The 72,089-nt window shown below is 37.0% G+C and overlaps 3 protein-coding genes and 1 pseudogene across 9 annotated transcripts in view; 3 read left to right on the forward strand and 1 right to left on the reverse strand.

Annotated features, from left to right (window-relative positions):
• LOC131348305 (uncharacterized) overlaps window positions 1-2,952 on the reverse strand; it is a 4,544-nt gene extending 1,592 nt beyond the window's left edge. The window contains exons 1-5 of one of the 2 annotated variants that reach the window (XM_058383127.1): window positions 2,329-2,905; window positions 2,012-2,086; window positions 1,343-1,399; window positions 1,188-1,244; window positions 533-657 (exon numbers count right to left, since the gene is read on the reverse strand). In XM_058383127.1, the coding sequence (XP_058239110.1) occupies window positions 533-657; window positions 1,188-1,244; window positions 1,343-1,399; window positions 2,012-2,086; window positions 2,329-2,455 (441 nt within the window). In that variant the 5' untranslated portion in view covers window positions 2,456-2,905. Of the gene's footprint in view, window positions 1-532; window positions 658-1,187; window positions 1,245-1,342; window positions 1,400-2,011; window positions 2,087-2,328 lie in introns of both variants that reach the window. The other variant, XM_058383128.1, reaches the window with a different exon arrangement.
• A 21,815-nt stretch (window positions 2,953-24,767) lies between these two features.
• LOC131348265 (uncharacterized) lies at window positions 24,768-32,651 on the forward strand. Of its 2 annotated transcripts, XM_058383061.1 has the most exons (11): window positions 24,768-24,844; window positions 25,016-25,118; window positions 25,273-25,387; window positions 26,460-26,507; window positions 27,163-27,207; window positions 28,000-28,092; window positions 28,277-28,501; window positions 28,899-29,095; window positions 29,524-29,610; window positions 30,180-30,240; window positions 31,239-32,651. In XM_058383061.1, exons 3-11 carry the CDS (start codon window positions 25,285-25,287, stop codon window positions 32,249-32,251), a joined length of 1,872 nt encoding a protein of 623 aa, XP_058239044.1. In that variant the 5' UTR covers window positions 24,768-24,844; window positions 25,016-25,118; window positions 25,273-25,284; the 3' UTR covers window positions 32,252-32,651. The 2 variants fall into 2 exon arrangements, with proteins under 2 accessions (XP_058239044.1, XP_058239045.1); XM_058383062.1 differs by lacking the exon at window positions 29,524-29,610.
• A 3,749-nt stretch (window positions 32,652-36,400) lies between these two features.
• On the forward strand, window positions 36,401-41,406 carry LOC131348675 (stonustoxin subunit beta-like; annotated as a pseudogene).
• Window positions 41,407-44,658: 3,252 nt separating this feature from the next.
• Window positions 44,659-53,036, forward strand: LOC131348720 (girdin-like). Of its 5 annotated transcripts, XM_058383873.1 has the most exons (10): window positions 44,687-44,707; window positions 45,217-45,343; window positions 49,170-49,287; window positions 49,492-49,716; window positions 49,814-50,007; window positions 50,898-50,925; window positions 51,006-51,046; window positions 51,229-51,283; window positions 51,401-51,478; window positions 51,768-53,035. In XM_058383873.1, exons 3-10 carry the CDS (start codon window positions 49,179-49,181, stop codon window positions 52,760-52,762), a joined length of 1,725 nt encoding a protein of 574 aa, XP_058239856.1. In that variant the 5' UTR covers window positions 44,687-44,707; window positions 45,217-45,343; window positions 49,170-49,178; the 3' UTR covers window positions 52,763-53,035. The 5 variants fall into 5 exon arrangements, with proteins under 5 accessions (XP_058239854.1, XP_058239856.1, XP_058239855.1 ...); XM_058383871.1 differs by lacking the exon at window positions 45,217-45,343 and having other exon boundaries at window positions 44,659-44,707; XM_058383872.1 differs by lacking the exon at window positions 44,687-44,707 and having other exon boundaries at window positions 44,739-45,343.
• Window positions 53,037-72,089: the final 19,053 nt, after the last annotated feature.

The raw sequence follows: 72,089 nt of genomic DNA on the forward strand, positions 1-72,089 counted from the left end.
CACACACACACACACACACACACACACACACACACACACATACACACAGTTGAGTCTAAAGAAACAGAAGTGGGACATTTCCTTAAACTCTACAGTGTCTCTGTCTCTTGAGAAAATGCACCTGATCAACTGACTTTTATTTTTCTATGCATTACAACTGATAGCTTATGAACGATAATTTTAAACATCTTTGTACAGCTTCAATAAAACAAATAGTATAGGTAAAAAAAGAATGTAACCAGTAGTTATTTAGCTAACACTGCTGCTATTTATAAGGCATTTTGTTTCACCACTAATCTGAGGTTGTTAAGCACTAAATAAAGATGACTAAACCATCAGACATGTTTTCACAGCTACGCAACTTGTGTGCAAGTGTATGATGGAACCAGAAAGCAGATGTTGTGGCTTTTTGTGTTAGAAACTGTACTGATCAGCATATTTATGCAGTGTTAACACACATTACACTTAATGATTTTTAAAAAATTGGAATTTTTAAAAAATTGTGTGTGTGTGTGTGTGTGTGTGTGTGTACCATGTTGGATTTGGTTACAACTGCGAGATTGGCTGTCCTGTCGGCACAAAACTGTTCAGCTCTTTGACAGTCACCGTGATCACTCCAGAACAAATAGAACGTACCATCATGGAGATACCAAATCTCTGGACGATCACAACAATGCACATTATATTTCTGATAATTTAGACCAAATTTCCAAAAAATATGTGGACACCTGATCACACCAATATGAACTTTCTGAACATTTCATACCACATTTAGTCCCTTTTTTCTGTTACCAAAGAACTCAAATCTTTTGGGATGGATTTTTACTAAATTTTGTAGCATGGCAGTGAGTGTAGCAAGAGCACTGTTTCTATTCACAGTGGTGAAGATGGCTCAGCAGAAGCCACCAACTGTAGCAAACCATCTCTTCCTAGAGCTCGCCTGTGCAGAGGGGCAGTGAACAGGTTTGGGTCTCTTAGTTCCAGTGAACAGAAATTGAAACGCTTCAGCATATAAAGACATTTGATGCAATTATTAGCTATTGTGGCAACAGTTTGAGGAAGTCTGTTATTCATGTAAGGGTGTGACAGCCAGGTGTTCACATACTTTTGGTCAACATTGAAGTTTTTTTTATCAATCAGCCACAACATAAGTCACCTTATGTTAATTCATATAATTGGAAATTTACCTTGATTAGACTTCTGGTTGTTCAAAATTTCTGCCTCACTTTGTGTAAGGTGGCAGCCTTCAAAAACGAACAAGTTAAATGTTTTATTACAACCTGAACAAGTAATGCAAAGCCAGTATCTGTATATGTATATGTTTAGTGCTCAGGACATTTACCTTGGTTAGTCTTCTGGTTGTTTAACACTTCTGACGCACTATGTCTAAAGTGGTAGTCTACAAAAGAACAAATTACATTTTTTTTCATCGCAACCTTAGGGGTGTAATGCACCTCTATTATGTGTTTGATCTGTTTAGTGCTCCCAAAATCTGTATCTGGATATATGTTGGAAACTAAAGTGGGTAAGATTTTAATTTTATTAACAATGAAGCATGAAATCCATGTTCAGTGTATGTACAAGTTATATTTTAATACACATAGGGCTGTAGGCTGGAGGCTTTACTAGGAAGTGGAAAGGGGATGTTTCTAAGTTGATAAAGCCACACAAAAATTAACCACAGGCACATGAAGAAGTGCCTCAGAATGAGGCACCAAAAAGGGTGGCAAAAAAGGAAGAACACAGTACAAACTTTTTTGCCATTGATGAAAGCAACAGACGTGGTATTATGTGCACTTCCTATTTATATTAGCAGTTATTTCTATTATAGAATACATTATACAGTGAGAACTTGTGCTGTGTGCTTTAGCCTCTGTACTTATACCACTAGCTAGTGTCCTCATTTAGGAAGTTGAATGCTGAGGAAAAGTCTTGTTTTTCTCGACTGTAAATATGCAGCTTATGATCTTGACAATAAACATATTTTCCAGATAAAGAGGACACAACTCACAGTGTATTACCGTAACCAAAAGGATGGTGATCAGTAAAATGTTCATGATGATAAGTAGCACTGTTATCTTCTTCCCTACATTTTAAAAGCAAATTAAAAACACAATAATAGCTGATTTAAATATTGACAAAAAAATAAATATAGTATACAGAGTTATTTATGATAAATCATTACCTTAAAAATAATCAGAAATTATGTTTTGGTCTATTTCTAGGTCACATTAAAGCATTATGCATTCATTTGCCTACAGTTTTGCCATTCATGTATCCTTAGTTTGTCCACCTATCTGCGCATTCAACTTTCCACCCCATTCTTACCTGGAGCATTTCTTGTAGACACTTTTGGTGGGTGTTGCAGAGTCTGGTATACTTCCTCAGTTTTTGTTTGTTCCTCTGGCATGTCATACACATTCTGTGTCCTGGAATGTCTTTGCTGCATCTCCATCGTCTAAAAAAATCCAATTTACAATGCCCAAAGAGACTAAGGAACACAGATACATCAAGCAAGGCTAGAGACTTTTTTTACTTTGTGCTGAAGTGCAACCTCATGTACAGCATTTCACAGCACATTTGCAAACCACATGTCCGTCTACTTGAAGTTTCTGTTCCAGAAAAACCACATGAATGTACTAATTAGTTTCTGTCTTCAGCTGTGAATTTATCAACATACCGTAAATTCAATTAACCATACATTTCATGTATACAGATAATATTTAGGTCATGCATGGGATTTATGTTTTTTTTACTCAGACTGAGGATGAATATCAATAAGGACATCAAGGCTGTATCATGTATTCTTTCTGTAATACCTGCAAATCTCCATTTCACATGACTTCACTATTCATATGATTTGACCTTTAACAAAATTATAATCTACAAACCTACTTTACCACCCAATCAACTGAACATGTGAGTGGTTAATGGCGGGAAAAAAAATCACACTTGAAGACATCCAAATTTATATTATGAAAGAATGAAGTCAGACATAAAAATTCAGTTTACAGTGGCTATAAAGAGTTGTTCCATCATCAACATCATCATCATCATCATCATCATCTCTTCTTCCCTTTTAAAGTTAATAATACAAAAAAATACAGAAAATGAAACAAAGTAAAAACAATTGCAAGCAAACAAATGTCTGTAAAGTATAACTGTCTACAAAGTTTATTAAACAGTTGCTTGACAGTTGCAAAATATGTGTGGTGGCTCATTGCCACCACCAGGCAGATGATTTACTATAAACTTCACCAACAGTATTTGGACTACCAGACCATTAGGAGAAAAGAAAAGGCTTTCATTTATCACACATTCATTAAGACAAGAAGTCACTTTGTAGATTGTTAGGAAGCTGGGGTCAGAATGCAGGTTCAACCATGATGAGGGTCCAACCTGTGGTAGTTTGGCAGTGCTGGGGTTTAAATCCCCAACCTTCTGATCAACAACACATATGCCCAGACCTGATAACACAGGAATATATATGACAAACATTAAATTAACATATATTCTTTGCATTGCAAAATCTTGATGGAGGCTTGATGGAGGTGGAGAAGGCTCAGCAGTTACCATCTTAAGAGAGATTCAAGAGATTCAAGATGCTTTTATTGTCATTTCAACCACATATATCTGATGCAGTACAACGTTTCTCCAGGACCTGGTGCTACAGAAACATACAACATATAGTTCAAGCACAAAAAACAACAATACAGAGCTAGGACAGAAGTTTGTCCAAGCCACATAAAGTGCAAACAGAGCAAAGACAAGACAGTGCATAAACAATAAGTACAAAAAACACCACAAAAACAGGACACTTAGCGCCGAAAAAGAACATGTGCAATGAAATGAAAATGAAATAAAATGAAATGATGTACAATCATTAGATGATTAAAGGACTTTAAACTGCTGTTTCAGGTTCTAATGACCTTTTTTGGAAACAGCACCTAGCAGGGTAGGTAAACTCTCCAGAGGGAGGCGCAACCAGCTGAGCATACCACCCAAACTGAGCTCCTCAACCTGCTAGCAATGACCTGCTGTTTATAACAAGCGGTGCTGGACCAAAGCCAGAACCTTAACTCTCAACAAGGAAGTGCTTCCACTCCATAGAGAATTATTCTAGAATGTTATGAGTGAAAAAAAAAGCCTATGACACTGCTTAGTAATACATACAAAGAATACAATATCTGACATACTGCTTCTAGTATATCTGAGCAACAAGGCAGGTCCTTTTTCACCAGCAAACGCTTTCCATTGAATTGCGATTGCAGCCAGTCCTGCACAGACATAAACACACACACACACAGTATGCAGACATAGATGTTTTTAGAACAGAATGGTACTTCATCCAAATATTGATACAATGCTGGTCTAATGATGGTCCATATCGACTGAGAGTTGTGGTAAAAACAAGGTGAATAACGGTGCATAACATGAGAAGGCCTACAATCAGTAAATATAAATAAAAAGTGTCAACTCTTTATATATGTCTATACAACATGTGCAAAAACATAAGATGAATGGACAGTGCATGAGAAAGTAATCTATAGTGCATGAGAAAGTTAACTACACTGCGCATACTGAACTTCTCACCACTAGAAATGTTCTCATATTTTAACCACATACAGGCCCAAGTTATCTGATGCAGCGCAAAAAGCAGATCATGTGGCTCAATGTGCTAGAAACTGCACTGACCAGAGTGAGATCTGACAAGTACATTAGAGTACACAGAACAATGATGTACAAGAACACAGAGTTCATAGTTGCTCCAACATCAGTTTAAAGTTATTTGTTATAATGCATATGGCTTTATTCAGTTTCTTTCTTAATGACTGCACTACAGCAATTTCATCAAATTCCTCAGAAGCTCAAAATCTGTTGAGGTAATAAAGATGGTAATAGAGATTCTTCCAAGAGAAAACCAGTCAATTATCTATGTTAAAAACACTTTAAAAAGTGAACTTTGTTAGCTTTTGTGTGTGTGTGTGTGTGTGTGTGTACCCTGTTGTTTGCTGTTACTGTGGCAAGATCGGCCCTCCTCTCATGACAAAACCTATAAGCAGTATTGCAGTCACTGTGGTTACTCCAGAACAAATAGAATGTGTCATCATGGAGATACCACATCTCTGAAAGATCACAAAAAATACACGTCATGTTAACTGTTATATTTGGAATGTTAAAGAAGAATTTTTTTTCATCTATCAGCCAGTATAAATGAAAAATATGTTTAATGATTTGATTGGACACTTGCCTTGGTTAATCTTCTGGGCATTCAACACTTCCCCACTTTGTCTAAAGTGGTCATCTACAAGAGAAAAAGATTCTTTTTTCTTTTTACTGCAACCTAATGATGCCAAACAATGCCACTATTTGAATTTATAAGTCTGGAAGTGACACAGTGACACAGAGGCTCCAGCTACCCTGAGGACTTGTTGAAGAACAGCTTTAAAAAAGTATCACACTTTTAATTTCTCCATTCCCATTTACAACAGCAATAGACAGGATGATGCACAGTGTTGTATTTATAAACTGTTTTGCACATGCAGGCACACATTATGATTGTCAGAACAAACCCAGGGAAACCCAACCAAGTTTGGTCTGGAAATCCACCACAGAAAAAAACACAAGCATGCCTTATATATATATATATATATATATATATATATATATATACTACCAGTCAAAAGTTTGGACACACCTTCTAATTCCATGGTCTTTCCTGATGTTTATTTCTTTCTACATTGTAAAACAATGCTGAAGGCGGCCAAAATACACAATAATGTCATTTGAACAGTTGATATTGAGATACACTATATTGCCAAAATCGATCACCTGCCTTGACTCGCATATGAACTTAAGTGACATCCCATTCCTAATCCATAGGGTTCAATATGACGTCGGTCCACCCTTTGCAGCTATAACAGCTTCAACTCTTCTGGGAAGGCTGTCCACAAGGTTTAGGAGTGTGTTTATGGGAATTTTTGACCATTCTTCCAGAAGCGCATTTGTGAGGTCACACACTGATGTTGGACGAGAAGGCCTGGCTCTTTGTCTCCGCTCTAATTCATCCCAAAGGTGTTCTATCGGGTTGAGGTCAGGACTCTGTGCAGGCCAGTCAAGTTCATCCACACCAGACTCTGTCATCCATGTCTTTATGGACCTTGATTTGTGCACTGGTGCACAGTCATGTTGGAAGAGGAAGGGGCCAGCTCCAAACTGTTCTCACAAAGTTGGGAGCATGGAATTGTCCAAAATGTCTTGGTATGCTGAAGCATTCAGAGTTCCTTTCACTGGAACTAAGGGGCCAAGACCAGCTCCTGAAAAACAACCCCACACCATAATCCCCCCTCCACCAAACTTTACACTTGGCACAATGCAGTCAGACAAGTACCGTTCTCCTGGCAACCGCCAAACCCAGACTCGTCCATCAGATTGCCAGATGGAGAAGCGCGATTCGTCACTCCAGAGAACGCGTCTCCACTGCTCTAGAGTCCAGTGGCGGCGTGCTTTACACCACTGCAGCCGACGCTTTGCATTGCACTTGGTGATGTATGGCTTGGATGCAGCTGCTTGGCCATGGAAACCCATTCCATGAAGCTCTCTGCGCACTGTTCTTGAGCTAATCTGAAGGCCACATGAAGTTTGGAGGTCTGTAGCGATTGACTCTGCAGAAAGTTGGCGACCTCTTCGCACTATGCGCCTCAGCATCCGCTGACCCCGCTCCGTCAGTTTACGTGGCCTACCACTTCGTGGCGGAGTTGCTGTTGTTCCCAAACACTTCCACGTTCTTATAATACAGCTGACAGTTGACTGTGGAATATTTAGGAGCGAGGAAATTTCACGACTGGATTTGTTGCACAGGTGGCATCCTATCACAGTTCCACGCTGGAATTCACTGAGCTCCTGAGAGCGACCCATTCTTTCACAAATGTTTGTAAAAACAGTCTGCATGCCTAGGTACTTGATTTTATACACCTGTGGCCATGGAAGTGATTGGAACACCTGATTCTGATTATTTGGATGGGTGAGCGAATACTTTTGGCAATATAGTGTATGTCTGCTACTGATGCTCTGTAAAGCCTTCATAATGACTCTAATCTGAGGTGCTGTTAATTGGTGATTTCTGAGGCTGGTCACTCTAAATGAACTTCTCCTCTGCAGCAGAGGTCAGTTTTGGTCTTGCTTTCCGGGGATGGTCTTCATGTGAGCCAGTTTCATCATGGTGCTTGATGGGTTTTGCAAATGCACTTGACAATACTGTTCTTGCAAGAACTATTCCAGAACACCTGACCTTCGTGTCTTAAAATAACAACTGACTGTTTTTTTGTTGTCATTACATATGGATTACTTAAGTCCATGTGTGTTATTTCATAGTTTTGAAATCTCCAGTGTTGTTCTAGGATGTAGAAAATAAATCCCTAAACAAAAAACACTGAATTAAAAGGTGTGTCCAAACTTTTGACTGGTAGTGTATATGTAGAATTTATATGTCATTTTCCACAATGCATTCAGGCTGTGTATTTTGCCTTCTTGAACTACTACAAACTCAAAGGTGTGATATACTGTAGCACATGTAGACTAAGCAACATTTTGCATGCAACAAAAAGAAAAAACTCACAGTGTATTCCCGTAACCAAGAGGATGGTGGTCAATAAGAGGATGTTTATGATGAGAAGTGGAACAGTTATCTTCTTTCCTACATGTTTAAAAAAGACATAAAAATAAAAAAAATCTCAAAAATGACGGTGAATGATTTAAGTTTTCCTTTTACCTGAAATTTTCTAAATATAGATTTCTTTATATTAAATAATTGCCTACAAAAATAATAATTTTTTTCCAGGTACTGGTCTGCCTCTATAAAGTCACAGTATTCATTCACCACCTGTCCACAATTTTATACACTCTGGCATTCAAGCAGCAGTTTGTCCATATATCTGGGTGTTCATCCTTCCACCTCTCCCTTACCTGAAGCTTTACTTGAAATTGCTGTTGGTGGGGTCTGTAGAGTCTGATAGATGTCCTCAGTCTTTGTTTGTTCTTGAGTTTCATACACATTTAGTGACACAAAATGCTTCTGCTGCAGCTCCATCATTCAGTAATCAGCCCCAGAGACTGACAAACTCAAAACTAATAGCAAGGCTTGGAGTTTTCTTAGACTGTCAGATGACATGCAACTTCAGCAAATGTTACCACATGTACAGCCCTCTCCACTATCTGTTTTTTTCTCCCACATTATACAAATAGATACATACTAAAGTAAAGCAAAACATGCAATTGCTATAGATTTAGTACAGTAAATGGTTTATCTTCAAATACCACAAATGATTTTTGTTTGCTCTTGATTATCCTACACATTCAGTGACACAAAATATTTCTGCTGCAGCTCCATCTTGCAATAATCCGCCCAAGAGACTGATAGACTCATATACTACAAGCAAGGCTTGCAATGTTTTTAGACTGTCAGATGACATGCAACTTCAGAAACTCATGCAAAAGACATGAATTTGTTGTTGTTTTTGGTACAACTGTTCTAAATTCTCTTGAGGTGAAATTGCAGTGGTGAATCTTTTTATGTGTTACATAATTGCAGGTTGAACATTGTACTAAGCATGTAGGCAAAGAAATGTTTTAATGGAACTACAAATGAAAATGACTAACTTACATTCGATGTACAAATTACAAGTCAAGTCAAAGTCAAAGAAGCTTTATTGTCACTTCAACCATATATAGCTTAAGCAGTACACTGTGAAGTGAAACGTTCCTCCTAGACCAGAGGTGCTACACAGAACAAAAACAAAGTACAGGTGACGCGGACAAACATAGTGGGTGCAAAGACGGATAGAAACAGATTAGGACAGTGAATATAGCAGCAGAAGTAACAGAAGTAATTAAGTTAACATGTAAAAATGTCAGTTAAAATACCAGACAAGCCATAAAAGAACTACTCATGAATGAGGTCACTTACTGTACACAATATGTGTAATGCCTTCATTGACTTTTAGGAGACTACATCCAGTATGTGGCAGCAAATAGAGTAAACAATCCAATATAAGCATCAATTATAGGAATAGTAAAATAGACAGACCAAATCAGAACTAAACATTTAACATTATTAACTAGTTTGTCAGAAGAATTTGGTGAAAGAAGTTACAACTTGTATTTGTATAATATGTCTAATGAAGATAGACATAGTTCCCTTTCGAGGGAACTCGACGCTGCGTCATGACTGATGCTATGGGAGCACTTTGTCGAGTAAGTGTGTCTGAAGCGCCGTGTGCACACACGCCAATTCATTAGCTCGGATAGGACACGTGATGGAGGAATATGTGCCAGCATGTTCATATAAGGGCATTTACATCTACGTAAGGGCATTCATTCAACTTTTTTATCTCCAGGAAGTGTTCCATTGTATGTGTGTCTCGTGTCTGTCCGAGACACACATACAATTTTAAGAGGTGTGTGCATCCGTATCTGCATTTTCTTATGGAGGATGACAAACACGCTCTTTGTGTGGTTTGTTTAGGTGAGGAGCATGCCTGGTCGGCTCTCGAGGGATCTGGCTGCATGCATTGTGGGAGATTTCCTCGTTGCAAGCTCCGATTCCATTTGGCGCTGTTTACCGGCCAGGCGTCTGCGTCTCGTGGTTCAACCCACTTAGATCATGGGGTTCGCAGATGGATTTAGCAGAAGCGGAACAGGAGACGACTTCCTTTCCTCTTTCCTCTCTCCTGACTCCGATGTCCACATTTTGTCTTCGGGAGCTTGTGCTGCGATTTTTCCTGACCTGGAATTGAATATTTCTTTGTTCGCGTCAGGTTCTTAGGAATTTGACGCAGGTGATGAAGGGAATTCCTCCTTCAATTTGCCACCGCAGCCAGTGGCATTCGAGGAGTTTCTCGACGTCATCACGCGTGCCGTGGGGAAGTTAAATTTCAACTGGCCGGAGCAGGAAGCTAGCATTGTTCGTTCAAAGCTAGACGACCGTTTCCTGACTTCGGGCTGCACTCTCAAACACACGCAGCTGCCTTTTTTTCCGGATCTCCATGCTGAGGTATCGAGGTCCTGGAAAAACCCATAATCGACGTGCCTTTTTTCTCCAGCTTCTTCTGGGTATTCAGCCATGGGGCTGGATGAGCATGGTTATGCTGCAATGCCTAAGGTGGAAGAGATGCTTGTGGGCTATCTCTCCCCTACATCGGCAGCCTGGGGAAGGCTGGCGCTCCCTTCTAAACTGTGTAGGGCCACTTCAGCCCTTGTGGGGAAGGCCTACACCTGTCTCCCTCAATTTCAGGGAGTGCTGTCCACTATCATTGGCACACACCAAACTTCCCACCATGATTCCAGCATGTCTATCTCCTGCTCGGGTGGCTTCCATACTGTCAGCAGTAAATGCTGTTCAGCTAGACCATAGGTGTCAAACCGGATCCACAAAGGGCCGGTGTGGGTGCAGGTTTTCATTCCAACCGAGCAGAAGCCACACCTGATTCCACCTGTTTAATCAACTGATCTTGGCTTTCAGTAGACTCAGGTGTGTCTTCTTCTCTGTTGGAATGAAAACCTGCACCCACACGGCCCTTTGTGGATCCGGTTTGACACCCCTGGGCTAGACCATAGTCCTCGGCCTCATGGCGGCAGCAGCCAACATGATACGTTAAAATTACATTACGTGATAAGGTAAAATGATAGACTTGACCAACAGCACAGATGTTTGGGCCCTTATAGTGACAGCTGTTGCTTCACTGTTTTGCCGGCAATTACAGGAAATGGCTTCTAGGCAAGTCCAGAAAGTCTATTGAGGTAATTGAGGAGATTCTTCCAAGAGAAAACCAGTCAATTATCTACGTTTAAAACAACACCAGAACTTGGTTAATGTGTGTGTGTGCCCTGTTGTTTGCTGTTACATTGACAAGATCAGACTGATGCTGTCTTGACAAAACCTATAAGCATTATACCAGTCACTGTGGTTATTCCAGCAAATAGAATGTGTCATCATGGCAGTGGGTAGGTCCTTTAGAGGCAAGTTGTTGGTTCTGTGGGAGCCCTGTAAGGCATTGATCTGCTCCTGGTAGGCCAGTGGCATTTAACCTTTTTGGGTAATGAGAGCCTGAAGCTATGGAATCTCTACTGGATCCATCTCAAGTCAAGTAAAGTCAAGTCAAGTCAAGCTTTTATCGTCATTTCAACCAAATATGGCTTACGCAGTACATTGAGACAACATTACTCCAGGAACCTGTTGCTACACAAGACAACATAACAACATATAGCTACAGAACAAAACCAACAACACAGAGCTAAGGACAGAAAGTAGTTGTCCTAACTACATAAAATTCAATGGTCAAGATGGGTGGAGAGAAATGGGCTTTCCTCAGCCTCTGTAGGAAGATGCTGGGCTTTCTTGCTGATGGAGCTGGTGTTGAGTGACGATGTGAAGTTCTATCCGTCGATGTACAACAGAGAATGCCCACTATGTGCTCTCCTAAAGTCAACAACCATCTCTTTAGTTTTTTTTGAACTTCAGAGACAGTTTGTCAGCTTTACACCAAGCTATTAGCTGTTGCACCTCCTCTGAGTATGCTCACTCGTCATTCTTGCTGATGAGACCCACGGTCATGTCATTAGCGAACTTGGTGTGGTTTGGTGAACTTGATGAAGGTAGAGTCTTTAGACTTCAGCAGCACATGCACCTTTGCAGTCATCCACAGCTTCTGGTTGGGGAGTGTCATGATGGTCTTAAAGACGATCACGTAATCAGTGCACTTGCCGATGTAGCTGGTCACTAATGCTGTGCATTCATCCAAGTTGATAGAGCATATCCTCCCTGAATATATGCCAGTCACTGCCCTCAAAACAGTCCTGAAGAGCAGAGGTGGGTCTTGCTGGCCAGGTTTTCACCTGTTTCAGAACCAGTTTAAGGCGTCTGATGAGCGGTCTGTAGGCTGGAATTAGCATAACAGAGATGTGCTCTGAGTAGCCGAGGAGGGGGCAGGGCTATGCACGGTACATGTTGGGAATGTTTGTGTAAACACACTTCTCGTTGGAAAGTCCACATGTTGATGGAATTTAGGGAGCACTGTTTTGATATTCGCATGGTTCAAATCTCTGTAGATAATAAACAGTCTGTCAGGGTGAGTATTCTGCAGATCGCTAATAGCTCAATAGAGTTCACAAAGTGCCACCTTAGAATTAGTGCTGGGGGAAATGCACACTCTGACAATGAAAGCAATGGTGAATTCACGCTGTAAATAAAATGGCCTGCATCTAACCATCACGAAATCCACTAACAATAAACGGTAACTAGAAACAAACAAAGTTTTTGCACCATTCCGTGTTGATGTAAACCCACACACTGCCACCACGAGTCTAACCACACAGAGCTGCATTCATATCAGCACGAAATGAGATGAGCCTGGCTAGCTGAATGGCGGCGTCTGGAACTCTATTGCTGAGCCATGGAGTCAGATGGTGTCCAGTTTATTGTCCAATGAGCAGACGATGGACAGAATAATGGACGGGAGAGCTGGCCTGCTAGGGTTTGTTTTTAGCTCATTTTCTGTGCTTCTGTTTGTGCAAGCGCCGCTTGTGACGTCCTCTCTCTCGGCCACCGCCATCAAGCGACAAAGTATTCTGCAAAGAAGGCATTGAAGCAAAGGATCTAGGATCCATGTGCAGAGTTTATTGGCAAAAATCACAGTGAATAAATTAAAATCGATATACATGTAACAGTGTTAAGAGACTCAATACAAAATGAGTCATACATTGGAAATCTAGACAGCAGTGAAATAATTCGGTATGTAAACACATGTAAAGTCAGCATGCACGCAGCTTAAATGTCCGTGTAAACCTAGAAATGAAGTAACCCAGAAGTGGCTCGGTATTCGGGTGAGGGTTCCCTCTGGCGGTTGGGAGAGGGTGTTGCAGTTCAGGATATTACACCTACTTTTACCAGCCAGTCAACTGAACATGTCAATGGTTTATGGTGAAAAACAACAAACACTCAAAGACATGCAAATTTAATTTATTTAAAGTCATACTTAAAAAGAAAAGTTTACAGTGTTTACCATCCCTTTTACCCTCTTAAAGATAAAAGTACAAAAAATGCAGAAAATTAAGCAAAGTATAAACAAACAATAATCTTGATAGTCTGTAAAGTTTAACTGTCTACAAAGTTTATTAAACATTTGCAAGATATGTGTTGTGGTTGTGCTTGTCATTGCCACCACCAGGCAGATGATTCACTATAAACTGCACCAACAGTATTTGGATTACCAGAGCAGTGGACAAATTGCATTCAAGGGTAGACCTGCCAGCAGAGAGCTGCAGTAGTCAAGTCTCTAAATGACACTGAACAAATCTAGCTGGGTTAATAAATATAAAATGTCGAATATGAATGAACTTCAATCAAAACTTAATTCTTTTGTGTTTTTTATTTATTGTGCCCTGAGTTATAAGGTACAATGTACATGATTCATTATATAAGTAACCATATATGCAGAATTTTGTATTAAGAGGAGCACATATTAGTGACGCACATGATACCTTGTACGGCGCAATAATAGCAACATCTATAGTATTACATTCGCTGCTGAAAGGGTCAGAAGTATTCTCTGTCATAAGAATGGCCAAATCCTTCTGATGTTGTACAGAAGAAACCGACATGTGACATTAGTAATATGTGATGAAAAGGACAGCTGATTGTCCATGGCTACCCCTAAGTTGTATGCAGCGGCCAAAGGGGAGATCAGAGAGTTGTCTAGGGATATCGCAAGATGCTGAACTGGATATGACTCACCTGGTATGGCCAGCAGTTCAGTTTTGCTGAAATTCACTTTCACCTGATGAGTAACTGCCATCATCCATGCTGAAATCAGGGAAGAAGTTGTTGTATGTAAGGTGGGGAAGACGGCTCCTGACAATGCAAGACTGCCTTGTGAACAATTTACACAAGAACTTTTAAAACAATACTGCAAAGACTACAAAGGAAACTGTGTTTGATCAAGTTGTTTCATAGCTTTCAGCTTGAAATTTTCAGTTTGCACTGCATAAACTTGCAGATGACATTAAAGGTATATTTTATTCGATGGATGGTTTGATATGGTATTGGTTAATGGCCATTTGATATGGTATTAGTGTTTTTATTAGGTAATGATTTTCATAAATACTGTACTATTTACAGGCATATATGTATCTTTAGTTGTGCTCCATCATTCAATTGAGATATGACTTTCGTGTGTGCTGTTGTGATTACCACCAGCACATGTACTGTATTGTATTGCACTGTATTGGATTTATGAAGCATTTTTCACTAGATGTCAGTGTTGTTCTCCGTCATAAGTGTAGCAACAAGTGCAGTTGTTTGACCTGGCCTTTGCTGTACTTGTGCCCTTTTGCAATATTTCCGGAATTCTTATTTATTCTTATGAACTCTAATTCTGTGACTCCTGAAGCAATTAAATGCTGTATTTAAATTTAAAAAGCTGTTTACAGTATATTGGTAACAACTGAGAAAAAAGATCTGGGTATTACTAAGTAAATTTTGTATACAAGGCCCTGGGTCAATGTGACGTCCATGGAAAAGCTTCAGATCAGATGACTCACTAAAAATTGTACAGCCAGGATCCAAATACTGAAAAGAGATAAAAAAAAAAAAAAAGACACTGGTGAAGAAGGCCCAGCAGTGTATTTACCCCCTTAGATGATTAAAGAACTTTAAACTTCCCTTCAGGTGCTAAGGACATTCTAAAACTGCATTATCAAGTGCATCCTGATGGGACGCATCACAGCATGATATGGCAACAGCACCTAGCAAGGTAGTTGAGCTCTCCAGAGGGTGGTCTAATCAGCTGAGCATACCATCCACACTGAACTCCCCAACCTACAATCAGTGGTCTGTTGTCTATAGCAAGTAGTGCTGGACCGAGACCAGGAAGATTGTGAAGGACCTCGCCTATACAAATCAAGACGACTTTTCTCTCTTCTGTTTTTTTTCTCAACCCAGAGAGAATTATTCTAGAATGGGTAAGCGGGATAAGAAAAATCTAAAGCATATGATACTGCCAAGTATCATATTTGTGAACAATACCATATTTGGCATAAAAAGCATATCAGCATCATCCCTTTTCACCAGCAGGCGCTTTCTATTGATTTGTGATTGTAGCCAGTCCTGCACACACAGAAATAGAAACAGAATTAGGACATTTATAGAACAGAATGCTGCTTTATCCACATTCAGTGTTGGTTTAATGGTGGTCCAGGTTAAGGGATGACTGTGGTAAAAACGAGCTAGACATGAGCTGTCTAACAAGCAGATCTTGTGCTAGAATCTGCACTGAGCAGAGTGAGATGTGATCAGTATGTTAAAGTTCACAGAGAATCATTGGATATCACAGGACTTTGATGCAAAATAAAACATCTTTGTTTGTCTAATCAGTCAGTAAGTATTCATAGAATTAATTCAATGTCAAGTTAAAGCTATGTACAAAGCTCCTTCCATCATTCACTTCTGTCCATAATGACTGCACTATAGCACTCAATTCCTCAAAACCTAAAATCTCAAACAAAACCTTTATTTCACAAAATATATATTTTTTATTATCTTTTCTAATGTTTCTCCCATGAGCCATAAGTTTGGGCCTTTACTTTAAAATACTTTATCAACCGTTGTTTTGCTGGTTTGAAGGCAATTACAACAAAATTGCTTCTTGGCCAGCCTAGCAAATCTAGTAAACTTTGCTTGAGTTAATAAAGATGGTAATAGAGATTCATCTCAGAGAAAACCAGTCAATGATCCATGTTAAAACAAAACAAAGCCTATAATTTAATTAAACGTTTGCAAATTGTACATATATAATGTGTGTATGTGTATGTGTGTGTGTGTGTACCCTGTTGTTTGCTGTTACTGTGGCAAGATCGGCCCTCCTCTCATGACAAAACCTATAAGCAGTATTGCAGTCACTGTGGTTACTCCAGAACAAATAGAATGTGTCATCATGGAGATACCACATCTCTGAAAGATCACAAAAAATACACGTCATGTTAACTGTTATATTTGGAATGTTTGAGAAGAATATTTTCTTCACCTATCAGCCAATATAAATGAACAATATGTTTAATGATCTGATTGGGCACTTACCTTGGTCAATCTTCTTGGCATTCAACATTACTTCATCTCTACTTTGTCTAAAGTGGTCATCTACAAGAGAAAAAGTTTCTTTTTTTGTTTACTACAGCCTAGTTATGCAACACAATGCCACTATATGTATTTATGAGTCTGGAACTGTATGCAGATTTGAAACTGATGACAAATCATGACACAGAGGCTCCAGCTGCCCTGAAGAACAGCGTAAAAAAGTATTAGACTTTAAACTTCCCCATTCCCATTTACAACAGCAATAGACAGGATGATGCACAGTGTTGTATTTATAAACTGTTTTGCACATGCAGGCACACATTATGACTGTCAGAACAAAACCCAGGGAAACCCAACCAAGTTTGGGTCTGGAAATCCACCACAGAAAAAAACACAAGCATGCCTTCATTTGTATATAACGTGTATATGTGTATATACACATTCAGGCTGTGCTCTGCATTTCACCCTCTATTCTTGAACTACTTCCCGCTCAAAAGTGTGATATAGCACACATAGACTAAGCAACATTTCGCATACAACAATAACAAAAAAAACTCAGTGTATTCCCGTAACCAAGAGGATGATGGTCAATAAGAGGATGTTTATGATGAGAAGTGGAACCGTTATCTTCTTTCCTACATGTTTAAAAAAGACATAAAATCAAAAATCATGACAGTGACTGATTTAAGTTTTCCTTTTACCTGAGATTTTCTGAATAGAGATTTCTTTATATTAAATAATTACCTACAAAAATAATCATTTTTTCCAGGTACTGGTACAGGGGCTCAGAGTGTTCTGCTTGACAAAGTTTTTCCATCAAGTCCCATCAGACAGGATCGAGGAAGATGGATCGAGTAACTCCTTGACTGTGGTAGGCAGTGGCCAGTCAGTTACAATTACCTTTACCATTTACCATTTCCACACCTCCCCAGGAACTGATGTAGCCTAAAAATGTGATGGTTTCCTTGTGAAATTCACACTTTTCTGCCTTCACATAGAGTTGGCGTTGCAGTAGTTGTGTGAGTACCATGCTTATGTAATATATTGGATCGTCCAGAGTAGCTACGTAGATAAGGATATCATCAATGTATACAATCACATACCAGTTGAGCAGGTCCCTAAAGATTTCATTAATAAAGGCTGGAAAACAACTGGCACATTTGTTAGCCCATATGGCATTACTACAAACCCCAATTCCAGTGAAGTTGGGACGTTATGTAAAATGTAAATAAAAACAGAATACAATGACCTGCAAATCCTTGTTGACCCATGTTCAATTGAAAACACCACAAATTCAAGATATGCAATGTTCAAATAGATAAACTTGATTGTCTCTTGCAAATATTCACTCATTTTGAATTTGATGCCTGCAAAACATTCCAAAAGAGCTGGGACAGGGGCAACAAAAGACTAGGAAAGTTGGGGAATGCTGCAAAAACACCTGTTTGGAACATTCTACAGGTGAACAAGTTAATTGGAAACATGTTAGTGGCATGATTGGGTATAAAAGGAGGATCCCCAAAAGGCTCAGTCATTCACAAGGAAGGATGGGGTGTGGTTCACCACTTTGTGAACAACTGCGTGAGCAAATAGTCTAACAGTTTAGGAACAATGTACAATTGCAAAAAATTTAGGTATTCCATCATCTACAGTCTATAAATGTCATCAGAAGATTCAGAGAATCTGAAGAAATCTCAGCACATAAGCGGCAAGGCCGAAAACCAACACTGAATGGCTGTGACCTCCGATCCCTCAGGCGGCACTGCATTAAAAACAGACATCATTCTGTAAAGGATATTACCATGTAAGCTCAGGAACACTTTGGAAAACCATTGTCAGTTAACAGTTCATCACAATATCTACAAGTGCAAGTTAAAACTGTAACATGCAAAGTGCAAGCTATACATCAACACCACCCAAAAAACGCTGCCAGCTTATCTGGGTCTGAGCTCATCTGAGATGAACTGATGCAAAGTGGAAAAGTGTGCTGTGGTCTGATGAGTCCACATTTCAAATTGTATTTGGAAATCATGGACGTCGCGTCCTCCGGGCTAAGGAGGAAAAGGACCATTCAGATTGCTATCAGTGCAAAGTTAAAAAGCCAGCATCTGTGATGGTATGGGGGTGAGTTAGTGTCCATGGCATGGGTAACTAGATGCTAAAAGGTACATGTTTTGGAGCAAATATGCTGCCATCCAAGCAACATCTTTTTCAGGGATGTCCCTGCTTATTTTAGCAAGAAAATGCCAAGCCACATTCTGCACGTGTTATAGTAAAAGCGTACGGGTACTAGACTGGCCTGCCTGCAGTCCAGACCTGTCTCCCATTGAAAATGTGTGGTGCAACTGAAGTCATACATCAAGCAAGAATGACATAATAATCAACAATTAGTGTCCTCACTAATTATTGCTTATTGAGTGTTGTTAAAAGGAAAGGTGATGTAACAGAGTGGTGAAAATGCCCCTGTCCCAGCTCTTTTGGAACATGTTGCAGGCATCAAATTCAAAATGAGTGAATATTTGCAAGAGACCATCAAGTTTATCAGTTTTAACATTGCATTATTTGTAGTTGTGTTTTCAGCTGAATATGGGTCAACAAAGTTTTGAGGGATATTGTATTCTGTTTTTATTTATATTTTACACAATCTCTCAACTTCATTGGAATTTGGGTTTGTAAATACTTACGGTGCCCCCTGGTGGTGTGGAGGGCCTGGTGTTACTGTCTTTGCCATTAGTGTGGAAAAACGTGTGATGGTTCAACACTGCGATTTTTTTTACCTGAAGTGTAAGGGTTGGGAAAGGTTGCAAAAGAAATAAAACACAATGTGTCCTACTTTTATAAGAAAAAAAAACACTGTTCTGTCTACAACTGTACATTATTGTTTGTTAAATAACATCATATTTTATCAGTGTACCATTAGGCTTATATTATGTGAGACATCTGTTGTACAAGTGAAATTGTTACTTTAGAAATCATAAAATATTAAAACAAGCTGCCCAATTATAGAACTAAAGAATAATCAGTGCTGTCATATAATGTGTAATACAGTACACATTAATATGTGTAATACAGTACCATCACTTGTGGTTGTAAGTGTGTGGTGTTCCAGTATGAAAAGATAATTATTTAATGTGTTTGCTTGATTAAGTACCTTTAAAGATATAACTCAATTGTATTGTTGGAGCATGACACTTTTACCATCATGACTGCAAATTCATAGAACATGCAAAAGTAACACATTTACAAATGTTTATATTTTGTAATAAATAATTATATTTTTTATTAATAAATTACCTTATTTCAACATAAAAACAATTCACTATAAGGTTTGTGGACAGCACAATATACTGGGAAAATTCACAAAAAAATAGTTATGTTCCAAATAAAAATCCGTGATATACCGGGACCGCGATATATGAACCGCGATATAGAGGGGGATTAATGTAGATCATTTTTACGGAGGGTCTTGCATAATTGTACTATATTTCGGCATTTATACACACTTCCGCCTACTACCTAGTGTCCACGTTAAAGTTTGTTTAGCAGTTTTGATGTTACTTTGTTTCGATAACAAAAAATTAAAACTTGAAATAATAAAGTCGGTAATGAACAGAAGTCGCAACAGAGCTCTGGTACAGAAAACTCAACAGAATCGGCAGAATGTGATTCAGCTTGCCCTGAGGAGCAGACTGTGCCTGGGATGACTTCGTTTAAAACTCAATTCCTTAAAGGTGAAATACTGTCATCGTCGCAAAACTTGCAGAAGTACTTTGCTCTGAATTACAGTCCATGTTGTGTGACAACTTATCAACAATTAAAAGTGTTTAACATTTGTTTATGACATTTGAACACTTGTTTAAAACTGATTCCCAGGACACAGGAGAGTACACATTAGTTATTCTGTATGAGTTACCATGTCAGACTGTCCTGCTGTAATACTGTAGGATTCTTTTTCTTGTGTAGTGTTCATGCACAAATACCTGTACCCTGAAAACCCTAACACACACACACACACACACCTTTTTTTTAAAGGTGAGGAAGGGAGCAAACATGCAGGCTATAGTCTAAGAACAATATGTGCTTTTATGATTTATGAGATCATCAGTAGTAGGACTGTAATTAATGATGGCTGCACAATTACGAGAAGAAGATTCTTATAGAACTTGATAAAGATTACAATTGACAAGATTGCAGAGAGCAGTGAGCTACTGTGCCACCTACTGGTGTAATAGTGCTAATTACTTACTATTTACTATTACTGGTCTGTTCTTATGCCTTTGAGTGAACATTGTAATCTTGTAATCTGTAACTTACACGGTTGTAGAAGTTTGTGTTTGTGTTTCTGATACTTTCTATATACTGTACATGACCATTGGAAATACATAAAATATATATGTTTGTATTTCTTATTATCCCTTTTTTAAAAGTGTCTGCCAATTTGTCTGTTGTGTGGTAGCGTCAATGGTGTATTCCTAGTGAGTTTTTGAGGCCTATTTATTTATAATTCGTCTGGTAGTACATCAGCTAATAGGGTTATCCTATGTCAGGAACAGCTAGACAGTTCCCAGTGAACCTTGGAAGCCTGCTTCTTTGTGTGTCTTTTGTGCTTCCTGTTGTCACCTGTATCCCATTAGCCTTAATGTCTATCCCTATAAATAGGGATCCTTGTGTTCATGTCTTTGTCAGTGATTGTTAACTGTGCCGTGGTTTTGTGTCAGGTTTTGTTTTGCCATGTTTTGCCATGTTCAGGTTTTGTTTCAGATTAGTTTCTTGTTGTGTCTAGACACACAATGTCTAGTGTGAAGTTAGTTGCTCTCTGTCTCGTCTTTATGTAATAAAAGCAGCGCTTCACTGAATCCTGCGTATGCGTCTCCTTTCACAGCGTGCAGGCACGTGCACGCAACACCACGGTGGTCCGGGTTCAACCCCGCACAAAGCGGGGGTCCCGGGTGTGACAGCCTACAAGACTAGCAGTCTGGTGGATTAAATAAATAGGGTGGCGGTGGTGGCAGCAGCAAAGATGGCCTGGGATGGAATCAAATTCCAGGCCTGAATTACATTTACATTTACATTTCTGGCATCATTGAAAACATTAACACTGGTTCAATAGGTCACAGACTTAGGATACCATTCGCCTAAAATTGGAATTTTTTTTTTTTAATTTTTTTTTTTAAACCATAAACAGTGAAAGGTAAGAGCTAGTTTAAGTGCCGCAGGAAAAGGTAGGTCTTAAGACGTCGCCTTAAGAATTATTGTCCTAGTCCTCCATTGTCACCATCCCTTTTACCCTCTTAAAGATAATAATACAAAAAAATGTAGCAAATGAAGCAAAGTAAAAACAAACAATAATGTTGATAGTCTGTAAAGTATAACTGTCTACAAACTGTTGATTGAACAGTTGCAAGATATGTGCGGTGGTTCTACTTGTCATTGCCACCACCAGGCAGCTAAAATTAATCCTGATACTGTAGAGGTTTGCTAAAATTACAGATATTCACAATAAGGTGATCCAATACAGTAATCCTCATGCTGTACTTCTGGACTGACATTCTGTCTTATTAATGATTAGATGTGATATAACAAAGTTATAAAGCAATTATGTTGTGTAAAGATTTGGGATCTGATTACCGTTATATCAGTTAGTTGATTTTTGACTTTAAGATATTTTTGTGAATTCTCTTTTTGATTATCTTCATATTTGATACTCTTGTGCTGAAAAAGTAGAATAGGTTATTATTAAGACAAATCTTTGCAGATTCACACTTGCTCCAGTTTTCTGTAAGCATCCAAATTGTCAAATGTCTGTTTAAGGTTATTGTACTGTTTACATATATTCTCTTTCTCTGTTTATTTATTTTTTTTATTTGCTCCTGAGAACACAAAATTAGCTTGTGTACAAATTACAAAAAACAATGACTAAAAAAGAAAAATGTTTTGGTTATTTCATAACCATTAGCATCAAATGTGTAATTTGCACTGCAAAAACATAAGGACTTTAAGGGTACATTTAATTCCAATGATTTATCTGATGTCATATTGCTCTAGTGGTGGTCCATCACCCACTTGAGTTATGAATCCTGTGATTGCTGTGTTCATTACTGTCAGCACATGAATTGTATTGCATTGCATTGTATTGGTTTTATGAAACATTTTCCACTAGATGTCAGTGTTATTCCAAGTTCTTTTCACCTCAGAGCGATAGGGTGTTTGGAGCTGGTATATTTTCGTTCAAAAGCACACACCCAGCCCTCCTCCTGCTCACTGGGATCAGAGGACCCAACCTGCTAGCGATGACCTGCTGTCTACAGCAAGCAGTGCTTGTCAAAGGCCATGAACATAGTGAAGAACCTTAACTCTTCTCTCAGGGAAGCACTTCCACTCCATGAAGGTAAACCCAGAGAGAATTGTTCTAAAATGGGTATAAGGGATAAGTAATCCCTTGTAAAATATAAAGCCTATGATACTGCATAGTAATACATATGACATAATGCAACAAGGGCGGCCAAATGAGTGGTCATGTCTCACCAGAAGGTGCTTTCCATTAAATTGTGATTGCAGCCAGTCCTACATAGACACACACACAAACACACACACACATAGCTTGGAAATCAAGTTTGTGTTACGAGATTTTGAGCTTTTAAGGAATTTGATGAAAGTGCAACTATATGAATTCTGTGTTCATCAATGTAGTGTGATATCTAGAGTCCTCTGTGAAATATAATGCACTTGTCAGATCTCACTCTGGTCAGTGCAGTTTCTAGCACATTGAGCCAGAAGTCCTGTATGTGTGCTGTAATGTACTTTCTCATGTACTGTCCGTTCATCTGTTCTAAAAACATCCTAATTCTGATTCTATGGCTGCTGTGTGTGTGTGTGTGTGTGTGAACCCTGTTGTTTGCTTATTCCAGAACGACAGTGTCATCATGTAGACACGACGTCTCTGGAAGATCACAAAAAAGTGTACATCATGTTTACTGTTATATTTGGAATGTTTAAGATATTTATTTCATCTATCAGCCAGTATAAATGAACAATATGTTTATTGATTTGATTGGACGTTTATCTTCATTAATCTTCTGGGCATTCAACACTTTTTCCCCAAAGTGGTAATCTACAAAAGAAAAAGTTACTTTTATTTATTTATTTTTATGACAGCCTAGTTAGTAATGCAATGCCACTATATGTATTTATATGTCTGGAAGTGGGTGGTGATGGCTCGAGTGGTTAAGGCTCTGGGCCGTTGACCGGAAAAGCGGTGGTTCATGCCCCAGCACTGCCAAGTTGCCACTGTTGGGCTCTTGAGCAAGGCCCTTAACCCTCTCTGCTCCAGGGGTGCTGTATCATGGCTGACCCTGTGCTCTGACCAGCCTCCAAGGATGAGATATGTGAAAAAAAGAATTTCACTGTGCAGTAATGTATATGTGACAAATAAAGACTATTTAACCGTATGCAGAAACAATAAACTTCCCCATTCCCATTGATAATAGCAGTAGACAGAATGATGTGTGTTTTATTTATAAACTGTATTGCACATGCAGGCACCCATTATGACTGTCAGAACAAGCCCAGGGAAACCCACAGAAACAAACACAAGCAATGCATTCAAGCTGTGCTGTTTCGTCCTCTATTCTTGAACTACTACTTACTCAAAAGTGTGATATAGCACATATAGGCTAAGCAACATTTTTGCAACAAAAAGAAAAAAACTCACAGATATAATTCCATTAAAAACATTTCTTTGCCTATATTTTTAACACTACTCGCTACAATGTTCAACCTGTACTTAGGTAACACCTAAAAATATTCACCACGGCAATTTCACCTTAAGAGAATTTAGAACAGTTTGTACCAAAAGAACAACAACAACAGAACTAAGTTCTTATTTACTTTCACTTTTCCTGAAAGAAATGCATTCACAAGTATACTTGGAGGGTTGCTTAGACTCTGTTCCAGGAGACTTTCTGGTTTTTCTGTTTTTCTGTTTCTGTTATTGGTTTGCAAACATTAACTTACATTCGATGTACAAATGATCTATCTATCTATCTATCTATCTATCTATCTATCTATCTATCTATCTATCTATCTATCTATCTATCTATCTATCTATCTATCTATCTATCTATCTATCTATCTATCTATCTATCTATCTATCTATCTATTGAAGATGTGAGAAGGTCAGTTAAAATACCATACAAGAATGATGTCACTTACTGTACACAATATGTCTAATGCCTTCGTTGACCTTTAGGAGATTACATCCAGTATGTGGCAAATAACTGCTACAGTTAGAGTAAAAAAAAAATGTACACTCAGAAGTTTTGTGTTTTATTTACATCTTAAATGAAACATTTGAACCATGTTTTAGGTTTTCGTTTTTTTAGGTAATCGTTTATGTTCGATTCCACTAATTATTTTTGTTTACTTGTCGATTTTTAGTAAGTCAGTCAATGTTAGAGGTTTTAGACGTATATTGAAAAGGAGACAGTATAATACAGCCAGTCAGGACGACGATATTTATTGAAATGAAAGACAAGACATCACAAAGAAACAAAGAAAAGTGTGTGTTAGCCAAACCAGATAAACAGCTTTCAGTGAGTCCTGGTGGAGAGAGGGTTAAACGCTGGAGATATTCAAAATGAAAGTGAAAGGTTGAAGGTGTTTTTGCAGAGTTAGTCTGATTCCAGCAGACTCGAGCGGAATCTGAAGAGGACAGTCGAGGTTAGTGAGGTTATTAAAGAGGTTTTAAAGTTTTAATGAAATAAATAAACATGTGTTTGTGATGTGACGGTGCTGTATGTAAGTATTTGCACATGATTATGGCCGTGTCACTTTGTCTTTTCGAAGCTTTCTGTTTTTGTCTTACTGTTTTTGTCGGTTTCCGGTCTTCAGTAAACAGTGCAAAGCTGCAAAACTGAACAAAAGCTGAATTCGACACCGAGGGACCTGATTTATTTTAATCTACAAAAAGGTATCGACATCGAAATCGAAAAAGGTGAGGCAGTATGAAAACGAAGGCTTTGTCATACTCGATTGAATAACATGTCCTCTGCAAAATAGGTCTGAAAGGTATAGCATGATCAAACAATATAAGATGAGGGTTTCTGTATATACAGTATTCATGTTTATTTATATTCACATTTTTCTAGCAACCAGATAACATGAAGCTAATCAGTGGAGAAGTGAATCAGGCCACATCAGCGTCTGATAATCAAAATGACATGAACTGGAGTGGTGGTGTTCAAGAAGAACCAATAACCTCTGGTATGTGTTCAAAACTAATTTCTTCTTTTATTATTTTATGCCGTTTTTATATACTGTTGTCTGTACTTGTAAATGTATGTTAGAAAAAAAATATTAAATAAAAAGATTATTAGATTGAACCATGAAAATAGACCTGTTGCTGTACAAATGTGAGCGAATGTTTACAATCCAAAATAATTTACAAATATCAGTTGATCAGTTACAGGAACAGTAAAATAGACAGACCAAGTCAGAACTAAACATTTAACATTATTAACTAGTTTGTAGAAAGAATATGGTGAAAGAAGTTACAACTTGTATTTGTATAGTATGTTTAATGAAGATAGACATAGTTTTCATACACACACACACACACACACACACACACACACACACACACATATATATATATATATATATATATATATATATATATATATATACATATATATATATATATCTATATATATAGATATGTATATATATATATATATATAGATATATATATATATATATATATATATATATATAGATAGATAGATAGATAGATAGATAGATAGATAGATAGATAGATAGATAGATAGATACATTACAGACCAGGTGGTCATAATGTTATGCCTACAATGTTATGTAGGATGTATCTTAATAAAGATTATTTTATTTCCACTGTCAGTGCAACTGAGATGAAAGATGTAGAATCAGGTAAATTATATATACATATGTGATGAGCAGTACACAAAACGTATTGAAAGAAACACCTTTCCATTCAGGAATGGTAGAAAAAGGTAAAATGATAGACTTGACCATCACACCAATAAGTGGGCCTTTTTCACACCTTTGTAATGAAATGGATTGCCGACTATGAACCTTCTCATCCGATATCAGGGCCCGTCATGATTTTCTGATGACTTTAGGATGAGATGTTCAGCGATCACATATGGGTGTGATGATCAGGTGTCCACATTCTTTTGGCTACATGTAGTGTTGTAAAGTCAGAATTTCATTATGTGATGGGTTTTCTCAGGCCACCACACATACATTTACAGAAAAGCAATGTAGGATGTATCTTAATAAAGATTTATTTATTTTCCAGATGGCACATCCACTGCCAGTACAGTTGATATGGAAGATGTAGAAGCAGGTAATACATAAAAAGGATAATAAACACACACATATACCATTACATAGATACTGACATAATAAACTGAAAGTGAAGCCTTAGAATATACAGCTCTGGAAAAATAATAAGAGCCCACTGCCCAATCTCCAGATTTGAACCCTATTGAAAACCTCTGGAATGTCATCAAGAGGAAGATGGATGGTCACAAACCATCAAGTAAAGCTGAGCTGTTTGCTTTTTTGCAAAAAGAGTGGTATAAAATTACTCAACAGCAGTGTGAGAAACTGGTGGAGATCATGGAGCCAAAACGCATGCAAATCGGGGTTATTCCACCAAATACTGATTTCTTAATGTTATTTAGCCAAAGCATTAACACAATTTGTTTACAGATTATTTGCATTTTGTTTTATTTGAGTTATTAATACTGCATGATCTTGGGTTATTTTGATGTGTTGTCATTTCCTTTAAATATACACTCTCAATAACAATAGTTATATTTTGAATTTAGGAGAAATATTGTCACAAAAAATGAAACAAAACTGTTCATCTCACCAATACATGAACCTGGAAGAAAAAAAAATAAGAAACTGATTTTGCAGTGGTCTCTTATTTTTTTCCAGAGTTATATACAGTACATACAGATCAGACATAACATCAGAGATTTTTTTTTTTTCAGGTGGCCCACACACTGAACCATTTGAAATGATATATGCAGATGAAGGTAATAAATTATATATATATATATATGTTTGGTTTGACCTTTGGGATTTGGGGGTTTGATTCCTGCCTCCACCCTGAGTGGATGGGTTTTGCATGTTCTCCTTTATGAATTGGTGGTTTCCTCTGGGTATTCCAGTTTGCCTGCATTGTAGGCTGATTGGCATCTCAAAATTGTGTCTGTGTGTGTGTGTGATTGTGCCCTGCGATGGGTTCTCTCTTTGTTGTTCCCCAAATCCCCTGGGATAGCTTCATGGCCCTCTGTGTAGGATGAGCAGTACAAAAACATATTGAAAGAAATATCTTTCCATTCAGGAATGGTAGAAAAAGGTATAATGATCGACCATAACACCCATATGTGGGCCTTTTTCACAGCTTTGTAATGAAGTGGATTCATTGTATTCATTGCTGATGTACCTTCTCATCCAACATCAGGGACCTTACTGATTTTCATTTGGCTAAATGGAAATTTCCCTAAGCCTAATCCCAAATCTGGTGGAAAGCCACCCCATACAAGTGGAGGGTGTTATAGCAGCACAGGACTTTGTGATGGGATATGTTTAGCATAACCTTCTCATCCGATATCAGGGCCCGTCATGATTTTCTGATGACTTTAGGATGAGATGTTCAGCGATCACATATGGGTGTGATGATCAGGTGTCCACATTCTTTTGGCTACATGTAGTGTTGTAAAGTCAGAATTTCATTATGTGATGGGTTTTCTCAGGCCACCACACATACATTTAAAGAAAAACAATGTAGGATGTACCTTAATGAAGATTATTTTATTTGCCAGTTGACTCATCCACTCCCAGTACATCCACTCCCAGTACATCCACTCCCAGTACATCCACTGACAGTTCAGCTGAGATGAAAGATGTAGAAGCAGGTAATAAATGAAAAGGATAACACACACACATATATTACATAGATCCTTTATGAACGTCTATAAATTGTGAGCATGTTAAAACAAAATTAACTGGAAAAAATGATACAATCTTCCCCAGCCTTTCCTATTTTCTATAATATGTTAATAATTATTATTAATGGCTAATTCCTATTTTTGTTTACAGAAAAGATAACAGACATGTTTTCAGGAAATAAGGTTTTTGTTCTTGTCACTGGAAATACATTAAAAGCTCATGAGAAAGTCATTGAAATTCTTCAAACACAAAAACCAGATCTGCAGGTGGTGGAAAAAGTGAATGAGAGCGATTATATTCTGGTTTTTTGTCCCATTGCTTCACGAGCTGGAACCGACGTTGAAGCAGCATTGAAAAAGCTTCAGGATATTGCAGGTATTAAAATATGTAAGGCATAAGTAAAATAATCAATGACACGGTGATGTAATGCAGCATGACAAAAAGCAGAGTTACTGTTACTCTCCCATAACTGATTATTTTAACAGGATGCCCTGATATGCTATTTCACTGAAATTTGTAAAAAAAAAAAAAAAAAGAAAAAAAAGAAAAAAGGAAAGACTATTTTGTTATTAGAAACTCTCTCACCAAGTAAATAATTACATCCTACATTAGTTATTCATTTAGAAACACGAATTTATTAGAATTAGTGCATTAAAATAAACTTGTTTTCTATAAACATCAATGCTTTCTGAGTAGCCCTAAGCACTAAATCACTTCACTGAATATAATATGTAATGTATTTCATATTCTGTGTCTCATATCTCTTTTTTAGGCACCAAACCTGCTGTTCTAGTGGTGCTCCATCACACATTTCAAACAGATTGGGTTGTACCAGACAGCAACAGAGCTGTAAAAAGAAAGAATTCAGTCACAGTAGACTGTCTGTTCCATGAAGATCTGGGATTACTACATTGTCCTAAAAATACTGAATCACTGGAAAGAATTACAAGAATTATAAAACCCCCGGAGGTAAAATAACTATTTTGATCATTATTTATTTTATGCCTCTAACAATTTATCCATTAAATGAAATATTTTTTAGGTTTATTTTTTTATATTCCTAAGAAAGGTACCAACACCATAAAGAGTAGGTGCACTATATGTATCTTTTTGATTTTGTATCGCACTTCTTTATTTATTTGTAGTTACATTTTTCAACATGGTGCCCATTTGATTTTGAACTTTGTCAAGCAAACATTGTCAAGTTGGGATGCATGAATATACAGTTTAGTGTAGGGAGAACATGAGAAACATTGAAACCTCCACACTGAACATGCACACAATTAATTTTGTGTGTTCAGCTACAAAAGCAATGAAATCTCAGTGGGATCATTTAGAGCAGGAAGAGTGAAGTTACTGCAAAATGAGTATTACGGATATGTTTACTTTTCTTTTAGGATTCAACTTGGGCCTGGTTTCCTAGTGTACCTTCTTTAACAAGTTGGATTAATTCTTCTGTCTGTTTTTCAAGTACTGTCAGGGAGGTAAAACTCTTTGACTTTAATATTGTAATTATACAACATATTGAAAAAATAATGCAACTGCAAAAGCACTAAAGTAATCTATCTAAGCATGTGTAGGAAGTATGGAATGTGTGGAGGTAAATTATTGTTATTATTCATAGTATGAATTAATAATAGGGGCAAAACATGTCGTTCATTCTTCTTTTTACTGTTCATTGTTTTCCATGTGCAGCCACACTTTTTGGTTTTAGTATCATCACATGTAGTTTGGTAGCATTATCATTTAATTAAAAAGTAAAAAAACAGCTTAAAACTCTGTTTTGTTTTTGAAGCAATGTATTGGCACAGTTGGGACTAAAGGGGAGAAAGGTTAAAGATACTAATGATCATTTTGAAAACATGCATAAATACTAAGTGATTGGTGAACAAGTCATTTTGGCAGCGATGTAAAATTCTGTACTTGATTGACAATGGTACCAATAATCACAGTATAAGGTGCATTTGCATTAGCACAATACAAAAGACTTTTCTTGGATCTGTGCCTTAAATCTGAATTTATCTTTTAGATAACAACCTGTCTTTATTTGTAGGACCAAAGCCAGCGTGAAAAAGGGCCAGAAAAGGAACAAGAAACAGAGACAAAGGAGAAAGGTAAGCAGTGGTTTCTAGGAACTCCCTATGTTTCATGAAGAAGAGGTCCATGATTTTTTTTTTTTTTCATTATTTCATGCAGTGCAGTCCAGCATTATTAAAATACTGAATTCTTTCACTTGGACTATTTGATCAGGTGAATTAAACAGGATTAATCCAAAATTCACTGCCACAATAAAAGGTTGGCCTATAATGTCAATAACATTGGCCTGGAATGTTAGGGATAGATAGGTCATATTCATATTTCTGTAGTTTATATCATAAATCTGTGCTGGAATTAATTTCAATATAGTGATGTCCATGAATGTAATTTTGTGGTTTAAGAGGTCAATGTTTGCAACAATTTTGAAGCCCCCTAAACCACAGAGACTTACACTGCTTTTAAATCTATGACCTAAAGATTTTTTGCTTTTTAAAATAAATTATTTTCAACTCTTTTCAATGATGCATGCAGTTTCTTAAAAAGCTGTGTTTTATTGTGAGATGTATAATGTGAGATAACAATTTATTTGGTCTGGTCAATATTTTAATGTTGCAACACAAGAAAAAAAAAATTATTAAGGAAAAAGAAAACACAGTAGAATAACAAATAATCAAGTAACACTAAATAAACTTGATTAAACCAGACACAAAATACAGTGTAAATTAAAATTCAAGAAAACTCTTTTAAACTCTGCTATACAGCCCAGGATTTATGTAATCACTGCACCATCTAAATGCACTTCTTAAGTGAAACAAAATAAAATGTAGAAATGTGTTTGTTCATTATTCGTTTATAATAATTCTCACTGGCATTTTTGTAAAAATGCATGCAAACACATCCCTAAATGATTAATTCCATTTTAAAGATTCAATTGCATTTGATATTTATTTCCCATTAATTCTTAACTCTTTATGCATCACTAGGAAAAGAAAAAGACAATGTTTTTTTCTCTGATGAGAAAAACCGTTATATTAACCATTTTGTATGAGATCTTTAAAAACTCTATATTTTCCAGATTCTGTACTGAGGATTTTGGTATTAGGAAGAAACGATTCTGGGAAAAGTTCAGTAAAAAACATCATCATAGGGAAAGAGGAGAAGGCTGCTGCATCTTCAGCTGAATCCACTGCCAGCAAGGAGAGTAAGAACACAGAGGGGGAGGTAGCTGGGAGAAAGGTGACTGTTGTGGAGACTCCTGACTTATTTTCAGCTGGACTCCCACTGGAGAAACTAAGAAAGGATGTGGAAGAAGCGATCAAGCTGTCTAAGCCTGGACCTCATGCCTTCCTCCTAATAATACCTTTACCGCTTTCAGAAGACATCAAAGTTAATACAGAAGAAGAATTAAAAGTGACTTTCACAAAGATGGAAGAGATCTTTGGAGACAGGTGCTTGAAACACACCATGATTATATTCAGTGTTACTAATGAATCTGTGAAGAATACTTTCAATCAATTTGAAAAAAACAAGGTCCAGTCACTTGAGAAGTGTGGGAACAGGTATCACTTTCTCAATATTGAGCAGAGTGAAGATGGTTCTCAGGTCTCAGAACTGCTGGAGAAAATAGAGAAGATGGTAGGTGGAAACAGAGAGAACTACAGCAGTGAAGTTTATCTGAAGACACTAGCTTCAGTTGGTGGGATTGAGAAAAAGATCAGCAGTGAACTAGAGAAACAAGATCATCCAGCTACTGAAAAGATGAGAAACACAGAAAAAACAACAAAGAGAAAACATGAGCCAGAGCAGGAAGAGGAGATGGAACAAAGTCCAAAAATGCCAAAATTTGAGAAAGAAAACAGGGAAAATAGGGAGATGGAGATTCAGAAAATGCATGAAGAGGAGAACATGGAGAAAGAGAGAAACGAAATGAAGACTTTTCTCTCTGGAATTTGGAGAGATATTTTGAATTCTAATATGAAGATGCAAGAAGAGATTGAGAAAAAGGACAGACAGATGGAGAAAGACAATAAAATATATGCAGAATTGTTTAACATGTTAAATTTTCCGAAAGACCAGCATGATACTTAACCCATTTTTTATTACAATTAACTGTATTCTTCCTTTGCACTGCTAAATAATCTACAGATAGAATGCAGCATTATATAAAGTAGATAATGAGTAATCATAGTATTAGACTGTCATTGTCAGACTTTTTATCCTTGCCTTGCACTAAAGCTCTATAAATTAGGGAATGCTACCAGCTCAGCCCTGTATGCCATTACATGATTTCTCTCTTGTGATTAGTCACTCAGCATCTCATTAGATACCCATAAACACCTTGATTTGTCTATTGTGAGGTAAAATAATGCTTATATGAATTCTGTGTTTCTAAACTATGTCTCCCAGTCCATCTCTTGCCTATGAAATATATTTTGGTGTTGACTGGATATTGAATAAGCTTGAAATAAAAAGAAATTGTGAAAAACTATTCGTAAAAGTGTTACTTTTGTATGTTCCATAAATTTGCAGTCATGATGATAAAAGTATCATTCTCCAACAGTACAACTTTATATATCTTTAATGGTACTTAATCAACTGAATGGCAAAGCAAACACTATGAGAGTACTATCTTTTCATACTGAAACACCACACACTTACAAACGCAAGTGATTATTACACATTACACCACAGCACTGATTATTCATCAGTTCTATCACTGGGCTGCTTGTTTTAATATTCTATTGTTTCTATAGTAACACTTTCACTTGTACAACAGATGCCACACATAATATAAGCCTAATAATATACAGATAAAATGTGGTGTTATTTAACAAACAATAATGTACAGTTGTAGAGTGAAAACGGTTTTTTTTCACCTATAACGGTATGACACATTGTGTTCTATTTCTTTCGCAACCCTTCCCAACCCTAAATAAATAAAGTAACAGCATTGAACCATCACACTTTTTTCCACATTAGCAGCAAAGAAGTTAGAGTTACAATTAGCATATTTTACAGTATAAAGTTTATAATAAAACTGGGGAATTTAAATGAATGCATTTGGATACAATATTTCTAATATTCAAAAAATATTATAATTATAGAATGAATGTACTGTGTGTGTAATGACCATCAAATTCAGCATTCAAAATATATAATAAATGTTCTGAGTTACAACGTCTACTGTAATGATTTTGGAGAAAAAATGCAGTAATATAATAAAAGTTCCTACTTTAGCGGAACATAGTTTATCTGGCTGTTCAAAAATCCTGGATCACTAACATTATGACAAGTCATCAAGACAAATTAATATTAAATCATTTACATCCTTAAGCAAACTGACATCAGATTCAAGATGTGTATTAGCCTATAAAATGAACAGACATGAATCGCTGACCTTTTAAAGTGAAAGCGTAACTTTCACTTTCACTTTAAAAGGTCAGCGATTCATGTCTGTTCATTTTATAGGCTAATGTGTTTCTGCACAGTCATTCTGGAGAACAGTGGAGGTAGGTTGTTTTGCAGCAAACATACCTAAAATATGTGTGGTGAAATTATTGATGTCGGGGGGCTGTTTGTTTATGTTATACTGTATCATATATGATCCTATAATATATTACCATATATTACTGTCTCTAAACAGTGTGTCTGAGGGGAAATCCGTAATACCTTGCACATGTCATCAACAGCAAAAACATTTCATTTCCTTTTCATATACTATATCTACTATCATAGACAAGGAGGGTAGATACGTTATGATTATAGGAAATATAGACAGCTCCTTTGTTATTCTCCTCAATGTATATGTTCCTCCAGGAGCAGATTGGTCTTTTTATAAACATATATTTGATTTAATGACTACAAATTCACAGGGAATTTGTGGAGGAGATTTTAATATTAGTCTGAATCCTAGATTGGATTCTTCTGGGAGTGGTTTAACTCAACCCAGGCCTGTACGAAAGAAAAGTAATGGGATTATGAAGGAGCTGGGGGTCATGGATGTGTGGAGATATCTTAATCCGTCTAGTCGTACCTATATCCATTTTTCTTCCCCTCACTTGGTTTATTCCAGAATTGACGATTTTTTTATTTTTTGGTAAAGACAGAAATAGGGTCAAGTCCTGTGAGATAGGAACAATAGATATCTCAGATCATAGCCCTGTCTATATGACTTTCAACTTGAATAACAAAGCAAGGGTTACGCTTTGGAGATTAAACTCTAGCATTTTAAATGGGCTTAAAGAACAGTTGAAGACAGAAATTAACATGTACTTGGAAAATAATGATAATGGGGAGGTCTCACCACCTGTGCTCTGGGATGCATGTAAAGCTGTGATGCGGGGTAAAATTATTGCGAACACTTCATTACTCAGAAAGATTAGGCAGGAGAGACTCAATACATTACAGCAACATTTAGAGAAGTTACAAAGACAACATATGAGAAATTTGGACTCTGATGTGAAAAAAGAGATTAAAAAGACGCAGGAAGAAATGAATGATTTGTACATGCAAGAAATACAGAAAAAGTTTATATTTACCAAGCAGAAATATTATGAAGTGGGAGGCAAATCTATCAAACTCTTTGCTAATAGATTACGTAAACAACAGGCAGATAAATCGATCTACAAGATTCGCAATCCTATTACCAGAAAAATAGAAAATGGCTTGGATAAAATTCTTAAAAATATTAAGATATTTTACAAAAATCTTTACTCCCAGAAGCAAATAGATGATGATTCTCAGGAGATAGGGATCTCAGGGGATAGGGGTTCTTGACACCTTGGATCTACCCACAGTTTCTGCAGAAAACAATAAGAGACTGTTAACTGAAATAACTGTTGAGGAATTGAACATTGCTATTACGAAGTTGAAGGTAAACAAGTCTCCAGGGCCTGATGGCTTTATCTCCGAATGTTACAAAACCCTTAGAGAATCCTTGACCCCCATGCTACTTGACACCTTCAACTGGATGTTTAAAGGTGGTGTGGTTCCTCCTTCATGGAAGGAAGCAATTATTTCACTTATGCCAAATGAAGGTAGAGATAAAACTGAATGTGGAAATGTTAGATTACAAACTATTTACATCAGTTCGGGCTAGAAGGTTGGATGAAATGATCCCAGAGAGTATTCATCTAGATCAGACAGGATTTGTTAGGCAAAGACAAACTCAAGATAATATTAGGTGCTCTTTACATATTATGAGCTATATAACTAAAAATAATGTTGAAGCTTTATTAGTAGGATTAGATGCTGAAAAGGCATTCAACTCGGTTAAGTGGAAGTATCTTTTTATGGTTTTGAATAGATTTGCCTATGATATTGAATTTGTTCCCAACAAAACTGACAACAGGTTTAAAAGATAGACGACTAAAGGCTAAACATCCTATTGGACATTTATGAACAAGGGGAACCTTCAGAGTTTTCAGATGCTTAAAGAAAATCATGGGCTAGAGAACCAAGACTTTTATAGATAGCTCCAAGTGCATCACTATTTAGAGCATACCATAGGACATGCATCCAAGAAAGTAGATGGACTATCAAAAGTTTTTTTTCTAGCCTACCAATTAGATATCTGTAAAAGTTGTATAATGGGCTACAGCAAGTTAAGCAGGTAGATACACAATATATGAAGGAGAGATGGGAGCGGGACAGCAATGGAAAGGAAAACTACTCATTCTCTGTCCTGGAGAGAGTTTGCGTGGAGGGGTATTGCTAGGTTCTTTTCCACACCTGCATAGATGGAACAAGAGTTACACAGATCCGGTTGTTGGTGAGGGTGTGGGGTGGACAAGGCAAATCATTTCCACATTTTCTGGAGCTGCCTTTCTATTAACCAATATTGGCGAAAAATTGAATGTTTATTGCTGGGATCGTTTTTTTTCTTTCTTTTTAATTTTTTTTTTTTTTTTTTTTTACCTATGTTCTGTTTTGTTTCGTTAGTTTTATAAAGGGAATGTGTAGGAAGTCAAATGTATTAAAATCTGTTTCTTGGTTTGAATTTATTCATAATTTTATGCATTCAGTACTATCACTTTTGTGATTTTGTAAATGTGATACGTTGATCATTTCTATACTTCCCTGTAGTGAATGGATAAATTAATAATAATAATAATAAAATAGAAAACAGGATTACTGACAGTTAAATACCAGAGCTATTCCTGTCCAGGGTGTACCCTGCTGAGTCATACTTGTTTACCCTGCTGTAAATACTTCCTCCCTTTTAACCTTTAGATAAAACAAGACAATACAAATTGGTGGCTTTATTTACAGGTTCAGGTAAATGCGAAAAGGAAACATTTGAATTTGAGAATTGAAGAATTCAAACTGTAGTTTTATTGTTTAAGGCGATTTAAGATGATAAGCTGATATGCAGCCGGCAGTGAGAGGGTTAAGAGAGAACACAGGACATGAATAAGAATGAAAGTGAAAGGTACAGGGAGAGTCTGGCCGACAGTTTGAAGGACTCACGTATTGTAAGTTTGCTGTGTTTGGCTAAGTGTGTGTGTGTGTGTTTGATATTGGCTTACCTTTTTTTTTCATTCTGATACAGAACAATTCTGATTTTCTTTCATCAGGAAGTAACTAGTGTTTCCTGTTTTTAACGCTCACTTACAACCATGTTAACTATTTTATGCCTGATTGACTATATACAATTATATGGTGTATAGTGGTGTTATATCATTTTTAGGATATTTAGATGGACGAAGATATATTTAGATAATCATACAGGATCCCAAGATTCTAGGGACTACATGAAACATTCTGCTAAGTGGAAATTGTAGGTTTTATGTAATGTCTGTATTTATGGTCATGGCTCTCTCAGTGTTTGCAATGTATCTCATAAAAAACATCATTTTGAACATCATAGGTACACAGACTGCACTTACACTTTTTGCAAATATATTGAAACATGATTTTGGTGTCTTCAGACTAATATAACCCAGCCCACTCTGGCAGCCCTGTTATCAACACTCTTCCACTGGAAACGTTCATAAAGTGAACATGAGGCAACATGAAAGAAAATTACTAATGCCTATTAGCACTTGTTGCTTGTTTGACCACTAGGTGAAATACAACTTATGGAATGGAGCAACTAGGAAATGGAGCAATTTTTGGGAGTCCATGGGCATTAGTATGGGGCATTTCCCCCTTTGCTGCTTTATCACCTTTCACTCTTCTGATAAAGGCATTCTATTAGACTTTGGAATATAGTATGGGGATTTGGCCCTTCAGCAACAAAAGACAAAAGAGCATGAGTGAGTTTGGGCACTGATAACAAGCAACAAAACCTAGCATGTGCAGTTGGGATTCTAGTTCATCACAAATTTGTTCATTGGGGTTGTGTTCAGTCTTTGTGCAGGCCGGTGGAATTTTTTCCGTTCTAACCTTGGAAAACTGCACACTTGATTCTGCAAATAAAAATATTTTACTTTAAAAGAAGCTTTTTATCATCTGGATATGAAAGATGTTAATAAATGTGATGTGTGTATGAAGTTTAAATACATTTCAGTATATTAGGATTAAATAATTCATTTGTTGTTTGTTTGTTTACACATGTTTGTAAGCTTTGCCAAGAAAAGTTTTTAAATGTTTCATTAAATAATTTATTTTAGGAACATTCTATTGCAGGAATAAAGAGCAAAAATTGACTAGGCAGCATGGTGGCTTAGTGGTTAGCACGCTTGCCTCACACCTCCAGCGTTCGAATCTTGCTCCCGCTCACTGTGTGTGGGTTTCATCTGGGTGCTCCAGTTTCCTCCCACAGTCCAAAGACATGCTTCTCTGGAGTCTCTAAATTGCCTGTAGTGTGTCTGTGCCCAGCGATGGGTTGGCACTCCGTCCAGGGTGTATCCTGCCTTGATGCCCGATGATGCCTGAGATAGGCACAGGCTCCCCGTGACCTGAGGATAGACTGGATAAGCGGTACAGACAAAGAAATGAAAATGAAAAATTGACTAAAAAAAATCAATAAATTTACATTTTACTTTTAAAAACACAAACAGCAATTTATGTAAAATTTTCACAAACTACACAAATATTAAACGTATAAGCACCTAATGTATAAACACCTTATAAGCACTTATAACAAACTGTTGTGTGGCTGAAGCTTTTTTTTTTTTCCTTTTCTCATGGCATAAGTAACCTTAAAGTGACTTAAGTAAGTTAATTAAAAATTACACTTCGTCCCTTTTGGATGTGATATGATTTTTTATTTTAGGAAGTTTGTTGTTCTTTTTGCATTGTCTCAATTTACACCTGCTTTCTGTCCAAATTTGTTGTTTTAAAGGTTGAGTTTAATGTTAAACGTTCAGCATCAGTGTCAGCATCTTCAAACATGGCTTCTGCACAAGAAAATATAATACAAACTGCAGCCCTGGGCAGGCCATTTCAACTGGGAATGTTGTATGACTGCAGAAATGATTCAGTAGTACCAGGTATAACAATATTTCCTTATTGTGTCTGTCTCTCAGTTTTCTTGAATGCAAACATGCTGCTTACATTACATTTGTAACTCACCATCATAAAATAAAAAAAAAAAAAAAAAAAAATCCAGTCATACATTCGTGCAGATTCAGGTGCAGAGAATCAGAATAACATATTGTATTGTTTTCGGTGCATTCTATAAGTTGCAGTAATCGTCTGATACCATGGAACCATGTGATATTTAATTGACACCAAAACCATAAACCAACTGAGCCCCAAGCAAAGTATCCAGATGTTTGAAGAATCATTTAGACTTTCCATATTATGTTGTAGCACTTAGAAACAGATAAAGCTGACAAGTATTTTTTAATCAAAGTATTTTAATTAATTAATATAGTATTGTTTGTAATTGCTAACAGGAATGACGTTTTGGGATCGAGAGCAGCTGCTGCATAACAAAGATGTTAGTTCACAACATAACACAGAGTTCACAGTTACAACCTCAGACACAACTGAGGAAAAATCAAAGCAAATGAAAGTTGATGGTGAACTGAAACTGAGTCTGTTGGGAGGGAATGTCAATCTTAGTGGTGCAGCCAGATATTTCAATGACACTAAAAAGTCATTTAAACAAGAACGGTTGACACTGAACTACAGAACATCAACCAGGTACGAGCAGTTAATTATGGATCATCTGGCGAAAGAAAAAATGGGCCACTGTGAAGTATTTGATTATAATATAGCAACACGTGGTTACAGCAGTTCTAATATGGAGCGGATGCCTACTTTGTATTTGATAAAGCGGTGAATTTGTCTGAGGAGACAACAAATAAACAGGGAGGAGGAAAGATTACTGGTGACAAGCTGAAAAGCATTTTTTTCTGCTGGGTTACAAGTAGATGCAAACAAGTATGAGAAGACTGAAATGAAACAACTGAACTGTACATTTTATGGTGATTTCAAGTTGCCCTCTAATCCAACAACTTTTGAAGATGCTGTCAAAGTTTACAATGATCTTCCAAAGATGCTTGGAGAAAATGGAGAACATGCAGTTCCTGTTAAAGTGTGGCTTTATCCTCTGATTAAACTGGACTCAAGAGCAGCCAAACTTTAAAGACACATCTCTACACATCTCATTAGAGCTGTGGAATCAGTGATTGAGAATTGAAATGTCACTTCAATGAAATGTGGTGACCTGATGGAAGACACAGTGGCAAAAGCATTCGACACATTTCATGATCGAGTTCAGGACTTTCAGAAATTCTGTGTTGAGTATAAACAAGATTTCATGAAAAAACTAGGGTCCGTCTTGCCAGAAATCCGTGGAGGTAAAGCAGATATAAAAATCCTAAGTGAACTTCTAGGAGCCCATAAGAAATCTCCTTTTAATAGCCGTGATCTTCAGCAGTGGATAACAGTGAAAGAAAAAGAATCCAACCAAATAAAAGCACTGCTAAAAAAGCTCCAGGGAGCAGAAGTGGTTGAGAAATATCTATTGAATGTGGACTTGAATGTGGAGAATTTCATTGCTTACACTTTTACTTGTCTTCAGCACACAGATCTTCTCCTGACCAAACAAGAGATCTACCTGAACCCTGCAAGAATAAACGATCCCAGTGAAAATACACTCGGTGAAGATTTTCAGGAAAAATCATGGACCTCTGAGGAGCTCATGCACATGAGGAATAATTTAAAACTTTTTAAGGATTTGATCACTTTAAATAAGAATAACAAAAACATGAAGTTTATTGTAGAGAGTGTGCCTCAAACACATGTATCCTAATGTATGAGAATCGAAGCAGTGCAGCTACCTGTTTTGTTCCTCCATCAGAGCCGGCATGTCCAGTCATTGAACGTGTCACAGATAACAGCATAACAGTACAGCTGAGGTCTTCATGTGCTGCTACACTGAAGAGGCAACTACTTTACAAAATGAAACAAGAGAATGACTGGAAATCTCAGACTGTCACTGAAGATAGAGTTACACTGACAAATCTTAAAGAAGGCACTGATTATGAAATAAAATGTGCAGCAGTAGGAAAAATGGACTACACCGTTGAAAGTGATGTAACTGACACAACTACATAATAATAATAAAGTGCTTAAAAATAAAAATATATACATCAGCTTCTAATTAGGAAAGTGTTTCATGTGTCTGACATGTTGATGTTGATATTATCCAGTACACAGGATGTATAAATGTTTATGTATGTGTGTGGCCCTGAACTCGCCTGTGAGGCAAACATGCTCTTCACACTTATCTGCCAATATTGCAACAGTGGCAGAGGGAGAGTCCACCTTGTCCTGCAACATGGGAATATCATCAGAACAAGTGGAAAGTGACTGTTCCATATCGATCACTATATTTTTCACTGACAACATGTCCCCCCCGAAATGATGCTGCTAGAAAACTCTGCTTTCACTCTAAATTGTTGATAAGTTGTCACCCAACATGGACTGTAATTCAGAGCAAAGTACTTCTGCAAGTTCGTTTTGCTACGATGACAGTATTTCAGCTTTAATGAACTGAGTTTAAACTAAAGTCATCCCAGCACAGTCTGCTCCTCAGGGCTAGCTGAATCACCTTCTGCCAAGGATGAGTTTGCTGTACCAGGGTTTTGTTGTGTTGATTATTCATTATCAACTTTATTAGTTTTTAATATTTAGTATTTAGTATTCTAGATTTTTTCCCCCATTAAACTAAGTAAATTCAAAACTGCTAAACAAACTTTGACGTGGACACTAGGCGGCAGAAGTGTGCATAAATGCTGAAATATAGTGTAATTCTAAGACCATCCTTAAACATGTACTATTTCATATCTCACCTAACCAAAAAGTCCTCACACGGCTTTTAAATCTACGATTTTATCTATTTTACTTTATTTTCCTTCTAAAAATAATAAATAGTACTTTCATCTCTTTTCAAGGAGTCATGTAATTTTTCTTTAATAGTAGGGTTTTATTGTGACATGTCTAATGTGAGACATTAAAACAATTTAGCTGTCTGGTCAATATTTTGCAACACAAAAAAACATAAAATATTGAAAAAGACAAAAACACAGTAGAAAACAAATCATCAAGTGACCCTGAATAAACTTGATTAAACCAGACACACTGTAAACACAGTGTAAAGTCTTGCAAATTCTGGTATACAGCCCAGGAGTTATGTAAGCATGTAGGTACACTGCACCATGTAAGTGCACTTCTTAAGTGAAACAAAATAAAATATAGAAGTGCCTGTTTCTTTCCTGTTTGTTATATATTTTGTCATCTTTTTTGGGTAGCCTAAATGTGCATGAATACTTCACCCTAAATTATTAATTATATTTCAAAGATCCAAATGCATTTGATATTTATTCCCAATTAATTTTTAACCCTTTACACATCACTAGGAACAGGAAAAATAATGTTTCTCAGATAATCCTTCTGCTAGCAGAATATAACATATGTTAATTTTAAATGATAACTCCATATTAACTCCATATTTTAGTATTTTGGTATTAGGGAAAGAAAACTTTGGGAAAATTTCACTTTGGGAAAAAAGTGACTGTTGTGGAGACTCCAGACTTGTTCTCAGCTGAACTCTCTGTGGAGAAACTAAGAAATGATGGGAAAGAAGCTGTCTTAACCCAGACCCCATGCCTTCCTCCTGATTATACCTGTAAAGCTTTCAGAAGACATCAGAGTTAATACAGTAGAAGAATTAAAATTTACTTTCATAAAGATGGAAGAGATCTTTGGAGACAGGTGCTGGAAACACACCATGATCATATTCAGTGTTACTAATGAATCTGTGAAGAAGAAGATTGAAGTGTTTATCCAATCAAGAGACCAGGAGGTCCAGACTCTTGTAGAGAAATGTGGAAGGAGAACATTAAGGAGAATGAATATGGTCCCAGAGTATCTGCTGGAGAAAATAGAGAAGATAGTAGGTGCAAACAGAGAGAAATTCTACAGCGGTAAGATTTATCTGAAGACACTAGCTTTGTCTGAAGGGATTGAGGAAAAGATTCACGTTGAACTAAAGAACCAAACTGATCCAGCAACCTAACTGATGAGAAACATGAAATGGAAGGACAAAAATACAAGGAGGAAACACAAGCAAGAGCAGACAGAAGAGAAAGAGCAAAATGTGGTGAAAATGACAAAAATGTGAAAGTACACAGAGAAAAGTGTAATGACGAGGAGAACATGGAGACAGAGAGAAAGGAAGTGAAACCTTTCCTGGATCTGGAGAGATATTTTGAATTCTAACATGAAGAAGCAAGATGACTCCAGCAGAGAGCTTGAGGAAAAGATAGACCATTTAAAGAGAAAGACCAACAGATAAAGGAAGCAAATAAATTGTATGCTGAATTAGCTGAGAGATGTACAATTACTGGAGACTACCCATGACACTTAATCCTCTTTTCCCTTTATTTCCTATTCCAATTAACTGTATTCCTCCTTTGCAGTGCTAAATAATCTAAAACAGAATGCAGATAATGAGTAAATATTTTATTAGACTGTCAGTTTCAGTTTTTTTTTTGTTTTTTTTTTTACCTTTTCCTTGCACTAAAGCTCTATTAAAATTAGGGAATGCTACAAGTCCAGACCTGAATGCCATTACATGATTTTTTCTCTTGCTATTAGTCACTCTGCATCTGCATCTCATTGGATACCTAATACTCTTAAACACCTTCAATCATAATATATGCATTTATGAATTCTGTGCTTCCAAATTATATCTCCTAGTCCATCTCTTATTCTCCTAGCTCTTGCCAATGGAATATGGTGTTTTGTGGATATTGAATAAGCTTAAAATAAACAGAAATCGTAAAAAAAAAAAAAAAAAAAACCTATTTGTAAATGTGCTACCTTTCTATGCTCCATAAATTTGCAGTTATGGTGATAAAAGTATCATTCCCAACAATATAATTTTATCTATCTATAACGTTCATTAATCAATTTATTGGCCAAACAAACACTATGAGAGAGATTGTAGTGGTGTACTGGTCTAATGAAATAATAACCGCGCTTCATACAGATGTCTTTTTGTTGTTTATTTGTCTTTCTGTCTCTCTCTCTCTTTTCAGCAGACACCATGAAAACTTAAAGAAATAAAGAATACAATGTTCAAATATGCATTTCCCGGAGTCTATTTCCAAGTCTCTCATGTAACTGTCCGCTGATATGCAAGTGAACATGTGCAACAAATCCGAAACCAATGACATCAATATTTACAAATAACATTGTTCATGTAAAGTGATATAAAGCAACATTATACACAAACTGCAACAAATTAAAATATGAATTAGACCATGCAAATAAAGAACTCTTTTTCTGGATGTTTACCCTTAGTGTGTCTCTGCATACATGTTAGTTCCACCCATAATGCAATGATCCCACAATTCACCCTACCTGGACATGTGACCTTTTTACGTTTCAATAGGAACTATTTCTTAAAGAACCCCTGACTTTACACATTGTAAGGAAACACATTCTCTACTTATTACTTACTTTAATATCATATTTATACATCTCATTTAAGTATTTTTAAACAATGAACAAACTCGTCATAAATGAATACGAGAAACATTAAAAAAAAAAAAAAAAAGGCAAATCTCTGTGAAATCATGTCCTTGGCAGTTACAGAGATATAACAATTCAACTTATTGTTTTAGTGGCAAATGGTTAGTATATTTTACACTAGACGGTTTTATAGTAAAACTAGAGAATTTAAATGAGTACATTTGGATACATTATTTCCAATAATCAAAAATATTACAATTATATAATTAAGGCATTGTGTGTAATGACCAACAAATTCAGCATTTACAATATATAATGAATGTCCTGATATACAAATTCTACTTTGTGTATCTAATTGGGTTTTATCTTCCTAGTTGAACGTAGCTGATCTGGGTGTTCAAAAAAAATCCCAGATCAGTACCAGTATGACAATTCAGCAAGCCAAATTAATATGAAATAATTAAAATCCTAAGATTCAAGATGTGCATGAGCCTAAAACGAACAGAAACCTGGCAGCGAGCAAGTTCACAGAGATTATCATGGACTTTCCAAAACGAAAGTGAAAGTTAAATGCGTTTCAGCACGTTCACACGCTGGAGGACGGCGGAGGTAGGTGCTCTTTGCAGCTCTACATACATAAACTATATGTGCGTTTATAACGCGTATTGTATTATATATGATCGTATAATAATATATTACCATATGTTTACACAGTTTATCTGAGGGGTAAACCGTTATACCTCGCACATCTATCAGCAGCTAAAACGTTTTTAGTTCCATAAATGGCGCTAATACGACGTTTACCACGTTCACTTTTCTTTCACTCGAGCCGAACACTGTACAGAAACTATAAACTCAGATAACCAAATAGGCTATTACATATCTAAACAATAAATAACTACACGTTGCAAAACCAGAGATTTATGACCACAGGCCCATGGGACCAGTCGAGGCGTTTTACTTTATTATTTGAATGAGTGTTCTTAAACATCATGCGCTTATTTTGTTTGTGTTATAAATCATCTCTTTTATATAAATCTTTGAGTTGAGGGAAATGAAAAGGCAGGTTATGTATGTGTTTGCTATTTACATGTAAGCCTGGTGTTGTGTGTCGGTAGGAGGAAACAGCTGCCCTAGTTTCCGTCATATGGATTGGACGTAACAGAAATCAAAATGGAAGAAAGAGTCTCGAAAGCTCTCTAGTGGCTGCCTGCGGTACAGCCTTTTAACCATTTTTAGCGAAAGGTAAAGGACCTTCATATTAAAAAAAAAAAAAAAGTTTTCTTGCAATAAAGATGTTTTATAGATGTTCAACGCTGAATAAAGTGGTGTGGAAGAAGTGACAGTTTTGGACACGACAGTCAAAAAGCCATGCAAAGTCATGAAGACGCACAGTTCAGTGGCACGGCCATGTTATTCTGCTGTGAACTGGCCCTCAGCCAATTTAATGTTAATTTTAATCAATCACTTGATTGAATTTACAATTAACTAAATGTATGATCCTAGTGAGCACTCAAACTGTCATCGTCTCCCGCTTAACACGGAGGAGATATTATAGGAGATGAGCACTCAAACTACGTAAGGAAAACAATATAAAGATTTAAATTTAAAGAATGTTTAAATTCTTGTTATTTTTAAATATTATTATATATTTGAATATTATTATTAAATAATTTATTTGTGCTCTCGGTGTATGTTCCGCTCGACGTCTTTTTTCTTATAGCCGCGTTTTTTTCAATTCATGTCCAGTCTCTGCCCCTGTAGTGTAATGTTTACTTATTGCACTGACCTATTTTCTGTTTCGTTCTTGATTGATGTTTTCGTTTAAACCCTCGCTTGCTTGGTCTTAAATGGTAGACTTTAAAATGTTATAACCGACCTTCAGTGAGAAGTTCTTTGCATTTCAAATTCATATTCAAATTTTATTTGTCGCATACATAATTGTACACAGTATGATATGCAGCGAAATGCTTACAAGACTATTTGCTTTGACCCTTGAAAAGAAAAAAGGAAAAGGAATAAGGACAGAAAAGACCAGGATAAAATGTAAAATATAAAATACGTAATATAAAACATAAAAAAAAACTACAATTATAAAATATAAAAAGCTACAATTCACAGTAGGTAAATAAAAATAGAATATAATATAAATAAAATATAAATATAAATAAAGTAAGGTAGGGTATATGTGTATACAGAATATAAATATATAGAATATATATAAGAAATGTAAGATATGTAAATCTGTAAATCTGTATTATACAGAACTACATAAAGTGTATAGTGTGCAATCATGTGCAAGGTGCAGACAGCAGCAGTACGGGGTGGACATTCAGTGAAATAAGGTGATGAGATGATGAGAAGCAGTGGTATTGTCCATCTTAAAGTGGTGATGTGCACAAGTCCTCTTTGTGTATAAATGGGACCAGAATATCCCATATATGTGCCATATATGTTTATGTTTTATGTTTTGTGTATTGTGTGTCATGGTCCTGTGATGTGCAAATGTGCAAGTGTATGTTACGGTTTGGTGTTTTCCAACACGTGTGTAGGAAGCATAGCAAGTCCAATCAGTTGAGTCCTATGTGGAGTTCTGGTTGAGAGACCGTTTAGCCTGCACGAAGAAGCTTCTCCTCAGTCTCTCTGTGTTGGCCTTCAGGGAGCGGAAGTGCTTCCCTGACCTCAACTGGGAGAAAAGTCCATTGTTGGGGTGACTGATGTCCTTCATGATCTTCCTGGCCTTGGTCCAGCACCGCTTGTTGTAGATTGAGTGCAGGTCAGGGAGCTTGGTACGGATGATGCGCTCAGCTGATCGCACCACCCTCTGAAGAGTTCGTCTGTCCTGCATGGTGCTGTTCCTGAACCAGGTTGTGATGTTTCCCGTCAGGATGCTTTCAATGGTGCAGGAGTAAAAGTTCCTAAGCACCTTAGTGGGCAGTCTAAAGTCTCTCAAGTGTCTGAGGTGGAAGAGACGCTGCCAGGCCTTCTTCACCACGGTGCCAGGATCCACATGTGACAGGACCATGACAGGTCCTGCGTGATGTGAACACAGAGGTATCTGAAGCTGTCCACTCTCTCCACTGGGCTCTCGTTGATCACAGGGATCTGGTAGTTCCTCTCCTGCTTTCTGCTGAAGTCCACTATCAGCTCCATAGTCTTGCTGATGTTAAGGTGGAGGTTGTTCCTCTGGCACCAGTTCTCCAGAGTCCTAATCTCCTCCAGGTAGGCCGTCTCATTGTTGTCGGAGATCAATCCAACCGCAACGGTGTCGGCAGCAAACTTGATGATGTTGGTGGAGTTGGTAGTGGCCATGCAGTCATATGTGTACAATGAGTACAACAGGGGGCTCAGAACACAACCCTGGGGGGGTCCAGTGCTGAGTGAGTGTGAGTGAGGCTGAGACATGTCTGCCCATCCTTTCTGCCTGTGGTCTGCCAGTTAGGAAATTGGAGATCCACTGACACAGAGATGGGCTGAGTCCCAGGTGCTCCAGCTTGGTGGTGAGTGTGGAGGGGATTATAGTGTTAAACGCTGAACTGTAGTCAACAAACAGCATTCTAACATAATTCCCCTTTCTAGTGTCCAGGTGAGTGATGTGTGAAGGAGGTGGGAAATGGCATCATCGGTTGAGCGGTTTGGGCAGTAGGCAACCTGTAGTGGATCCAATGTGCCTGGTAGTAAAGTGATGATGAAGTCTCTGACCAGCCTCTCAAAGCACTTCATCACTACTGGGGTCAGAGCTACAGGGCGATAGTCATTGAGGGAAGCAGGATGGGGTTTCTTCGGGACAGGAACAATGATGGACTCTTTGAAGCATGTGGGGATTGCCGATTGAGTTATAATATTTTCTCTGGTATATTGTTTATTTTGATGTCTAAGCTAACTTCTTGTATTAATATTGTATATATGTATTGTATTGATCAAACCAACATGGGTGAACAATGTGATGGCATAAACCAAGGCAGCTAACACTAATATTTTACGATCTACTGGCTCCAGTTTTCACAATATGGTGACTCCCAAATGAGGCTTTGAAACTGAACAATGCGAGTAAATGAGGCCATCTTGTCCCCTCATACAGTCACTGGGTCTAGTCAGTGTGCCACTATTAACTATAACTTGTGCTATTTTAGATATCATAGAAAAGTTGGGCTACCATGTTAAATAGATATTAAGTTATTAAAGAATATTACCCAAATGAAACATGTACATCTCTATGGTCAGTGAGAGTGTTAAAAATATATGTCCTGTGTGAAAATATTTTCTTAACATTGCAGAAAGATGATTTATATGATGTATAAGATGACTTATAGCCTAATTTAAACCAACATACAGTTGTGCTCAAAAGATTGTATACCTTGGGAGAATTTGCAAGATGTGTACCATTTTTTAAAGAAGACATGAGTGAGAAGTTAAAACAAATTTATCTTATTTCTCATAGGACTCAAGTTCATATGTAAGGCTTAACAGAATGGCACAACCATCAAACAAAACATGGCAATAAAAAAAGAGGAAATAATCCCTGTTTAAAAGTTTGCATACTTTTAGTTCTTAATATTGTGTATTGCTCCCTTTAGCATCAATCATGGCATGCAGTCTTTTGTAATCATTGTGCTTAGTTCTTTCAGGTGGAATAGCTGCCCATCCTTTTTGGCAAAATGCCTCCAGTTCCTGTAAAACATTTTTGGTTGACTTGCACAAACTGCACGTTTGAGATCTCCCCAAAGTGGCTCAATAATATTGAGGTCAAGCAACTGATTGCCACTGCAGAACCTTCACTATTTTTTTGCTACAGCCACTCTAGAATGCAAATTGTAACATGCTACATTCAACTTGCCATCAATTTGGACTTAACTTAAAGATATATGACCAAGCCTGTGTCAGAGCATTGCCTCAGCTTTGCAGAAAGATGATTTAGCCTAATTTAAACCAACATAACTCTGACCAGGCAGTTAATAAACATGAATGAGTGAACATTATTTATACATCACACTTCAATGCACATTCATTCTACACATAATGTCTGATAATGTTGTGTAGATTTGATGAATGATTTATTTGTTTAATGCAGACAGGTAACATGGCTGAGAAACCTAAGGATCACCATGACCAATCTCAGATGCATCAGTCAAAGTCAAATAATACTGCAGGAAAAGACACACAGCCCAGTGAAAATACAGCAGAACAAAGTGAGACTGAAGTCATCGAAGACAACTCACAATTACAAATTCAAAACAAAAACTCCATGCTTCACGCATATAGTATTTGCAGACAATATCAGTATAGATTACCTGCTTTCATAATTCAGACATCATGATCCATGATATACGTTAATACATGTTTTATAATTTAAACTTAAAATTATAATAGAAATTATTTCTCTTTATTCACAGCAAAGCCAGAGCATGTATTGCCAGGGAACAAGTACTTCATTCTTCAAACTGGAGTAACTTTGAACTGTCATGTGAACTTCATAGTTCTGCTTAAACAGAAAATACGCTCGTTGCAGAAGGTGAATACGGTGGATGAGTGTGATTTCATTCTGGCTTTCTGCCCTGTTGCTACACGAGCTGGAACTGACATTGAAGGAGCAGAGAAAAAGCTTCATGCTACTTCAGGTAGTCAACAATCTATTTAAAATAATGTGTTGAATAAACTTATAATTTTATTGAATATAATGTGTAAATGTGTATACTGTATGTATCTTTTCCAAAGCCACAAAACCTGCTGTTCTGGTGGTGCTCCATCGCACATTTGATCCAGAGTGTGTTGTACCAAACAGCTGTAGCATTGTTAAAAGAGCAAATACAATAACAGTTGACTGTCTGTTCCATGAAGATCAGGGATTACTGCAATGCCGGAAAAATTCTGATGCAATTGAACATGTTCACAAGCAGATAAAACCAAAGGTATTTCATTTTTTTTCCTGTCGTTGTTCCCATGAAAAAGTCTGTTTAGGTCTTTCATCAGGAAAATCAGGAAAATAAATTATTTATTATGCATAGACAGATAAGTATTTCTGCAAAGTAATACATTAATCCTTACTACACTGTTAGTCAGTTCAAGTGGGTTAAACTTATAAAAGTTTAACTGCTTCCTAAAAATGTGCGTACTTAAAGATAATCGTTGTTTCAACACACAATTTGTTGAGACAATGGATAAGGTTAATTTTTGAAAACTTTTAAACCTGAGTTTTAAAGAGAAGAAAATAGTTCATCTAACCTAATGGGGCTATCATTAATTATAATTAACTGCCCATGTACAATATAAAATATAAATGCAATATAATCAGTGTGGTAGATTACTGATTGTGGATTCCACATTTAAAAAATAAAAACAAAATGTATTTCATCAAATGATTTACAGTGGAGTATATTTACTCCTAGCATTATTCTTAAAGTGATAGGTTTGGCAACAAAATAGCTAAGATATTTATATATAGTCATAATAGTCTTTTTTAAATGTTTCATGCTTATTTGTCTGTTGATAAAAAGAAACCAAAATTACGAGACAAAGGCAAAACAAGACATGGCAAGGCACAGCAAGGAAAACTCAACAACATAACATTAACTATACGACAATGTAATGTTCAGCAACTAAGAAATGAAAACACAGAACACAGTACTGTCCATGGAGGATATGACATTTAGTTTAAAGTAAACAGATACTGAATGTACTGTATTTTTCTGTTCATATATCCATGTTTGCTTATTTTCATGGTGGGTGGATGCAATTTAAACAACTTTGGAGTTGGAGTATGTTAACTTTTTTTTAAAAAATCTTTGTTTGATTTTATTAGGTACAGATATTATCCTTGGCCTTTGGAGGTAAATTCAATTCAATGCAGTTTTATTTGTACTTTGCTTTTAACAATGGACATTGATGCAATGTAATTTTATTTATTTAGCAAATTTTAACAGAAAACTTGAAGAACCATTTAGCACACAAGTAAGTATGAAAAGACATAAGTCACATTAGCAAAACATGGCCACATTTTCATTTGTTCCTTTGCTTTTTTTTTCTAAATATCTGTGTGCATTTATTGTTTACACAAAATATATATTATATATAATGCTTTTTGGTCAGTGCCTCAGTGAGTTGGAAGCATTAATTTATTTATTTTTAATTAGAAACTAAGTGGAAACCAGAAACCTCAGAACCCACCTGAATATTCAGAAGCTGTTGGTAAGTGTAAGAACTATGATGTAAAACACCTAAGCAACATACAGCACCAGCTTAGCAGAAGTCTAAGGCATATTTCTCCTCTCATCTTTATGTATTATATGCTTTTCTTACCTACAGATAAAACATTACAGGAAAATAAAGAACTGGAAGATTTTAAAAAGGAAATAGCTGAAATGAAATTACCTAAAAATAATGGTAAGTGTGTGGTGTGTCTATTGAATTTAAATTCTTTTTCCTGTACTTATTCCTGTATTATATACCAAAAAATGGTATAATTACTTTTTTGGGGATGAAAAGATGATTACAAAATTCAAGAAATATCTTTTTCCTAGTAGAAACCTAAATGTCAGTGGATTTTTGGAGGTCCTATTTCATGCTTGCTGCAGTTAGCCATGAATATTCTATTATATGTTCTTCTTTCTCTGTTTGTGTCAAAAGGCCTAACTTCATAAAAAAGTAAATTACCTTTATTATTTTGTTTCAGAATTAATTATTGCAACAGAACTGAGATTGATGCTGCTGGGGGGAGAGGAATCTGAAAAGACTGCAGCAAAAAACATTATCCTTGGCAGAGAGGAAATGAACCAGGCTGCAGCATCTACAACTACAGCGACCCAGCTAATAGCCGGGACGAAGGTGTTGGTGGTGGACACTCCTGACTTGTTCTCTCCTATTAATTCTCTAGAGGAACTGAGCCACACTGTGGAATCACAAGCCTTTCTCCTGGTCATACCTGTAAAGTATTCAGAAGATAAAGTGCTCAGTGAAGATGAAACACAAAAGACACTCATGAAGTTGGAGGAGATTTTTGGAACGAGATGTTGGAGAAACACCATGATCCTTTTCACTGTTTCTGATGAGCTTCAGAAGAAGAAGATTGAGGGGTTTATCCAATCAGAAGACCAGGAGGTCCAGAGACTCCTAGAGAAATGTGGGAACAGGTTTCACTGTCTCAACATTAACGAGAGTGGAGATGGTTCTCAAGTCTCAGAACTGCTGGAGAAGATCGACAAAATGGTGGAAGGAAATAGAAATGGATCTCAGATTAATCGGATTATTAGAAATATGGAGATGGAAAGACATGCTAAAGATGTCTGGATTAGAAAAATGCAATCTCAAATACAGAAAGTTCTAGGGAAGTATGAGCAGATTGATAAGGAATATGAAAATGACCTCAAAAATCTAGACACAGATGAAGCTTATGACAAAAAACAACAAAGATCTCTAAGAGAAATTGTTAGCCACCTGAAAAATCAAAATAAGTTGAAAAAAGAGATTGCTGAGCAAATGAAGATGATATATGACAGAATTACAGAGCAGGAACAAAACAAACAGTTTATCAAGGCCATTTTGTCAGAAAACCAGCAAACTATATGGCTTTCACTGCCAGATGGACAGACCAAAACTCTTGAAAAATACAATGAGCTTCGCCAGCTAGAAGAAAAGTTCTTAGAAATGTTGGGGAAACTCGCAGCATGATGAATGTAACTGTTACCGGAAGGGGTCTGATAGCAGAACAGATATCAGTAATATATGCAGAAGGCAGCATGATGGCCCTGAAGGTAGCACTGATGCCTCATAGCCCCAGGTTCCTGAGTTCTTGAGTTACTTGCTGTGTGGAGTTTAACTTGTAACTTGTTTTAACTTGTAACTTTAACAAATCTTATATCAAAACATCAAAATATTTGTAATATTACTTGTAATATTGTAAAATTCAAATAAAATACAGCCAAAATGACTAAAGAAAACTTGGATGTAAATGGATTTAAATACACAGATCAGCGATAACAGTATGTCCTAATAATGCCTAATATTGTGTTGGTCCCCATTTTGCTGCCAAAACAGCCCTGACCCGACGAGGCATGGACTCCACTAGATCCCTGAATGTGTGCTCTGGTATCTGGGACCAAGATGTTAGCAGCAGATCATTTAAGCCTCCTAAGCTGTGAGGTGTGGCCTTCGGATCAGACTTGTTTGTCCAGTACATCCCACAAATGCTCGATTGGATTGAGATCTGAGGGATTTGGAGGCCAAGTCAACAACTAATACTCATCAAACCATTTTTCAACCATTTGTGTTTGTAGCTTGACACCTGCGGAAAGAGGCCACAGGTATCAGGGAATACCATTTCCATGAAAGGCTGAAAATGGTCTGCAGCAATGCTTAGGTAGGTGGTACGTGTCAAATAACATCCACACGGATGGCAGGACCCAAGGTTTTCCAGAAGAACATTACCCAAAGCATGACCCTGCCTCCGCTGGCTTGCCTTCATCCCACTGTGCCATGTGTTCCCCAGGTAAGTGACGCACACATACCTGCCATCTACGTGATTTAAAAGAAAACATGATTCATCAGACCAGGCCTTCTTTCATTGGTCAGAGGTCCAGTTCTGATGCTCAATGCCCATAGTTGGTGCTTTCTGTGGTGCACAGGGGTCAGCATGGGCACCCTGACTTGTTTTTGGCTATGCAGCCCCATACACAACAAACTGCGATGCACTGTGCATTCTGACACCTTTCTATCAGAACCAGCATTAACTTCTTCAGCAATCTGTAGCTCTTTTGTTGGATCGGATCACACAGGCCAGCTTTCGCTCCCCACCTGCATCAGTGAGCCTTGGCCGCCCATGACCCTGTTGCTGTTTCACCACTGTTTCTTCCTCTGAACACTTTTGACTGACTGCTGCAGACCAGGAGATGCTCTAATCCAGTCATCTAGCCTTAACAATTTGGCCCATGTCAAACTCTCTCAAATCCTCACGTACCCATTTTTCCTGCTTCTAACACATCAACTTTGAGGACAGAATGTTCACTTGCGGCCCGAAATATATCCCACCCACACTCCCCACATGCATTATTGAGCCTTGGCCACCCATGACCCTGTCGCTGGTTTACCACTGTTCCTTCATTGGACCACTTTTAATAGACACTGACCACTGAAGGAACACCCCACAAGAGCTGGAGTTTTGGAGATGCTCTAATCCAGTCATCTTGCCATCACAATATGCCCCTTATCAAACTCGCTCAAATCCTTATTTGCCCATTTTTCCTGCTACTAACATATAACCTTTAAGGAAAAAATAATCTCTTGCTGCCTATTATATCCCACCCACTAAGGAAATAATTAGTGTTATTTACTTCACCTGTCAGTGATAATAATGTTATGCCTGTGAGGGGTATATATCTTTATATTTATAGATTTATACATATGTATGTATGCAAAGGATAAAGGTCCTGCCATGTACCATGTACACCCTTTCAAGAAAATAGTTCATGGAAACTCTTTCAGCAGGATAATGCACCATGTCAAAAAGCACAAATGGTTCAGGAATGGTTTGATGAGCACAAGAACAAGTCCGTTCCACGGAGGCCTCACCTTGCTTACAGGACTTAAAGGATCTGCTGCTAACATCTTGGTGCCAGATACCACAGCACACCTTCAGGGATATAGTGGAATTCATGTCTCATCTGGTCAGGCCTGTTTTGGCAGCAAAAGGGGGACCAACACAAAATTAAGTCATAATGTTATGTGTACATGCAAAGGATAATTATGTCACTGAGGTGGAGGCGGGATCAAGGTAGGCTAGGGGAGGCTAAAAACTCGGGTTGGGAGTTTTGGTTCAGACCTACACACAAAACATTGCACAAAAGAACACACAACAGAGTAGAGACACATAAAATATCATTGTTAAAAATCAGTGGCGGACCATGCATTTCACACCTAGGCCTTCACTGGTGTCCTTTCTGAATTAATCCACCTCTCATCATTATGACCCCCTGACATTTTCTACTCAGCCCTCCTAAAATTCTGCGATTCTCCATAAATTCTACACAGATTGGTGATCTCCTCAGTCCCCTTTAAATTTCAGATGAAAACGGCGGCAGGCTTCGGCTCTTCCCCATCTTTCAGCACGTTCTTCAATCCGCAGACCGCGGCGTTTTACAGCGAGGATCAGAGGACAAGTGTGTGTGTGTGTGTGTGTGATCAGGAAGACTATTTGGCCTGTTCAGTACTCAAATGTTATACACATCTATGCAACACAGTGGAATGCTGCAATAAGTTTACCATCCTACCCTGTTAGTCAAACCTTTATTTTATTTCATTTATTTATTTATTTTTTACTAATATACCCTCATTGGGGGCTGGGCCCCCCTTAAATGAAAATTCTAGACTCGCCCCTGGAAGCCACGGCAATAGATACTAATCACCCGTTAAATAACAAAGTAAAAAAGAAATTAGTCTACAGTATTTCACACCTCACAAGGAATAGTCAATTTTATTACAGTTACTTTTCTCAAAAAGACATTCTTGATGCCGTATGCAGCAAACTGCAATCTCCGGAGGACGCAGCATCCAAAATGAGACGCAGCGAATATAGAAACACTGTATATGGGCGGGTCGCTCCCTCTGACTACTCCAACTATCCAATCAAAGGACGGGAAATTGCTGACGTAATCGTATGCCTGCTTGATGGCCCCAGTGATGCCAACTCGAAATCTGATTGGTTAATGGAACAGTTTCAGTGCCACTTATTTTAATCTTCGGGCGCCTGCACTTTTAATTCTGCAGGCCTTATGGCTGCGCAAACCATGATGTCAGCCACTGGCTGAAATATGATTGGATAAATACTCTTATCATAAATATACACTACTGGAAGCAGCGCAACCAAGAGAATAGCTATGAAATGTAGAGAATAGACTATCGGGAATAATTTAATACACATTAATGGAAAATATATTAAATATATTAAAATGCAAGTCAGTGATTCAGATCACTGCTGTTTAGGCCAGCAGAGAAGGCCTTGCTGGCCCTAACGGTCCACCACTGTTAAAAATACAGAGTTGTAAAAATATAGGTTTAATTTCTTTTGTCTTTTGGATGCTGTGTGGAGATACTGTGAAAGAGTTGACCCAAAGCAGATTTTGCCATATATGTAAAAGGTATGGGAACGTCAATATGAATGCTGCCACACACTGGGAGTCTGTCTAGCGGTTCCATGAAGATCAGGGATTACTTCAATGCCCTAAGAATGGTAAATCATTTGCCATTGTTACAAAACATATACAACCTCCAGTATGTGATTCTTAAATTTACAGTTTAAATATAAAGCACAAGCAGACTTGCAGGGCCTTTCGTTTCATGGTCCGGAACTTCCTTCGGTCCATGGCAATATCTCTATCGTATAGAAGGTATTCTTATTCTTTTCTAAGTAATTATGGTATATACTAAGTATAACTCTAGCTCTAGATATTTTATAACCACTAAACGATAGAAAGGACATGAGTTTTGTTTGCTAATGAATATGCCTTTGAAGAATGTGTGTGGCCTTATTGGGATTTATTTCCCCTTGTGGAGCAAAATGAATCATAATAATGGGTCTCACACCACCATCAAGAGAAAGTATGTGCTTCTACAGTAAACAGCAGACAGACAAAACAAAAATTTAAATTTAACTAGAATACAAATGGATATGTGAACCAGGAAATTAGATATACATGCAGTGTTAGCAGAGTTGTGTGAACTATATGGATAACATATAAACACCAACAACCTTTTATATTAATGTGGGAGAAATAAACAAAATAACCTACCATTAATATCCTTAAAGGTTTTATTTAGTCGTCCCTCTAAAGATTACGTGTTAAACGCTGCAACCCTGCTTTTTGGAAAAGAAGCCTACAAGACTTGATTGAATATGAAATTTTGCTGCCACACTTATTCAAAACACCACTGAAAATAATAAACACAAAGACTAAGGCAAAGGTCAAGAGAAAGAATAAACCACAGTTAAAGAATAACCAGCTCTTACATTCACTGGGGCTTAATGGAAAGTTCAAGACATGTATGATGTTTTAAAGTGCTTCTCATGCTTTATATGTATTTTTACTTTAGATTTAATAAACTCTGTGGCTAGATTCTTGCATCTCATCAACATGGCTTCTGAAAATAAGTATATTAAACCAATAGAAGTTGTGTAAGTGAAGAAAGCCTAGATACATTTGGAAATATCATTACTAATATTGGAAAATATTACAAATATAAATGTAAAATATTATATGTGTAATAACCATCAAATTTCTACCTTCCACATGCAAAATACTTCATGAATGTTCCAAATTACAAATTCTATTTCAAAGCACTTGAAAAAAGGTAGTAATAATAAAAAAAATTCCTAGCTGACCTGTGTGTTCAAAAACTCCAGATCAGTAACAGTATGACAAGTCAGCCAGCCAAATTCATTTAATATTATTTAAATCCTAAAGTAAGCTGACATCAGATTCGAGATGTGTGTTAGCCTATAAAATAAACAGTTGTTACAGAAACCTTGTTTCAGAAACAGTGAACGAGTTTACACAAATGAATCATTGACTTATTCAAGGTGAAAGTTTTATGCGTTTCAGACACAGTCATTCTGGAGAAGAGTGGCGGTAGGTGCTTTTTGCTGCCATATGGATATATACGTATAATATGTATGAGTGTATATAGTTTATTTATGTCATATTGTATTATATTTGATTGTATAACAGTATTTTACCATATATTACTATGTTTAAACAGTTTGTCTGAGGGAGAAACTGTTATATGTCACACATATGTCAACAGCAGCAAAAACGTTTTGAGTTCCATTTTATATCAATGGCACTTATTCAGTGATGACTACATTTAATTATCTTTCGCTTAAGCGGATTTCTTGTACAGAAACTAGAATCTCAGATAAAAAAAGAAGCTATTACATATCTAGAAATAAATGACTACAAATTTCAAAACAAAGATTTATGACCGTAAGACCAGTCAAGGCATTTTTACTTTATTATTTGGATCAGTGTTCATAAAAATTATTTGTTTACTTTTTTGTCACAATTCATCTCAAATGAAAAGGCTAGTTAATTTAGCTTATGTATGTGTTTGATCTTTACATGTAAGTCTGGTATTGAGTGTCAGTAGGAGGAAACTAAGAAATGAAAACTCAGAACACAGTTTTGTCCATGGTGGATGTAACATTTATTTTAAAGTTAACAACTAAGAAATGAAAACTCAGAACACAGTTTTGTCCATGGTGGATGTAACATTTATTTTAAAGTTAACAGATACAGTACATTCAGTATTTTTCTGTTCATATATCCATGTTCATATAGCATGTGTAACGTCCCGTCAGACGTAGGAGTATTAGAATCCATACGCGGATGATGTAAAGGGTCAAAGGCTAAGATCTTGGTCGTGGTCACGGAAAAGATAGAGTCGAAAACCAGAAAGCAATGAAGAGAAAGTCAAAACCAAAACGCTAGTCCAAAAAACGAAGTCAGAAGAAAACGAGCAAGGTCATACACGAGGAAACGAGACTATCGATAAATCAAGGCTTGGCAGGTAACACAAAGGAAACAATGCTTCGCAATGAAACTAAGACAGCGTGCGGTTTATATAGGTCATAGAACCGGAAGTGAACAGAAATTCGGGCGCCGGCTCCCTCTGGCGTTCAGGCCTCGTGACAGCATGTTTTCATGATAAGTGTTTACAGTTTAAACAATTCTGGATTCAGAGTATGTTTATTTTGTTCAAAACTTTCTTTTATTTCATTAGGTACAAAGAACACCCTCAGTCGCTAAAGGTAAATTCAGTTCAATTCAGTTTTATTTGAATAGTGATTTTAACAATGGACATTGATGCAATGTGATCTTATTTATTTAGGATTTTGGAAAAGAGGAAGAAAAGGTGAAGGAACATCTAGCACACAGGTAAGTATGAAAACACATAAGTCACAATAGCAAAACATGGCCACATTTGATTCCTTTGTTCCTTTCCTTTTCTATCTTTCTGAATTTCTGTATGCAGTTATTGTATACACTGCGTATAAAATATTTATTCAATATAATCACTTTCTGGTCAGTGCCTCAAATCTGAGTTAGAAGGATATAAATTTCTCAGTAAGACACTAAGAACTTTTCTTTAAAATAACCATAGTACGAAGTTTACATAGAATGCAGTCTTACAGCATTTAATTATATTCATTTCAAAATCTTAAAAGACATGGTGTATTATTACTGAACGTTCATTCAAATCAACTACTATATCAACAGCCAAGTGGAAACCAGAAACCTCAGAAGGCACCTGAATATTCAGACGCTGTTGGTAAGTGTAAGAACTATGATGTAAAACACCTAAGCAACAGCTGAAGTACAAGGCATATTTCTCCTCTCATCTTTATGTATTATATGCTTTTCTTACCTACAGATAAAACATTACAGGAAAACAAAGAACTGGAAGATTTTAAAAAGGAAATAGCTGAAATGAAATAACCTAAAAATAATGGTAAGTGTGTGGTTTGACTATTATATTTAAATTCTTTTTTCCTGTACTTATTATATACCAAAAAAATAGTATAATTACTTTTTAGGGATGAAAAGATAATTATACAATTCAAGAAATATGTTTTTACTAATAGAAACCAAACTGTCAATGGATTGGCACTAGCCTATTTCATGCTTGCTGCGGTTAGCCATGAATATTCTATGATATGTTCTCTTTGTCAAAAGGTCTAACTTCACAAAAAAGTAAATTACCTTTATTATTTTGTTTCAGAATTAATTATTGCAACAGAACTGAGATTGATGCTGCTGGGCGTAGAGGAATCTGAAAAGACTGCAGCAAAAAACATTATCCTTGGCAGAGAGGAAATGAACCAGGCTGCAGCATCTACAGCTACTGTGACCCAGCAGAGTGAGAGCACACAGATAATAGCTGGGACGAAGGTGATTGTGGTGGACACTCCTGACTTGTTCTCTTCTGGAAATTCTCTAGAGGAACTGAACCAGACTGTGGAATCACAAGCCTTTCTCCTGGTCATACCTGTAAAGTATTTAGAAGACAGTGTGCTCAGTGAAGATGAAACACAAAAGACACTCATGAAGTTGGAGGAGATTTTTGGAACGAGATGTTGGAAAAACACCATGATCCTTTTCTGATGTGCTTCAGAAGAAGAAGATTGAGGGGTTTATCCAATCAGAAGACCAGGAGGTCCACAGACTCCTAGAGAAATGTGGGAACAGGTTTCACTGTCTCAACATTAAGGAGAGTGGAGATGGTTCTCAAGTCTTAGAGCTGCTGGAGAAGATAGAGATGATGGTAGAAGAAAATAGAAATGGATCTCCAATATATCAGATTATTAGAAAAATGGAGGTGGAAAGACATGCTAAAGATGCCTGGATTAGAAAAATGCAAATTCAAATACAGAAAGTGCTAGAAAAACGTGAGCAGTTTGATAAGGATTGTGAAAATGAGCTGAAATCACTAGGGACTGGTGAAAGTAGTGCACCAAAAGCAAAAATGGTTAACCAAAAAAACCAAAATCAGTTAAAAAAGGAGATTGCAGAGCAAATAAAGATGATATATGACAGAATTGCAGAGCTGGAAACAAACAGACAGTTTTTCAAGGCCATTTTGTCAGAAAACCAGCAAACTATATGGTTTTCACTGCCAGGTAAAGAGACCAAAACTCTTAGTACAGAGTACAATAAGGTTTTCCAACTTTATGAAAAGTTCTTAACAATGGTGGGAAACTCATGGCATGATAAATGATTTGTGAAGATGAAGGTTTGATTCCTTTTGGAGATACTCAGAAAGAATTCTCCTGAAGGAGATGTCATGAATATCCAATATATGTGAAAGAAATGAAAACAATCAAATAGTCACTAGGATCAATTATATAGTATTTAAAATAAGGATTGATGTCATATGTATGCAAGTAGGAAAAATATACCATCCATTAATAAATCAATATGTTTTACAAAATGTCAGCTGCATTACTAATAAATCGTTTAATCAAGGTATCACCATATTGTGTGTTATTTTGTGTCTAGTTATAAAGTTTCATCTTCCAAATTATGGCAATAGCTGCCAACTGGTGCTCTCACAGGTACTTTTATAATATTTATATTTTTCCAGTCTCATTGATTTCCTTGGTTGAATAAAATTGGTAATGGCTTAAAATTTCATTCCTGGAAAAACTAAAAAAAACAAAAAAAAATGGCTTGACACAAAAGAGTCTGATGGAACTGATACTGAAATATGGAAAGTGGAAAATGACATAGCTTTAAGAGAAGAACAGACCTCAATTGCAAGAGCAGGGCATGCTACTAAGTGTGGTAAAAATGAATTAGAAAAAATAACTAAGGGAATATCAGAAACACCGATGGGGAGAAAGAGAATGAAACAGAAGGCAGAGATATTGCTAGTAATTGGAAAAGACTTAAGCACAAAACTAATCATGACAATAGACAATAGCTACCTCAAAGTGATGAGACTCCAGTCAGAAATAGGATTGCAGAATAGATCAGGCAGCTCCAGATAGCAGAAAGGATACACTATATTACCAAAGTATTCGCTCACCTGCCTTGACTCACATATGAACTTAAGTGACATCCCATTCCTAATCCATAGGGTTCAATATGACGTCGGTCCACCCTTTGCAGCTATAACAGCTTCAACTCTTCTGGGAAGGCTGTCCACAAGGTTTAGGAGTGTGTTTATGGGAATTTTTGACCATTCTTCCAGAAGCGCATTTGTGAGGTCACACACTGATGTTGGACGAGAAGGCCTGGCTCTCAGTCTCCGCTCTAATTCATCCCAATGGTGTTCTATCGGGTTGAGGTCAGGACTCTGTGCAGGCCAGTCAAGTTCATCCACACCAGACTCTGTCATCCATGTCTTTATGGACCTTGCTTTTGTCACTGGTGCACAGTCATGTTGGTAGAGGAAGGGGCCAGCTCCAAACTGTTCCCACAAAGTTGGGAGCATGGAATTGTCCAAAATGTCTTGGTATGCTGAAGCATTCAGAGTTCCTTTCACTGGAACTAAGGGGCCAAGCCCAGCTCCTGAAAAACAACCCCACACCATAATCCACCCTCCACCAAACTTTACACTTGGCACAATGCAGTCAGACAAGTACCGTTCTCCTGGCAACCGCCAAACCCAGACTCGTCCATCAGATTGCCAGATGGAGAAGCGCGATTCGTCACTCCAGAGAATGCGTCTCCACTGCTCTAGAGTCCAGTGGCGGCGTGCTTTACACCACTGCATCCGACGCTTTGCATTGCACTTGGTGATGTATGGCTTGGATGCAGCTGCTCGGCCATGGAAACCCATTCCATGAAGCTCTCTGCACACTGTTCTTGAGCTAATCTGAAGGCCACATGAAGTTTGGAGGTCTGTAGCGATTGACTCTGCAGAAAGTTGGCGACCTCTTCGCACTATGCGCCTCAGCATCCGCTGACCCCGCTCCGTCAGTTTACGTGGCCTACCACTTCGTGGCTGAGTTGCTGTCGTTCCCAAACACTTCCACGTTCTTATAATACAGCTGACAGTTGACTGTGGAATATTTAGGAGCGAGGAAATTTCACGACTGGATTTGTTGCACAGGTGGCATCCTATCACAGTTCCACGCTGGAATTCACTGAGCTCCTGAGAGCGACCCATTCTTTCACAAATGTTTGTAAAAACAGTCTGCATGCCTAGGTGCTTGATTTTATACACCTGTGGCCATGGAAGTGATTGGAACACCTGATTCTGATTATTTGGATGGCTGAGCAAATACTTTTGGCAATATAGTGTATGTCTTATGCAAATATGAAAAATGTACCATCCGTTAATAAATCAGAATGTTTTCCAAAATAATAATAATAAATAAATGGTTGAATCAGAATATCACCATATTGTCATTTTGTGTGTCATTTTGTGTCTAGTTCTAAAGTTTTGCCTTCCATACCAGTCTCCTTGACTTCCTTGGTTCAAATAAATTGTTAATAGCATCATGCTTGGATTCCTATAATTCCTCGCCTGGATTCCTGCAGATAATTAGTCTGATTTCATAGGATTTCAATTCTTACCATACATTATCTTTGCATACTTACATTAATAAGTAAAAAGATCTCTATAATTACATTTACCTTTATATTTACTGCATAAGTTAAAAGCAAAAAAAAACAGCTTGTTTATGTATATGCACAAGGCAGCTTGATGGCCCTGAAGGTAGCACTGATGCCTCATACATTTTCTATTTTCCTATTCCCACCAATAAAAAAAATGATGTGTAACATCAAATCTTATATCAAATCATCAAAATATTTGTAATATTACATATTGTAAAATTCAAATAAAATACAGCCAGAATGACTAAAGAAAACTTGGATGTAAATGGATTTAAATACACAAATCAGTAATAACATTAGGTCCTAATAATGCCTAATATTGTTTTGATCCCCATTTTGCTGCCAAAACAGCCCTGACCCGACGAGGCATGGACTCCACTAGATCCCTGAATGTGTGCTCTGGTATCTGGCACCAAGATGTTAGCAGCAGATCATTGAAGTCCTCTAAGCTGCGAGGTGGGGCCTTCGGATCGGACTTGTTTGTCCAGTACATCCCACAAATGCTCCATTGGATAGAGATCTGGGGAATTTGGCCAAGTCAACAACTAATACTCATCAAACCATTTTTGAACCATTTTTGTTTGTAGCATGACACCTGCGGAAAGAGGCCACAGCTATCAGGGAATACCATTTCCATGAAGGGCTGAAAATGGTCTGCAGCAATGCTTAGGTAGGTGGTACGTGTCAAATAACATCCACATGGATGGCAGGACCCAAGGTTTCCCAGCAGAACATTACCCAAAGCATGACCCTGCCTCCGCTGGCTTGCCTTCATCCCACTGTGCCATGTGTTCCCCAGGTAAGTGACGCGCACATACCTGCCATCTACGTGATTTAAAAGAAAACATGATTCATCAGACCAGGCCTTCTTTCATTGGTCAGAGGTCCAGTTCTGATGCTCAATGCCCATAGTTGGTGCTTTCTGTGGTGCACAGGGGTCAGCATGGGCACCCTGACTTGTTTTTGGCTATGCAGCCCCATACACAACAAACTGCGATGCACTGTGCATTCTGACAGAACCAGCATTAACTTCTTCAGCAATCTGTAGCTCTTTTGTTGGATCGGATCACACAGGCCAGCTTTCGCTCCCCACCTGCATCAGTGAGCCTTGGCCGCCTACTGTATGACACTGTTGCTGTTTCACCACTGTTTCTTCCTTGGAACACATTTGACTGACCACTGCAGACTGGGAGATGCTCTAATCCAGTCGTCTAGCCATAGCAATTTGGCCCATGTCAAACTCACTCAAATCCTCACGTACCCATTTTTCCTGCTTCTAACACATCAACTTTGAGGAGAGAATGTTCACTTGCTGCCTAATATATCCCACCCACTAACAACTGCCATGATAAGGAGATAATCAGTGTTATTCATTATACACGTATATATATTTTTTTGCTCTGTCTTCGTACCTATGAGTTCCTATGAATAAGGTGCACTGTTTAGTCTTTAAACAAACAAAGTACTGATAATTGTCCATCAGTGCTGAAATCTAAGGTGTTTCACCAGAAAAATAAAGAAAAGAAAGTATGTAGTATGCATAGACAGATAAGTAGTTCTGCATAGTAATATATTAATCCTTACTACACTGTTAGTCAGTTCAAGCGGGTTAAAATAAGAAAAGTTCAATTGCTTCCTAACAATGTGAGTAGTCAAAGAAGAGACAAAGTCAATTGAAGATAATCTTTGTTTCAACACACAACTTGTCAAGACAATGGTTAACGTTAATTTTTGAAAACTTATAAACTTGAGTTCAATATCCAAAATTTGCCATGACAATTGGAGTTAAAGTGAAGAAGCTTAACTTAATGGGATTATAATCATTAATTGGAATTAACTGCCCATGCAAAATAATCAATAGTAGATTAACAATGATGGGCTCAAAATTTCTTTTAAAAATGAAAACAAAATTAAATTCATCCGGTCATGTGATTTACAGTGGAGTGGTATTTACAACTTTAATTGTTCCTGAAGCCATATGTTGGATGTTATATATATCATTTAAATATAATCATAATAGTTCTTTTGAGTTTTTATGTATATTTGTCTGTTGATGTAAAGAAAGATTTTATTTATTTAGGACAGAGTGCAATTTTAAGATCTCTAGCACAGGTGAGTACGGAAACACATAAGTCATAACAGCAAAACATGGCCGCATTTGATTCATTTGTAACTTTTGTTTTCTTTCTTTCTTTCTTTCTTTCTTTCTTTCTTTCTTTCTTTCTTTCTTTCTTTCTTTCTTTCTTTCTTTCTTTCTTTCTTTCTTTGTGTGTGCAGTTATTGTTTATATTGAATAGATAATATATGTTCTATATAACGATTTTTTAGTCAGTGCCTCAAACTGAGTTTGATTGGAAAATAAGAATTTATAAAAATAGGTTCTTAAAATAACCACAGTACAAAGTAAAAATATTTTTTTTTAAATATTTATTTCAAACTCCTATAATACATGGATTATTATTTCAGAACATTCATTTTAAAATAACTATTATGTCAACAGCTATTTGCAACCCAGCAACCTCAGAATGAACTTTTAGGCGTTGTTGGTAAGTGTAAGATCTATGATGTAAAACACCTAAAACGATAAAATAAGGCAACATACAGCACCAACTTAGCCATAAGTTCAAGTTATTTGTCTTCTCATCTGACCACTTAATAAGGACTTTACTTGAAGACATATGATCAGTGCAGTGTGGAAAATCACCTGCCTAAATAAACTGTAACCAATGGGAATGGACACCCCGGATAGTGAGGACTGAACGCAAATCTCCGCCGAAAGCTCAGTCGCCCACAGTAGCAGATCAGACCCAAAAGCAGGGATTCAGTATGTGCACTGTTTTTATTTTTAAAAAAATATAGACTAACTTACATTAAACATAACAGAAACAAACCATAACTATGACATGGAAACTTGTGCCTCAAAAATCAGATAAACCATATTCATGTATACTAATGTACGAAAATGGATCCTGTGGATGCAGGCTATCTGTTTCATTCCTCTCCATCAAAACCAAAATGTCCAATTAGTGAAAGTTCTGATTGACAGAAAATTTGACCAATGAGATCGCAGAAATAGGACCCGACCCTTTACACAGAACTTTACCTCAGTGACTGCAGAGATCATCACTTCAGCTACGCTAATGCTGTTCCATTGTTTCCCTTCTTCTACCCATCCCGAGGCATACAGAGACTGTGCCGGCTCCAGTGGCATCCAGAGATGGACCAGCTCTAGCCGGGTTCTGCTTGTGAGGATTGGGATATTCAAGCAGCGCTGTGGACAACAACCTCCTTATTGACTTACATAACATTATACACATGCTGTATCTGCATCACACAATTGTCACCCAAATGAGGATGGGTTCCCTTTGGAGTCTGGTTCCTCTCAAGGTTTCTTCCTCTTACCATCTAAGGGAGTTTTTCCTTGCCACAGTCACCTCAGTCACCTCAGGCTTGCTCACTTGGGATAACATCTAGGCCTGTCTGTCTGTTTGTCTGTTTATATGTTTGTTGTTTTCTATCATCGTTTCTCATGTAAAGCTGCTTTGAGACAATACTCTTTGTTAAAAGCGCTATACAAAAATAAATTGAAAATTGAAATTGAAATCACTTCATATGTGACCTGAAGTCGAGGAGAGGTGGGGTAGGAATAATATACAGTGTTTCTTGTATATATATATATATGTATATATAGGATGTATCCCTATTTGCTCAGCTTAATGAGTTTAATATGTTGATAACGATATGTTGATAATACATATTTATGAATGAATACCGTTTGTTAGGTGCTCGTGAGAAAATGGCGCCGGGTCAAGTCCAGCAGCTCCTCACAAAGCGTGAGCGCCATTTTGTTCAATAATGCTTACAATATAATAGTTTTTTGTACAGCTGTTGAATTCTGATTGGTCAGTATTATTTATTTATTTATAAAATTAATTAATTTTATTTTTTAGAGTCGCTGTGAGTTCCGGGTGTAATTCAAATCACAGGTTTATATTATTGCACTTGCAGAAGGTGTTATTTAAAGAAAGAAAGAAAGAAAGAAAGAAAGAAAGAAAGAAAGAAAGAAAGAAAGAAAGAAAGAAAGAAAGAAAGAAAGAAAGAAAGAAAGAAAGAAAGAAAGAAAGAAAAACTTACGTCTCATCATTGATGTGGTGGGGGTTTACGTCATTTTTTTTTATTTTTAATTGTTATAATATAGCTGTGACAAATAAATCACTTTTTATTCTTTTATAAGCTATTAGAAAGTCATCAATTTCATCGGGTCTTTTACATTTTAGATTACATTAAACATTAAGACACATTACGCCACTCTGTCACTGATTCATTTTCTACACCACCATCCCCTCCACCTTTCTTCTTCACTTATTTTAGAAGATAATGTGTAAAGAAAGTTAAGTGTAAGAAATTACAGAAGTCCTCCAGTTAAATTTAATGTGTGTCTCAATAAATTTGACACTATTTTCTCCTTTGAATAATTTACTTTCAACTTCAACATTAATTTCTGTTGTTAAGGTCTGTAAGAAATGAACTGGGGAAAGGGCTGTTCTGTGAAGGTAAGTACAGTAATCCTCTCACCAAGCAAGCATTGGTAATGGTTACATAGCCAAAGGCTATTAAGAGTATTAGAAATGGAGCTAATCTAAGCACCTGTTTCAAGGACAAGAAATATGGATGCTGAACTTTAATAGTCCCATTGTAGTAATTAGTAAATTACCAAAACAACTGATTACATCATGATTTTAACCTCACTAGCATCTCTTGTATTAAAGAATTAACTGAAAATTCAGATACAGAATCTAAAGATAATACCAATCAGCTACAGGCACATTAAAGGTGTCCATTTCTCAAAAGAAAAAAGTCTATATTCTTGGCAAAAACTGTTACAATAAAAAAAATAAAACTAAAAAAAAACCCACTCCTTTTTAGAGTTAAATCAGCACATTTTGTCATTAGCTTATCTGTGTTGCCAATAATGGAATAAGATGAAGATTACTGATCGTGAAGAAAATTCTTGTTTCATTCATTTGGTGGGCAGGATAATTATCTAAGTAAGCCTGTGTGTCATGTTTCACACTCTTGGTCTAGAGGCTTGTGCAAAGATCCAAAGAGCAATAGTGTGTCAGAACCTTAAAGATCTGGCAATGTGTTGCTTGTTTATTTTTAGTATTGTCATGAATGTTATAGTTATTTAAAACTTGTCTAGGAAAATGAAATTTCCCTTTCTCTTTGGGATGAATAAAGTATCTATCTATCTATCTATCTATCTATCTATCTATCTATCTATCTATCTATCTATCTATCTATCTATCTATCTATCTATCTATCTGTCTGTCTGTCTGTCTGTCTGTCTGTCTGTCTGTGAAGCTGCACCCCAGTGTTACTATGGTGGTTTTGAGCTGCAGCGTTGTATTCCTCCAGTAGGTGGCACCACAGACCAGAGTCTGAATGCACACACGGCTGTTATCAAGTGCGATAAGCAACTGTCCTTTTTAATATTTTAGCTTAAAGTTAGCTTATAAAGTTTTTATTATGTTTAAACACTGTAAAATAATTAGTATTAAAAAGGGAACCAATAATAAATGACTGTTTCATATAAATGACAATTAATTTTAGCAAATTGTAGGATGTTTCTTTACCCAGCTCATTTACATGTGGATCGTGTGGTTAACCTCTAACAAAAAGGGATACTCAATCTAAAAAAGCAAAAATAAAGGATCTTGTGGATTGGACCAATTGCACTAAAGCTCAATAACAGTCCAAATTTTACTTAATTAAAAGTTACATTAAATATAATATTTTGCCTATTAATCAATAATTAGTTATGTGATTTATCCTGATGGGCCATAGTCAGAGTTGAGTTACACAAGTGTATCCTGGAGCCAATATAGAAATTGCAAAAATTAGTATTCAGACCTTCAGATAACTACAACAGACTGAAGTCTCGTGTAATTTAAAATGAATTGTTTTGCTAAAATATTTAAGGCAGCACAGAAGACACAACTTTCAGATTGACTTCAATTGATCATTTATTTTTTTTATTTTATTTTCTTTTGTAATACGATAGCATTTTAAAAATCTAATCTAAATACTAAAACATGCCTACTTTAAACATAAACATAGACTGTCTGTTTGGGGATGTACATTAAAGTAAACAAGATATAACATGTCAGCTACACTCATTTCTCTCTGTTCTTCTGCCACTACTAAAACGTCAATTTACTGGGAATTAAAGCTGGGCTGCTCCGCTACTCTGACCCATTACCAGTGTTTTGTTATTATTTTATTCTGTTGCTGTGTTTTGCCATAGTTTTTATCCACCTAACTGGTTACAGAGCTGCTTTATCTGAGAGCAAGAGTGAGTGTGAAGTGTTCCTGACAGCCACTAAGCCCGCACCCTCCGTAATGGCGTTAAATTGACAAGGGAGCACTTCTCTCAGCCGCAGCTCTCAAGTCTGTGTGTTAACATCGGATGGGTGAGGCGACAGGCTCAGGCTTTGTCTGAGTGCAGGAGTGAGATAGATGGAGTGTGATGGATCACCTGCCTAATAGGAGGCATGTTGGGATGAAGAGGTGTCTGAGGGAATGATACGCACTTAGTGTGAATTGAGATTGTTTAAAATAACACGGAAACTCAAATGCTGTGAATCTGCTGGAAAATTAGCTTAGAGAAGCATAGATACTTTTCCCAAGGACCCTTACATTCATCATCTCCTTAAATTCTAATACATAAAGTAAAACATTAATGCAAACCAATCATTAAGTTATAAGCTCCACTGACTTTCTTATTAAAGCCAAATATGGCTATATCTTTTTATTTGAAAATATAATATTGCAATAGATTAAGCAATAGGGGTATAACATTACATCCTGATATGCATCACAATGCTAAAATGTGTTGATGTGCATCATTGAAATGTGCAATACCAACTGTCCTTTAATTATGTGACGCTATTGTAATGTTTGAACACCAGAGGTCCCATTCTTTGTTCTCCTTAAGGTTCAAATACAGAGAGTGCATGCTGCTCGTGGGATCATGCTCTTTCATGGAAACCCTGTGAGATTTTTTATTACAGGGAATCATCTGCCCCTGTGAAGTGACTGATAGATCCGGAATGTAATGACCAACATTCATTATATGTACAACCACATTACAAGAGCTCTTTAGTACTTTAAAACATCACCATCCCTGCACCTCTGTGATCTATGGTGCGTGAAAGAGGCTGTGGAAATTGGGCATTTTAGCTGTGGCTCTGTTTCTGCTATGTAGCCCAGTAAGTTTCCGTCGATCATTTTAGTCCCCAGGCCAGATACTTTGTTTATTTCTTTATTTTTAAGGTATGATGAACATATGGAACATTACGTTCATAATACTAGAGCTCTGTTCTTGGCTGTTCTTATTTATTTATACAGACAAAAATGCACATTGTATAGCACTGTTTATTGTACAGAAGTAAGAAAAAAAAGCTTTTTCTCTGGGGTATACCCAATCCTAACCTGAACCAGTCTCTGAAAAGGGGAAGTCCCCTCTTTGGTGAATACAGAACAAATCATTTGCAGCTCATTTTCTGAAAAGAACTACTCAAATACTATTCTTTCAGAATGAGCGCTTCTTCTGATTTGTAAACTTCGCTGACATTGAAATGAGTAACTAATATGCATTCGGGGTGTGTCATAAAACGTTTTATTTTGATATGTTAGTTGTGACTCTGTGCTGACAATGAACTCCTTGTTACTCTTATGTTAAAAATATTCTAGCCTTTAAACAGTATTTTAAGAGAGTGGGATTGCGAGGTTATTAAAATTGACAGCAAGGTGTTATGAATTGCACCTGACCCATGAGTTTTGGACCCCAGAGAAAGGAAGTGTGCATGTTTGAGTGCATAACTGAAGTTCTCCCATGTCTGACAGGTTTACTGCATTCTTGCATCACTGCTCCTCACTTTGTGCTTGTGTTTTTTGGCCACGCTCTGTAATACTGCCTTACTGGTGTAGGTCAGCTGTTCTCATACTCTACTCTACAGATACTGTTTGAGTGCATTATGATGTTTTATTAGTCTACTCCATTTGAAATTCTCACAGAACAGTTTGCAGTTAATTACTTGAACGTTAATCAGGAAATACGCCCAAATTGCTGTCATTTTATTTCATCTGTTCATTAGAGTGGCCGCATTAAAAAATGTAAAGCGGGTATTGGAGTATTGTTTACGAGTGTGAGTACTAGTAAATGAGCACGGTATTGGACCATTACCAATAATGATATTGATATGTCTTTATTTTTCACACACATTTTAAGCAAGTCCACTGTGTAATATTATTAAACAGAAGCAATGTACTTTTCCAGTGAGTTGAAACAATTAGCAGCAAACCAAATCATAAAACGTGATTTTTAAAATACTGACCTAACCGAGCATCCCTTACAGATGTCATTTATTACAACTGAAATAACACTGGTATCAGATCAACATGACCCTCCAAGGACCCTTGGCTGATTATTTTAGCTATGTATCTGTCGCCCCGTCTAATCTGATGATCTCCGTGCTCAAGAGCCTCAGCTTTGATCCCCAGTCAAAGGGCAATAACATTCAGTGTAATTGATACATTAATATAATGCAATCAGTGCCTAGGATGTCAAACAGGGTCCAAAGCCAGAGCTACGGCACACCACCCGCTTTGCTGGGTTCTGACATTTTCAAATATGATTCAGGATACTGGCTCCTAATTCTGACCCGTGCTTCAGCTTGTGGAAATTCTGTTACAACTTGACATGCGTAATGGTGCCGGGAGCAAAGGGATCTATCAAAGACAAGAGGAAAAGGTAAAATGTGATTTTTCTATGACAGATGCAGAGTGGAGAGCCTTCTCATTCCTCAGGGTATTAATGGATC

Source organism: Hemibagrus wyckioides, linkage group LG28, assembly GCF_019097595.1.
Source record: "Hemibagrus wyckioides isolate EC202008001 linkage group LG28, SWU_Hwy_1.0, whole genome shotgun sequence".
Lineage (NCBI taxonomy): Eukaryota > Metazoa > Chordata > Actinopteri > Siluriformes > Bagridae > Hemibagrus > Hemibagrus wyckioides.

Excerpts from the sequence above, each read along its gene's own strand:
- LOC131348265 (XM_058383061.1), top strand. The coding sequence starts at position 25,285 with ATGAAGCTAATCAGTGGAGAAGTGAATCAGGCCACATCAGCGTCTGAT. Across the intron at positions 26,508-27,162 it reads TATGGAAGATGTAGAAGCAG|GTGGCCCACACACTGAACCA; the intron begins GTAATACATAAA and ends TTTTTTTTTCAG. Across the intron at positions 28,093-28,276 it reads GATGAAAGATGTAGAAGCAG|AAAAGATAACAGACATGTTT; the intron begins GTAATAAATGAA and ends TTTTGTTTACAG.
- LOC131348720 (XM_058383870.1), top strand. The coding sequence starts at position 48,757 with ATGCCTCCAGTTCCTGTAAAACATTTTTGGTTGACTTGCACAAACTGC. Across the intron at positions 51,047-51,228 it reads AAGAACCATTTAGCACACAA|AAACTAAGTGGAAACCAGAA; the intron begins GTAAGTATGAAA and ends ATTTTTAATTAG. Across the intron at positions 51,284-51,400 it reads TGAATATTCAGAAGCTGTTG|ATAAAACATTACAGGAAAAT; the intron begins GTAAGTGTAAGA and ends TCTTACCTACAG.